Here is a 72089-nt window from a genome sequence, read left to right on the forward strand (position 1 = left end):
TGGACAGGCAATGATAATGGAGACCTGGTTCTGGTAAAATGGCTCATGATAATGTGGCATATCATGGATATTTGGATCATAACGTTGCTTCACGTATTCATGAGCATCAAGGTCTCCATGCAAGATGTGCACATCAAGACATTTGGAAGCAGCAAGGTGATTTACAGTATTTCAAGCTAGCAGCGCTTACTACATCCAGCCGTTGTGTGCACTAAAAGTTGCTTTGTCTCAGTGCTGTTTCTCGGTCATGTATCTACGATATCACAACACCACTTCCACCGTATCTATGTGCCACATATTGCACATATTGTATCTACACATGAGGAATGCGAGTACTAAAACTACTGAAACAGAGAATTCCATTGCTTCTTTACTGCACAAGCCGTTTCCGTCTGGTTTAGGAATTCTAATAATGCTAATTTTCATGTCAGGTTATGCCCAAGAGCTTACTGGCGCTCTACACGATCTCTGTGGACCGTGGCTGCCCATGAACCTCCGAACAGAAGGAAGAGACTACACAAGGGGCTCACCGCAAGAGTTACAGTGAAGGAGTCACTACAACGCTGACAACTCTGCAAGGCATTAAATGCAAGTGGACAACAGAAGGGCTCAGTGAACGTGTACAAGCAGTCTCATACCTAGGATTTTTAGTTTTTGGCATATCATTCGCCATTAATCGGTGGCTTCTGTAGAAGCGTAGAGGATGGGGAAACAAACACAAGGTTTCCGTGCACACAGTAAATGGTACTCCAGGTTCCTTAGCCATTTTTGCTACATGAAGTGTCAGGGAAAAATTAAAGGGGTTGGGACGCTTTCATAGATGCGGTTTGTTATATCATGGGTGCATCATGCATTGCGCTCCATAATACTGATCAATCTTTTGTTCTTTATGTGTCATACTTCGCGAGATAAAAGCCCTCGCACAGATGCAGGACTAGAGCGCGGATGTCAAAGACCTCAGAGCTACAGCCAATTTCACTGATAGCCCTAAGGGCTGTTGCATCAGAGCTGCTTGAGTTTTGCTATTCAAGGTGCCCATTTTCTGCACACTATTCCTACCTTCATCGTGGAACACACGTTAGTACAAAGAAGGTTTTATGTTCATGTGGGATGATGGTGTTGCAACCCCTTTCACTGGTTTGTGGGGAATGACCTAATTCGGCACGTAAGACTCACCACAGAATACCACAACTGCACCTGCAGTGTATATACGACCCTTTCTCGACCATAGAAAAGTCCAGAAATATGTATGTTCCAACACATAATTCTATCATACACATGTACTTGTACATGTACACTTGTATGTACCGCATACGCATGACACTAGGATCAAGGGAGAAATTCACTGTACGTAATGCAAAATAAAGAATTCTTATATTCACGATTAAAACAGTCGGGGATGTCCCAGAGATGTTCATAGGACGTTGAAATTTTGGGACGTCTGCGACGTATTTGGGATCATATCACGGATGTCCTCTGGACGTGCGGACAACATTGCAATATTCGAGACGCTCGCGACCTATCCTGGACATTCATGGGATATTAGTGGTTTGCTGGGAACCGCGTCAACGGATAGAAGGGAGCGTTGCTCACAGCCCCAGCCTAAGCCTGAAAGATGTTGCAGATGTTGCAGAAAGCCATCGTTGTACTTTGGTTTAAAGGTGCTTAATGTGGTGAGCCCAGCGCAGGTTCGAGTCCTGGACCACACCAAGGAAGCGATGGGACCGCACAGGCTCGAGCTTCTTGGGACCCACCCAAAGAGGGAAATTACACATAGCCTTGTGAGTGAGAGGGATCTCGACGCACTTTTCGTGCGAAAGGTCCATTCCAAGTTGTGTAAGGTAGTGATGGACATTGTTTAAGCCTTGTAGCAAACGGCGCTGAATGGCTGGTTGTGACTTGCCTACCGTCCAGAGGGCAACGTAGTCGGCATACACGGAGAATGCTACCTTGCGAGGAACTATCGCTTTTAGTCCTGCCATTACCACATTAAAGAGTGTAGGACTGATAATGCTTCCTTGGGGTACGCCTTGATAAATAGGGTGCTTGGGGCTTTGACCGTGGGATGTGTGGACAGCGACAGTTCAGTCCGTAAGGAAATCGTAGAGCCAGCTGAAGTGGGGACCAGATGGTAGCAGAACGAAGATGAACAGAGATTCCTGATAGCAGAACGACATGTAACAAAGCCAACTTAAAAGATAAGCACGACGTGAGGACGAAAGAAGATGGAAAGAGCCGCGGGCAGACAAGAAGGGAAATTTGCCCAGGCAGCACAATGTACTGAAAGTCGAGTGCAATAGGGGTGGGCTGGTAGGTGGAAGGCCTTGAACGCACTCGTGAAGCTAAAGAACATCGATAAGACACATACCGTCCACCCCTATTGCACTCGACTTTCAGTACATTGTGCTGCCTGGGTGTACATTAGATATCGACAGATACCGAGCGCAAGGCAGCCTACAGCAGACAAACAAAGCATGAGGAGCAGACATGGGCAGTATCGAAGATAGATGTATCTTCGATACTATCTTTGGATACATTTTGTGTATCGATATTAGGTACCGCGTGCCAAAAATGAGAGTATCGAATTATCGGTATCGAAAATACATTTTTAGTCTATCGTGTATTTTAACGATACTCGATACAGAAAAAAAAGACGCAAATATTGATGCTGTTGTGAGACTTAGGGTCGGCGGCGCTCGCTCTGGCGGTAGTACAAGCCATGCCGCGGCGGCATAGGCATGTCGACCATAAATTCGCTCGAAGCTTACGTCCGCGCGGGCGCTCCATCGTCAAGGTCGCCGGGAGAGGAGGCATTGGGCCGTGCTATGTGACGCGCTCGCGGGCGCACGGCTTCTACTTGGTTCCAGAAAAATCTCTTCGGTCTCTTTCTACGGCGGGCGCGCCGAAAACGCTCGGCGTCATCAATAGCGGCCTTACAGAGGACCAACCTAACGGCTTCTGGAACTGCGCTGCCCGATGCCCCCCTGCTCAGTGCGCAAGAGCACGTCCACTTAACTTAAAGTGTGGATTCCACGTCTTTCGTGCCGAAAGAATAGCCACCGGCTTAGCTTGAGCACTGTAACCCGTTCTACAGCTCACAATTCACAACGGCCAACTAAGAAAATCAAATATCAATCAACTATGGCTGACGAACTCCAGTGTGCCATCTTGGATGGAAAATATTTTACTGTAACGTCGTCTGATGGAGTCCGAGTCAAGGCCATGTGTTCGTTTTGTAAGACGACAGTCATCGGCGCCTACTCCTCGACTTCGAATTTGAAGCTTTCAAGCTACGAGTATTATCGCACTGCTGGCAAAATAGCTCATCGGTTCCTCAAGCGCACAGGGCTTGCACCATTTAGAACAGAGCAAAGTAAGAGGCTACCGGGTGAGCACTGCACTACCAAACGAAAAACAGCAGAAAAAAAAAAAGTTTGAGGTTTATTCGTATGTATAGTCAAGTGCTTGCCTCTCTTACGGTCACTTCAGGCCACAAAAAAAAAAAAAGAAAGAAAACGGGGGAGAGAAAGCAAGCAGAAAGCCGAAGGTTGCTGAATTTCAGAACATCTGGAAGGGGCAACAGAGTGATCTTCGCGCGATTATGCACCAAGCGCATTTGACTTATGATATGATACCGAGAGTGAAAAGACAAACAAAAATAAAATAAAATAAAAACTGGGCTGCTTGGTAGTTCATACTAAAAGCGATAAAATACCCCAGGTTTTTGGTTCCTGGTAAGGAAAATGGCAGTTATTATTATTTTTTCAACACCTTGTCTTCCAGTGCGGTCGTTGAAGCGGCGATGTTTCTGTATACAGGGTGTTTTTGCTATAATTTACAGAATGTTTATAATAAAGCTAGGAGCAGCACAGATGTCGTTTTTGCAATTGGATTATATAGGACCAGGCGGACATCCCCTTGAAGAAATTATACAACTACAAGACGAATAATTACCTACAATTCATTAATTAACTCTTTAATTAGGGGATTTCGTGCAAAAGCGAGATAGCAGAGTCAGAGACTACCCTTGTTGAAAGCCATTCCACGTGTAACAAATCCTGAAACACACACGTGCGTTAAAATATCCAACCCCGAATTTTGATATGTAAATGAGCAGACCGCGGCGACCGGGAACGCAGGCAGCACAGCGGTCATTTCACGTCAGAGGGCACCGTGAATTGGACCGATGGAGATGACAGGAGTAGATGCATGTCTGTTGGCCAGAAGTAGTATAGATACGTTGGGAGAGAAAAACAATGAGAGTTAGCAACATAGACCCCTGGCCCTGGGCCGACTTCACTCGCGAATTTTTTTCCGCGCGCGGCGGGCGACGCGTGTGCGGAGGGTTGTCCGTGCGCCTACCGGCGGGGGGAGGGCTGCGCGTGCGCTTACCCTCGTACATTTTCAGCCTGGGTCGACATCTTTGGCAAGTTTTCCACCTGGACCGACGTCCCTCACAATTTTTTTCCGTTACAACAGGTGTGCAGTGGAAACACAATACGGCACACATATCAAAGATTGTCTACGCGTGCGCTTACCCTCGCACATTTTCAGCCTGGGCCGACTTCTCTCACAATTTTTTCTGTTACAACAGGTGTGCAGTGGACGGTGTACATGCACGTATAGACATGCAAAGGGTAGCCATACACAAAAGTACAAGTGAAAATATATGTATTAAAGTCAATAGTGCCATGAATTATGCTGTGACTCTGTGTGAAGGAGAAAAACCCAGCCAAAAAGTCTGAAGCAGAAGAAACACAATATGATACATGCATCAAAGATTATACTTATCACAGGTAGATGCAATAGCATTGAAGAGGTATCACACATCAAACACCATATTTTTTATTAGTGGTAATCATACACACAAGTTTTCAATGAATCAGAATTAAAATGGAGTAGCACATTTAATCAAAGAAGATATTCTTAGTCAATACGACTACAATCAAAATTACAAGTTTTATTATAAAAAGTCTGAGATGTGAGCACCATCATTACAACAGTGGAGTTTTAATTACGAGCTCTGATATATGTAAGCAATTTCGAGCACAATATGGAAGCTAAGTTTAATATTCCACCATGACACAAATTTACTTAATCAGTTTCTTATGAAGTGAATAGCGCAGACATAAGGAAATAATTCGAATCAACACGATCAACAGATCGCATTAATATAGAACTAAACACACATATCCTCACACATGTAGGGAAATAATAGCTAAACAATACCATATCGAAACGAGAAATGGACACCACATTTAATCAAAGAAGACATTCTTAATCAATGTGATTACAATGAAAATTACAAGTTGTATTATAAAGTCTAATATTCCCATACGTGACCACCATCATTGCAATAGCGGCATTTTAATTACAAGTGCCGATAGATGTATGTAATTAATTGTGAACAGCAGAGACCCTGAGAGACCATGGGACACGATGACAAGAACGACACGAACACAAGAGGAAATAAAATCTCTAACAAAGGACACTACATTTAATCAAAGAAGATATTCTTCATCAGTATGATTACATGTTTTATTATAACAAGTCTGAGTCGCGGTCACTGTTATCTCAACACTAATAATTACCTCATTATCATATTTCTTATTAAATGTTTTAAGTAATTTCAAGTACAATAGCGAATCTAAGTTGCATATATTTTGTTCCAACATGGCAGCGCTTTTAATTAATCAATTTCTTATTCAAGGAACTGTAGAGTGAAATTTGACCCCCCTGTTTCTGTGTGCGACCTGGTAGTGTTTGCCTGTGTGACGCCTCACATGGAGCCTAAGCACTCAAAGCGCGTTAATTATAACAGATCATAAATTGGAAAAATTTAATCGGACGGTAGGTTGCGCCCCGCAACAGCTAAAAAAGTCATGATGGGAGTACTCCCGTCACGTCATACCTAAGTAATGCACAATGAACTTATGACCGGCTACTAACCTCCAATAAACACTATTTTTAGAATTCCAAAAATTACTGGGACAATTCTTTAAAATATTGAAGAAGCAGTATCCCAATAGACTGTCAGCGCGGTGTCCCTGTTTCTCCTTGTGACATCGGACGATGCGAACACCAGTGCACACGAGGTATGTATTTCCCGATACACAGGAATAATACATACATGTGGTTCACTTCAAATTCAAATCAATTTTTGTGATGCCTACGCTGTGTAATGTACCAAACGTAATATCCCCCTTCTCCTGGGGAGCCCTGAGCTCTCGCAGGAGAATATAAGTGTCAGATAAATTATGCGCTATAGATACTGATCGTATTCTTCATTTATATCAGCGACACAGGCTACCATCGTGACTGTCCAGAATGTGAAACTCGGAAGCAAAAGCGTGCAAACGCAGATTTACCGTCAACACCTCTCAACCTTTATCCAGTGATGAACTCAACACCTATTGCCCATACACCCTAATGCTCACAGGTGGGTCAAGCTCTTGTTTTGTTTAACATTTCAACTTCTGCATTCCTTGCAGGAGCATGATATGACAATATCTGCAGCACTGTTGGAACCAGCTGTTGAGTCATTCTGGAAATCTAAAAACAACAGTTTTGAATGGCCTGCTGATACAAGTTTGCAGATACTAAACGCTCTTCTACTTTGCAGTGTTGTGCCATCTGCTCCACCAGACCAGAAGTACATCAAATGTGCATCAAATTCAGAGCTTCCGGTGCATCTCACAAAGTGGGCACAGATGTTCGCGTCACGCTTCTCACCACAAAAGCCGAGTGCCCAAGTGAACACAGTTTATCTTGTAAACATCAGCCAGAAGTGAACAAGATGGTTGCGGGAAACGTCTTGCTGTCTGGCACAGTCCTTTTCGATGGGGCCAGTGCAGCCAAGGTGTGAATTCATAGCGCCTTATGTTTTCACAGATTCAAATGACACCTTGTAGTATTTGCTGTTGACCTGGTTCCATGGTTGCTCGAGCTGATTAATATTACGGTCACCTCCACAGACCTCACTTACAACACCTACCAGAAAGGTTGCAGGTTGCTCCCTTTCGTGACACAGGTAGGATTATCAGAACTCACGGCCATGAGAGACTGAAACGTTCAAATAATCTAACTGAAACACAAGCTTTCGAATAGAGTCCGTCCCTCATTAGGCATGATACAGACGCACATGGTACAGATATTTGTACTGATCTACGTAAGAGAAAGGGAATTCATTGAAGGTAGAGAGGAGGAAATCCAAATTCTTGGTAGAAAGCATTAAGGGCACGAAAAAATTATATAAAACAAGGCACACAAGCTTTGCGTAGTTGAATTTTCTGCAACAATGACATAAAAGGTACATGTAGTAAAAGGTAAAAAGAACAAGCTTGTACAATTGCAATATGCAATTGCCGTGCTTGGGAATGCTTAGTGGCCATGTAGTCCACAAGGGGATCTTGTAACACAGGGTTAAGAAAAAGCTTGCAGCTGCGGTCATGTGCTGAGCTAAACCCGTGGATGCAGCATGCTTGCAACCACGTTTACAGGTGTACTTTTAATTCTGAGGGAAATGCAGCGCTTCTGCTTAGCATGTGGAGAAGTATGAGCTTACGTATACAAATGAGCTGTCATGCAGAAAACAGTGTATACAAGCTTCGAGATAATGTGTCTAGGTTTGACCTGGCATACTTTCAACATCCATGACAGCCATGAGGAACCATGTTTCGATATAAAGAGCAGGAAGACACTCAGCCATGACCACATATTATCTTCGCAGAGGATGTAGATCACCTCCTGAGTGAAACACCAACACTTGCAAAGATGTGACCTACAGTGAAAGAGTAGCGATCTGCAAAAGGCCTGAGCCCGCACAAATGACTGCAGTTGGACTGGTTTGAGGAAAACATGAGAAATTTATAATAAGAAATTGGGAAGGGGTTGGAAAGATGGATGTGTTCTCGTTCTCGTGGGATGTTCTCGTACAGATTATGGACTGGAACGTGTTTGTGGCAAACACCTGTGCACTGTAGAGAGAAGAAAAAAAGAATACATACATTGCGTTACTGCAAATTGATATGAACATAGTATGGAGATGCTCTCCTTCATTGTTTGCTGGTTTACTGCTATCACTTGTATGCTCATTCATAAACACAGTGATCAATAAATCAACATTACAAGCTTTGATGTCCGAATAATGTATTTTACTGTATAGTGGCTGTCTGTTAATTCCTTTATTATCAATAAAGCAACATTACAAACTTTGATGTCCGAAGAATGTATTTTACTGTATAGTGGCTGTCTGTTAATTCCTTTATTATCAATAAAGCAACATTACAAACTTTGATGTCCGAAGAATGTATTTTACTGTCTAGTGGCTGTCTGTTTATTCCAGAAGGGTATATGGCAGACCTGTATTGTGCATGAAAGCGATACTGTTGTGATCAAGCAGGGTTCACGACCAAACAATCCAGTGTACATCTGTCAAGATAGGAGGCATTCAATGCTGCCTACAAGCACCTGAAAGAAAAGTGAGAGCTTCATCTCAGTGAAAGCAAATAAACATACACATAAACATACAACAGACACATGGTCAGAGAGCACCTAGTCCATCACACGTCAAAAAAGGCTAAAACCTTTGTATGCTTCAGAAGGAAAGTTTTCCCATATGGAATGTACAGCAGCATGGAACGTACCGAAACTTCCTGCATGTGCCATGGACAACGTAAAATTATGATATGTAAGTTTAGTAATAACAAACCGAAGGCACAGATGAACGAACTCACTTGTTTACTTCGCTGTTCCTGGTAACAGCGTACTCGTCGCTTTTTCTCACGTAGCAGTAGGATTCTTGGAGCAACTCAGTCTTCAGCCACAGTATTTCAATGTACAGATTTCTTGAAATGCAACCGCTGCGCTGCTTCAGTAACGTCTCATTTTGCGGCAACAAAGGCATTCTTCTGCCGTCGGCATGGGCACGCATTTGCCGCAAGGACACCTGAACCGAAAGAGCAATGCCATATTTCCGCTGCGAGGTTCTAAACATTTTCATTACACATGAAGAGGGTTTCCCACGGCGGCCAGTTGACGGCAGTGACGGTAATTCATCCTCGGTCAACGACTCTGCGGATGATATCGTGTCATGCTTTGTCTCCCGCGTGCACTCGTAAGAACAAAAGTTTTCCCGGCGTGACTGCTTGACTATCGCAAGCTCGAGGGCATTCAAGTTTGGAAAATAGACATCACACGACGTGGACCTCAAAACAACATTACGGCTTCGTCACAGACCGGGAGGCGGATTAGAAAGGCAAGACAAGCCGTAGCCGACACGAGCCAACCCAGTGTTGTTGCTGAGGGAGTACTGAGCTTTGCGCTCGAATGCAATCCTTGAAATTCGATTACTAAAAAAAAGGGATTCCAAAACGAAATATTTCGTAACTGAGATGTACTCTTCCTAGGCTTTCAAAAAATCATAAGATAACCCTGGGTTGAAATTCACCTTACAGTTCCTTTGAGCGAATAGCGCAGACGTAAGGAAATAATGAGAAACAACAATATCATCAGATAGCATTAATAGAGAGCCAAACCTGCGCATCATCCCACACGTAAACAACAGGCACAGGCAGGAAAATAATAGCGAAACAATCTATCAAAACGAGAAACATTACAAATTTAATACTGTGGCTACCACAGGCGTAGCGCTTTAGAACAGAGGAATACTTTAAGCGGTGCCACGTAAACAACGCGCCAGGCGCACGTGGCCGTTGCTAGGGGCCTGGGGGGCCGTTGCTATGGACTAACTGTCAACCTATCTTCAGTACTGCCAGATAAACCGCTTTCCGGCCTAGATAATACCCCTGTCACACGTACACTTTCGATCCGCATTGAGTCAATGCTCATCGAGCTCAATGCGGATCCGGCGCTGCTACACGGACACTTTCGAGCAGGAACGAACTCCGATCCTGCTAAACCCGATCCAGCTCGTTAAACGGGATCGAGATTCTCAACACAGCTTGAAGACCGCCATTGGCATCCTCGACGTCAGCGAATATGTAGTGGCAAACAAAACATTACATTAATTTGCAAATGTTCCTATACAAGCTCATGGAATTTCACGGTTACTGTTTTAGCCTAGGCGTGAGGGGCGACTGCGGTTGCTGATTTGTTTAATCTCCACAACTCTCGACACCGCGCTCCCTATAAAGGCTTAGTAAGCAGCACAATGCGGAAGAGGATGCGGTTATTCTCGACTTTTCAGGAACATATTTGTCAATCCCAGCATACTGCCTCGGGGCCGTTAGCGCCGCCTGTAGACAAGCCAACATTTCAATACTCATTGAGTTGGACCATGTAGCAGCATCGCGCACCGAACGCTCTTGAGAAATTCGATCCGGATCGGACTCAATAAGCGTCGAAAGTGCCGTGTGACAGGGGTATAAGTCTCCGTCGGCGTAGCTGATGCACTTTTGTGGTGCGCATTTTCGGTTCCGACTCGTTTGCATACCGAAATTCAGGGATAGGTATTTGACGGTATGTGCACTTTTTTAGATTTTTAAATGATAATTCAACGAAGATTGTCAACCGTCGTGCTATCTCCCTTTTGCCCAAAACTCCTTAATTAAAGAGTTAATTAACGAGTTTTAGGTAATTAGTCATCTAAGTTACATACGCTCTTCCAGAGGCTGTCCGCACAAGTTTCTCTTCCGAAAACAGCTTACATATTAAATAAACGAGTTTTAAAGATTCGCACTCCCTCTGCAGCTAACACCTTGATGACGTAAGCCAGGCACACGAATGGGAGCGCAGCGCAGGCGATTGTCTCCAAGGTCGTCTGCTTGGCGTTCGCATCGCAATACACTAGTAGCACTACAACCAGCCCAGTGCGTGCCGACCAGACGCGAAAACCGCTTTGCAATGCGCACTATATTTTTCACTGGGGCTGCTCCACGACGTTGCACGCGCAGCATGGACTAATGCACAAGCTGAAACAACGTTCACTGCTTAGCGCTGAAGCAAGAAAGAGTCTGGTATAATTTCGATTGCAGCTCTGTAACGGAACCAAAGCTTTGAATTTGCCCGTATAACTCAAATGCACAAAGGATATCTGTGCTGCTCTTATAGCATTTTTATAAAAATTCTGTTAATGATAAAAGCACCCTGTATAAGCGTGTGTCAAAACAATTTCTTTTGTCTGTCAATGCTATTCGTGTTGTCTCTTCTTTGTGTCCCTCAAATAAACACGACAAGCGAACAAATTGAACAAATATGTAATCGTAACGGTGGTGATAAGATAGTAGGGATCAAGGGATAGTAGGGATCAAAGTTTCCTTTCACCGCACCAACAGTAAAGTCACGCAAACAGCCGTGATGTCCCTCGTAGATGGACTGTAAATTAGAGCACTGCACGCGCTCGGATTTGCCCGAAAGCCCGAGCACGGCTTGGCCCAGGGGCCGGGGTGAATCATTATTTTTGCTGCATTATTTCCAGATTACATTACATTACATTCGTCGTGAAAACAAAAAAAAAACTGGAGCATCCTGCACTTGCGCACAAGGCTGCAATGTGTAGAAGACAGGTTCAGCTTTCATGTGTGACATGGACACTTTCTGGAGAACCTATTGTTTTCGCGAAGTACAAGCAAAAACGGACACCAATGCATTCCGCCGTGAAGCCAACACGGTGAAAATAAGTGCCCCGGGGAAAAAAAAGTGACGCTCTTGCACTTCCATTCCACTTGTACACTATCAAGGGACATCTCATAGAAACACCTAAGTGTGGACACCTCATTCTCAAGGTCGGTGTCAGCGGATATTATAACAAAACTAGGTGGAACGCATTGATTGAATGGAGGGCCGCGAATACGCGGGCCAAGCCAACTTTAAGACGGGGTGTCCCGCAATTCTGGGAACGTGTGCCGGACCCGACATTCGATCCCGTCCTAGGTCCGTTCTACACTGCGTTGGAAAAAAAAAAATTCTTCCTGGTGAATGTTTAAACATGTCTCAACATCTTTTTTTTCTCGAAAATCGCCGTTGGTCGAGCAACCCGCTGGGACGTTTGACCTGGAATGACCCTATTGTAATTGACGGGAATACAGACTGAGCTCATTGATCACCTATTCAATGGGTAAGTGTCTTACAACAACCACAACAACAACAACAACTTTATTTTGAGATGATGGGTGGGGAGGTTCATCGCCAGAGGTGATACTCTACCCCATTGCTGGTGGGGATGTGGGGAATGAAATAATGAGCCCTTTCACAATAACCATCGAATTCCGATGGTTCTCAGAAATGTCAAAATTGCTGTCAGCGAAGGTCGTTGATGGGCTGGATTGGGCCAGGGACCAAGCAATTTTGATAGGGAGAAGGGGCGAGAGTCCAGCTGACTAAGAGACACGTAGAGAGCGGTTCGGGAAGTGTCTTAGTGTTCCATGCGACTACGGAAAAAATGTGGGACATTTTTGATTTGATTTCTTAACGAAAATTCTCCATTTACCATTACAATTGCAGTGCGTTTAAACAATTCATTAGTGTACATCGAGGAATGTCGTCTCTGAGATTCGCACATTGCCTTTACTATAAGTCACACGCTGTGACATTATTTCCTGGTATAGCCTTTCCCGGCGTGACGTGAATTTAAATGGTACACAAAAGGATAGTACTCCCATAATCCACACCCCTTCCCTAAAAAAAAAATGTGTTAAGTGTGGCACGACTTCGCATAGTATTAGTTGTCCGTGTTTGAGTTATCTTGGTATGAGATAGAGTAGTGTCTTTCAATGTGCTCCGCCGGTCACAGCGATAACGCAAGATAAAAAGATAATAACAACCACCTGGCGAGACTTGTTCTTCTCTGTCAGCATCTTAAGCCGCGGCTCTATGACTGCGACAGAACCTTGGTCAGTCTTCTTATCGCAGCGTACACTTTCCCACTAGTCTATGCCAACCAGTCCGTGGAAAGAATTCGTCGAAGGAGATACAAGAAGTAAATACCCTCCTATCACATTCTTATGATTACGGTATACGATGCGGACAGCGGTGACCTCGGAGAGACCCTTGGCTTCTGTGAATTCTACCGACGACTTGTGCGATATTTATTTCCGCCCTCGTTCAGTGGAACGAGGTATACTGAGTTATTTCAAGAGTTCATGCGGTTCATCGAGCTGGATTTCTCAGTGGGCTTTCTACTTCGTATATGGTGATCAGGTATTAGTGTGCGCGACCAACGAAAACGCTCTGATCAAAAAACTTCGTGGGCATACCCAAGTTATACCTTGCAGCGATTGGGAACTACTAAGGCATCAAATGGTGAGAATTGTATTATTCATATTCGGCAATGTGTCAATTTAATCGAGTCACTGTATGCCACGGAGCACCTTTGTATTCATTATGTACCTTCTATTGCGGCGTTCACGTAGACTTGCCGGTGCCACACGTTTTTCAACATTGACGCTGTTGAAGAGAACCTCGACGGTAACGAGGTCATTTATATATTCTCTACAAATTAGTTACGTGTTCTACAAGCAGCGGGCAGCGTAACAAGATCAAATTGTCTTGATTTCATTTGTTGGTTTTCAGAAATTTGTAAAGATGTAGCGGGTTAAAATACGCCTTTGTATGAGGATGCATGTAGCAGAGAACCAGCGACAGGACCCAGTGGTCAGAAGAATCCTCTCGTTGGTGGGGCCAAATGTGGGGCAGAACATTAGGACATTGTGGGTACGAATCCTTCCAGCGGTTGTGCTGTCTGACGTATTTGCTGGCAGAGTTTATCCAAAAGTCTGCCTAGGACTCATGCTAACCACCTATCTCAATCTTTCCTTCCTGCTCTCCGTCTCTGGGCATGTGTGCGCGCTCACAGCCACAGTTGATTCCCGGTGCTAGTATGAAACAAAAAACATATACGATATAGTAGGAGGTGGGGAAATTCCTTTTAGTTTGTAATGCATTGTCATTACTTGTCACTTCAATATAAAGTAATGATAACATTACTTTTTCGAGAGTAGTATCGTCACTACCGTCATCAAGTAATTGAATTACTTTGGCATTACATTTACGTGTTTACGGGCATAAGCCACAATCTTGCCACCGGATGAGTTTTCCTGCTTTCTTTCTTAGGGCTTCCAAGTGCAGACCAGACTGGACTACACTTCCTAGTTAGCATGCCAAACTTTGAATACATGCTTACTTGGCGATGCTTCTTGGGCTGAAGAAATTCTCTGACATTAGTCGAGTGCATCTTCTTCGAAGGGGCACTTAATTTACAGCTAATTGTAAAATTTCTCGCAGCGCAACAAACGAGCTCGAAATACGCACTAAATCGGCCCACGGAAGGGACAGGTTTCCACCCGTCGGCTCCATGATGCCTCTTCCCTAAGCCCAGTTCTACAATTCTGTCCGCGCAGAAAATCGATCAATGACAACACAAGACAAACCAACACGGTACATGATCAGAACAGCCAATCACTAGTGAACTTGTCACTTGCTACCCGCATCCTCAAATGCGCACAGAAGAAAGAAGGTGATATCACCATGTGGACACTGATGACAGAAACCGTAGACTGTTGACCTCTTGAAGAATTCCCAGGATTGCGTCCTTGTTGCCCTGTGCTCATTGTTAAAGACCTGCAGACCTTGGAAAAACCTGCATACTCCCAACCTTCACGTGGCACAATGAACATTCGACGAAAGTACTGAGGAATTCCACGCTGCATTTCTTAGTCAAAATGTAATTCATTGCCGTTACTCATTATTTCCTGGCAAAATATAATTCCGATTACTCATTACACAAAAGTAATGCATTACTCCCCAACTCTGGATATAGTATATGCGTGTTCTTTCTATAGACCTCTACCTGTTTGTAAACAAATGACGTAATAGTGTTCGACAGCGCCACGAGTTTGGTAGAGTTGAACAACCTACACAGTTAGTGGCGAACAAGGTTGTGCCCGACAGCCACAGTTTTGAGGGGATTACGATGGTCTCTGAAAGGGACGTGACGTTCGGTCCTACTTTTCTTTCAATAGGAGGCAGCAAACAATTGCCAATTCGTGGAACCCAGCTCTCCCCTTCAGAGCTGTTTCGGTTTCTGTCTGTCTACCAACGTCATGATGACGTTTCTCAGGTAGAGGTTTATTGAATGAGGCCCCTTTGCAAGTGGTTTGGATGCCGTACAATAAAGAAAAGAAGTGCAAGTGTTCCCTAATGGTTAGCACAACGGGCCGACAAGAAAGAGACCTTGTTCGGTTTCCGAGGCTGTCTCGCTTTTCCGACGACCTTTTTAACACCTAAATCGTTACGAATGCAGAAAAATAGGCGACGTCGAGTTGCCGGTGATGAGTAGATCAAACAGTGATATTAAACGGTAGGAGCAACTTATTTATTTACACATGGTGACAAGTCTTTCGTGCACGAGACTGCACTTCTTCAGGTTACAAAAATATGAACATGGTACAGGAACATATATACAGTTGACGGGGGAGTTTTGGTATCAGAGGGTAACAGGGTGATGGAAAGGATGCAAATACAGGTAAAAATGAAAAGAACATAAATACAAACGAAGGGGCATCAGAAGCGCAACATAACGCGGATCCCATCTCGCTCAGTACACGCCAAGTCATTCAGCGATGCTGCTCGACCGTAGCCTGTTATAAAAAGTCATACTTTATTGTAATGATAGACGTATGCCAAACCCGTAATGTTAGCCTGAAATACCGACGCGTTTCGACGCTGGCTGGCGCTGAAGTCTGCGCTCCAAGCAAAACACATGCGCCGTCTGGAAGCGTGTCGTCAGCAAAGGACCATGCCATCTCCATCTACTGACCGAGCCTCAATAGTCTGTTGTAAAATTTAGATTTGCGGTTCCGGGAAACACTTCAAAATTTGCCAAACTTTGGCTTTTTTTGCAATAACAGCGACATCTACCGAAACAAGATTTTGCATGTGTACAGCAGGTCAGGACTACCCCCCATAAAAAAGATACACCCTTTTCTTAACGATTTAGGTAGATCAAAGAGTGATATTAAACGGTAGGAGCAACGTACTTATTTACACATGGTAACAAGTCTTTCGTGCACGAGTCTGCACTTCTTCAGGTTACAAAAATATGAACATGGTACAGGAACATATATACAGTCGGCGGGGAAGTTTTGGTATGAGACGGTAACAGGGCGATTGAAAGGATGCAAGTACAGGTGAAAATGAAAAAAAAAAAGGCATAAATACAAACCAAGGGGTATCAGAAGCGCCACCTAACACGAGTCCAAAGGCTTACACAGGAAACGAGAACGCATGTAGGTGACATTCCAGGAATTAAGGATAAAAAGGGGGTCGAGGCGAGGAATGAGGACACAGGTGCGGAGTACAAAGGTGACCAGTGGACCGTGAGAACGTGAAGACAGAGGAGAGGTCTCAGGGGAGAGTCAAACGAAGAGAATATGGAAAGAATTAAAAATGACGAGTTGTTTTACAGTTTGCGTGTGTGCGTGTTTTTCATTATTGTATTTTATTTTATGCGAGAAATGATATTTACGGGTTAAATAATTGTAGTGGGCCTGCGTGGATGTTCAAACCGTGCGGCTTCAGAGACTGGAATTTTGCGATTAAAAATGATTTGTCATTTTTGCGCTTCATGTCACTGTTATAACCCGATTCAAAAATAACGATTTTGAGGTCTGTACCCAAGGCGTGTCCAGGGAGGTTAAAATGTGTAGAAACGGGTATATATGGTTATTAACAATATGGGACTTATGGCTGTAAAACCTTTCCCTCATGGTGTTCGAGGTTTCTCCGATATACTGAATACAGCATTTAGTGCACATAATACGGTAGCATATGTTAAAAGTGTTGCAGCGCAACCCCTGGTCGGATTTTGAAAGTAAAACAATTTGAGGTGCTCGAGGTAAATGTACATCGGCTACTGAAATGACATGTTTGGCAGCGTTTGTTACCACAAGGGGAGCAGCCATGATTTGATCGGCATAGACGGGATGAAACTAGTAAGTTACGAATGTTACGTGATCGGCGGAATGTGATATTGGGGGGAGCAGGACAGATTATTTTAAGTCTTTCGTCGCTGTGAAGTATGTTGAGATGGCGGGTGAAGATGGGGGGGGGGGGGGGGGGGGGTGCTACGCCACTCAGGGCTTTGTTATAGGCGGTAACGAAGGATAAGGGATTTTGTTGCTGCCGCGGTTCGTGTGACAGTAATTTATCCCGATCTAGAGATTTGTACTTGGAGAGAGCATTGCTTAAAAGTTTGGGAGGGTAATTTCGTTTTCTAAAATCGTTCGACATTTCTTCAGCGCACGCCTCAAAATCTTCTGGGTTAGAGCATATCCGTTTTAGACGCGTGAATTGACCAAAGGAGATGTTCCTTTCCTGAGTATTAGGATGGTAGCTGTCAAAAGTCCACGTCCTGTCCACGTCCCGCGCCAGTCCAGTCCAGTCCACGTCCTGGGCCAACCCTGTGTACAGCCCTCATCCCCATACGTCCGGAGTGCCCTAAAACAGAAGCTCACCGTGTTCACCTCGCACCCCGGACGTCACTGCTCAGGCCGACACCCCCATCGCTGCCACAGCTCCGTCGGTCCAGCTCCAGACACGCCTGCCCAAGAAGCAACGACGTGTGACACGGACGTACGACACAAGGAGCTCTCATTGACTATGTGCGGACAATACAAACTCTACAACGTTCCTTAGGGCACGTAAGTTGTTAGATAGAAAAGCTAGATTTGTTTCTCACTTCCATTTCTACTCTGATTGTATAGCACAGAATCTTGTACCCAAACGTTTAATGGTTGAAGTTCACCCAACATTTAATTTCCACTCACCGCGAAGTTCCAAGAGATGGCGTAACATATTAACGCATGCTTCTATAGAACTGATCAGTATTTTGCGAACAGTAAGTTCTTTCATAATCAAAGACATAGACAACCAGCTCCGTGAACTAGCTCACGTTCTGACGCCAGAAGAGGTGCTCACACTCAATCGTGTTTCTTCCGATGAGCTCGCCCAAGTACGGTGTACGAAGTGTAAGAAAGCTTGTCGTGATAATATCCACCTTACCGACATTTCCAACCTTAATCTATGTACTGCTTTATTAGACCAACCACAGACCTCTGTAGGCCCACCGCTAAATGTTGTTTTTAACCTATCAGACGTTACTTTAAGCAAAGCTGAAACTAGCGTTTTATCCAAAGGACTGAGTTATGTCAACACTCCTCATGGTATTGATGAATTTGAAGTTCTAAACGATCTCCAAAATTTAGGTAAACGAATGCATTTGCCAACATTTTTTCACGGCAGTGCACGCACTGAAGTAACGTCATTTAAGAAACCTTCCGTGTGGACCCCTGACCCATCAAAAACTCGCCCTATGATAGCCAATTATATTAAAGCAGTATCCAATGGCATTAAAAGCCTTCTTAACAATTTTGATAACCGGGGATCATTTAATTTATCCAAGGAAGAACGGATAGCATTACGGAATCTTAATTCTCGTGATGACATCACAATCAGGCCCGCTGATAAAGGCGGATGAATTGTCATGATGAATACTTCAGAGTTCAGACTATATCAGCAAAGCAATGAGCATCTCAGTAATGCTAGGTTTTAGGAGCCTCTTGACTCTGACCCCACTCCACTATTTTGTCGCACAAGTAACCAGCAGATCAGCGCACTAATCTCTAACGATTCAATTCCACGTAACATTGCAACATTGCAGAGTTCATTAGACCCAAAAATGCTACTCCAGGTTCATTTTACCTATTGATTATGGCACACAAGAAAAATAACCCCGGCAGGCCTATAATATCGGGATTTTTTTATCATAACGATATCCTCGGACACTCTTTAATATCTCTTCACGGCTGGACCATGCACAGAAGGTTGCATTCCCTGTTACACTACTAACGTATACTTTCAGTCATTTCTGCCCAAAACCTCTCTCGAGTGGAAACACCTTCCCGGCTCTATTTCATCCATTACTGCCCCTTCATTATTTAAGAATGCTCTTTGTGATCATCTGAACGCCACATAGTGATTTTTTTTAATTTTTTTGTCTAATTTTTCATTGCTTTGTGTCTTCTGTATGAATCCTCTTATATTTGAACTTATTCTTACATACGCCCCTCCACTCTCTAATGCTAATAAGCCACGACGGTATCATAAATAAATAAATAAACACACCCACCGAAAACATTTCTATCCTTTTAGATCATTGTATCAAACACGTTCCTCCGCTTCTCCCCTCTTACGTAAAAGACAACAATGACTTTCTCCTTAAGGTCAATTCGATTAATAAACAGAACAGATATTTGAGCAACATCATCTTGGCTACTATGGATGTTACGTCCCTTTATACAAATATACCACACAATGAGGGTTTCGATGCGGTGAAAGCTGTTCTTGAATCTTTCCCGTCTGAAGTTCTCCAGACATCAGCTGTACTGTCGCTTCTTGAGCTTGTGCTCATGTAGAACAACTTTATATTTACCAAGAAACATTTTGTACAAATTCAAGGTGCAGCAATGGGATCACGCGTGTCTCCCAACTATGCGAATGTTTTCATGGGGCAATTTGAAGAAAAAACATCAGCATCCTTCCCGATCAAACCTTTAGTCTTCTTAAGGTACATTGACGACATTTTCATCGTATGGTCGGGTGATGAACCATCCTTAATTGCGTTTTTCGAGCATTCTAACTCCGTACATCAGGCCATCAAGTTCACTTGTAACTTTTCTCAAGCATCAGTGAACTTTCTAGACGCGACTGTCTCTATACAGTCTGGTAAGCTGGTCACGAGCCTATACAAGAAACCCACTGGCAAACGCCAGTACCTTCATTTTGACAGCTACGATCCTAATACTCAGAAGAGAACATCCCATTTGGTCAATTCACACGTCTAAAACGGATATGTTCTAACCCAGAAGGTTTTGAGGCATGCGCTGAAGAAATGTCGAACGATTTTAGAAAACGAAATTACTTTCCCAACCTTTTAAACAATGCTCTCTCCAAGCGCAAATCTCTAGATCGGGTTAAATTACTCTCACCTGAACCGCGGCAGGAACAAATTCCCTTATCCTTCGTTACCGCCTATAACAAAGCAGTGGGTGGCGCAGTCCCCCCCCCCCCCCATCTTCACCCGCCATCTCAACGTACTTCACAGCGACGAAAGACTTAAAATAATATTTCCTGCTCCCCCAATATCACATTCCGCGGATCACGTAACATTCGTAACTTACTAGTTTCATCCCGTCTATCCCGACCAAATCCTGGTCCCTTGTGGTAACAAACGCTGCCAAACATTTCATTTCATTAGCCCATGTACATTTATCTGGAGCACCTCAAATTCTTTTACTTTCGAAATCCGACCAGGGGTTGCACTGCAACCCTTTTAACATATGTTACCTTAGTATGCGCACTAATTGCTGTACTCCGTGTATCGGAGAAACCTGGAACACCATGAGGGAAAGGTTTTACGGCCATAAGTCCGATATAGTTATTAACCATACTACACCCGTTTCTACGCATTTTAACTTCCCTGGACACGCTTTGGGTACAGACCTCAAAATCGTTATTTTTGAATCGGGTTATAACAGTGACATGAAGCGCAAAAATGGCGAATGATTTTTAATCGCAAAATTCCAGTCTCTGAAGCCGCACGGTTTGAACATACACGCAGGCCCACTACAATTATTTAACCCGTAAATATCATTTCTCGCATAAAATAAAATACAATAATGTAAAACACGCGGACACGCAAACTGTAAAACAATCCTCAATTTTTAATTCTTTCCACATTCTCTTCGTTTGACTCTCTCCTGAGACCCCCCTCTGTCTTCACGTTCTCACGGTCCACTGGTCACCTTTGTACTGCGCACCTGTGTCCTCATTCCGTCGCCTCGACCCCCTTTTTATCCATAATTCCTGGAATGTCACCTGCATGCGTTCTCTTTCCTCTGTAAGCCTTTGGACTCGTGTTATGTTCCGCTTCTGATACCCCTTGGTTTGTATTTATGCTTTTTTTTCATTTTTACCTGTACTTGCATCCTTTCCATCACCCTGTTACCCTCTCATACCAAAACTTCCCCGTCGACTGTATATATGTTCCTGTACCATGTTCATATTTTTGTAACCTGAAGAAGCGCAGGCTAGTGCACGAAAGACTTGTTACCATGTGTAAATAAGTAAGTTGCTCCTAGCGTTTAATATCACTCTTTGATCTACCTAAATCGCTAAGAAAAGGGTGTATCTTTTTTATGGCAGGTAGTCCTGACCTAGCGTACACATGCAAAATCTTGTTTTGGTAGATGTCGCTGTTATTGCAAAAAATGCCAAAGTTGGGCAAATTTTGAAGTGTTTCCCAGAAACCGCAAATCTAAATTTTACAACACACTATTGAGGCTCGGTCAGTAGATGGCATGGTCCTTTGCTGACGACACGCTTCCAGACGGCGCATGTGTTTTGCTTGGAGCGCAGACTTCAGCGCCATCCAGCGTCGAAACGCGTCGGTGTTTCGGCTGTACGCCGAAATAAATCTTTTAAAATAAAACATTAAAAAATCCACGCTTAAAATTCCACCCTTCGAAATCCATTTTCTGAAATAAACCGTTTAAAAATACACGTCCTCAAAATAAACGCGGTTAAAATAAATCATGGTTAGGCTTAGGAAGGTAATGATCCGTATCATAGTAGCGATAGCCGTATGGGCGACACGATGTTCTTTTCGGCGAAACATGCTATTATGATGTTTCTTACTCATGTTTGTATTGCTGTCAATTACATAACAACTTAGGATTTCGAAATATCCAGCTTAAAAGTGATGACGACGATGCGCGTGTGAATACAGGACACGCACACTTGATCATACCTGGGTAGTAATAGCATTACTGTAATGAAATTACAGTAATGAATTACTTTTTCTGGTAATTTGTAATGTAACGCATTACTTTTGACATTAGGTAATTTGTAATGTAATTTAATTACATTGGGGCTGTAATTTTAATGACATTACTCGTCACCTTTTTTACAAAAGAATCGAGTGTGTGTTCTGTGTTGGCACTTGGCAGAAAGAGAGTTGGGGGACTGGCAAATGAAAAGAATTCCAACGGCACTATGAACGGTGACGCACTCAATCGGCACATGGAACGTCAATTCCTTTCTACGAGCCAGTTGCCTTAGGCAGGGCACTCACAAACAAACGTTGTTAGGTCAACGGTTTGTAGCCCTGGAGAATCATTGTTTGCGGGCCCCATCCTCCTGACAGTCTTCCTGTTGTCGTGATACATTGTGTCTCCTTCGTCTCTACATTGTGGAACGATACGTCATACGTGGCACACTAGCGTGACATGTAGAAGAGACAAATAGAAGAGTACAAGCTAACTGTTGATACATTGTAAGCATACATTTTTTTCCTCGAATTTCGGGGAAGGCAAGTTTCGTCAACTTGTGTGTCCCTTGTGCCTTCCACAAACTCGGGAACATGTATGCCAATAATGGTAAAGTAATGACTTTGTAATGTCATTAGTTTTTTGTAGTAATTGTAATGTAAGTTTATTGCGTTTCAATTGCAGTAATGAGTAATGTAATTTAATTACATTTTAGAAGTAATTTACCCAGGTATGCTCTTGATCCTTGAGCCAGCTGAGCGCTGTGGACGGATTGCGCGGCGACGGTCATTCGCACTGGTAAAAGAAAGGCCAAGAAAGCGCGCACGCACACGAAAAAGAGAAACGCAAAATCAGAAAACATACCAAAGAATGGCCAAACTCTCCTGATAGTCGGCTCTATATTAGACTATATTACACCGACGTCGTGCGTTACTTGCACTGCTAAAACAGAACTTCACTGAATAATACGCTCCCGGGCATCCGTCATTCCGAATGATATCAGCCCCCCGCCCCCCTACTAAGTTGGCAAAACTTGTCACGGATCACATACAGACAGACAACCTACTTCCGGTGTACCGAAATCCTCGTTCACAGTTATAGCCCTGGCTACCCCAAGCGCGAGGAGGGTACTATTTTCCGCGGCGGATGTAGAGCCGTCGGCTGTCCACCAATCAGGGACGATGGATGTTAAAAGATTTATTTCGAAGCGTTTATTCTTCAAAGTTTATTTTTCGGAGTTTATTTCGACAGCGTGGATTTTCTCATCATTTATATTGAAGAGTTTATTTTGCAAATTTGATATTTAAGAGATTTATTTTTGAACGATTTATTTTTACATGATTTATTTCGGCGTCATCCCGGTGTTTCAAGCTAACATTACGGGTTTTGTATACGTCTATCACTACAATAAAGTCACATTTTTTTATAATAGGCTACGGTCGAGCAGCATCGCTGAATGACTTTTGCGTGCACTGAGCGAGATGGGATCCGTCCATGCTGTTAAGTAAGGAACTCTTCTGTCACGGGCCAGGGTCACGTGTGCCTTTATTCGAAGTGAAGTGTGAAGACACAGCTCACCTTTGTTCCGGATCCGTGGTGCGCCAGGTTTGTCCGTTTGCGGCCTCCCAGAGAAGTGTCTGTAACAGCGTGTTGAACCATACAGCAGAAACAATGAATGTGGCCGCCGACCGGTACATTATCGGAACTTTGTGATGTTATTCCGTTTGGTGAACACCTTGAGGGGCGAATTCTCCGAACACTTTGAGATAAGTGACGAAAGGTAGAAGTATATTATTGCAATCTCACGGGGTTAGAGAGCTTCGCACTGTAGAGTGTGTAAAACTCTACAAGTTTCTCGGCAGGAAGGACATGGTATGGGATATTTCGGAAGTTTCATAGTGCCTTTAAGAATCTACCCTACGTGTGACGATTTCAACAGCGATGAAAGACGTTAGGGATTAAGCTACCTTATCTCTGGCTATCATTGTACAGTTCTTAGGTTAGCTTGCGTATTTTATGCTTTTATGTTCTTTTTGATTAGTTTCCCCGCCGCTACTAACCCTCAGGTCTCTGATATCACTCAAATCCTCCAATCAACAAATGCATTGAATAATGGTGATAGGAATTCGAGTACCATTTGCTGGAATTTATCACTGCAATGTCAACAATGGTCAGTCTATATAGGAGAAAGTGGGGCAAGATGAAACAGAAATTTACAATTTAATATAGAATTTTTATTGTTCGTGTTTTTCAAGAAAACTAGCCATAGGCACATTCTCAGAGGTGGGGCAAATCGCGTGGGGTAAGATGAGACACGCCGTGGTAATGAAATTAACTATACATATTAGGTTTTGCAATCTAAGCACCTACACAGCCCCCTTGAGCTCACCGCCTGCATGACGTGCAATGAAATCACACAGAACCCAGTGCTATTTCACTCCACCGCCCTTAGCAAACAAGGCACCGCCGGTCTGATGTGCCGCTGGTCGCTCGTTTTGGAGTGTGCTACCGCTTTGCTGGAAATATCCTGGGAAGCAGGAAAGTTCGCTCAAAAATCCTAGGTAATATGCAAAAAAGAATATCTGCGGAACAAGTATAAAGCCACCTGATAGATGACTTATCGGTTTCTAAATTACATTACGTTTAAATTCCATTAAGTTGTTGAGGCTCGGCCAGTGCATATCATCGGATGTACTAGTTTTTTCTGTTAAGAGCCGGATAATCAAGAGCGCCAGTATTTTGCATATATCTAGATGAATGAATAAAGAAATAGGATGTGTACTTAGATTGACTGAATAAGCCTGCGACACGTTGCTGCACCGCTGGGAAGAAAAAGGACTACAGAAAATCGCGCCTTTTTTTGCGGGTCTTTACGTTCCAACCAGAAGTAACCGATTTTTTTTCTCTCTTCTACCCAAACACCAATCCGAATAATTCCCATGTGCAATAAAGCGGACATGCAGAGCCACCTGTGAGTAAAGTTTCAAGCGCATGGAGCAACGCGTCCCTGAAAGATGCGGCGTCGAGCAAGAAATGCCCCATCTGGCCCAGCGTCTCATCTTGCCCCACCTTACCCTACACATCTACAATGCATTGCGCGCACCCAACGAGCAGGCTAACAGCAAACTCAGCCACCATAATAGAGAATCACACACGGTTCTTCCCGAAACTTGAAAGATTGTAACGAATGTTTCCATATTTTTAACACCGACTTATATTTCTTTCCATGCAGAACCTTATCAAAAAAGGTGCAAAGGTCCCCATGGACTGTGTAAGGAATCTAGTGGACAAGATGAACCTGGAAGAGAATGATGGCGAATATGACAGCGTCACGAACAACTGCCAAGACTGGATGAATCGGATACTTGAGAGCCTGAAATGCATTGATCCCAGCCTAGCACAAGTTGACTTCGCCACTCAAATCTCTTCTAGGAGCGAGTCAATGTAAAGGGTTAAGTTGCTGAAGCCATCTCAGTACGGTCTCATAAAGGGAAGTCTACACAGCTTGCACTGGTTGGTATATTTGAAAAATTAACACAACATCGTTACAGAAAAATAACGGTCATGAGTATCTTCCTGGAATTAACTACAGCTTTTGACTTCATTGATCACGAAGTATTATTCAGCAGATGATTTGATCGTTGCAGAGACAGTGGTCCTTCGCTTTGTCTTTTGGAGAGCTGTTTATTGAATAGGAAGCAATATGTTACCGTTGGTAACCGATATCAGCGTGACTTGCAACGTGGTGTACCGCAGGGTTAACTTCCTGGTCAGTGTTTGTTTTTGTGTATATTGAAAATGAACTAGGTATGCGGAGGGAAGTTCCAGCGAACCTGTCGTGGTTTTAGCAATAATACTGAGGCGATTTGTTCTGTTGGCAGGGGCTCTCCTGATCTTGACTGGGGTCAAGGATGGCAGGTTTGAGGCGTTCTCGGGAAACAATGTGTGACCGACTATGTATATCAATCCCGAACGTCTTCGCTGTCCTCCGGAGAACGGGGTTGGGGCCATCGTATGGACGCTGGTATTTAGCAAATTCCTAACCAAGGGGGCAGAGACACATAGATATAATCCAAAGCCGAAAACGAACGATCTCATTTAATCACGCAGTCAGTCACGAGGCAGAGCAGGGATCATGCTGATGGTGAGGGGGTCGCTACAATATCAATTGCTTATCAAGGCTCACATCCTCTAGCAAGATCCTGAATGCAGACCACATGCACATCATATCTTTGTAGAAGGTTCACCAATGGAACATGTAACACCAGAGGTCTATCTATCCCTCGGAGCGTTTCTGATTGCTTGTTGCAAATAAATTAGGACGTAACACACACAAATCATGTTTCATGGTCTTCGATCCCCCTCAGGAAGATGCTGATTAAGATAATTTTGAAATAACCCTTCTCGGTTGTAAATTGAATAGAGTAGATAACGTTAAATTATTAGGTGTTCATTTGGACATTTGCTTAACATGGGAATCACATCAGGGAATCACATACTCTTCTAAGGCAGAAGATTTCTCATGGCCTTTCTGCGTGATTCCGGCTGGAATGTCTTGTTCCCATTAATGTCTTAGATTCTGTCTTTCTTTCATTCTTTATTTACCGTCAAGTCACATGGAAGAAATTCACTGTCTATTGTGCTGTTGTCCAAAGTCGCTTCTCCTATTGTGTTGAAGCATGTGGTATTACATATATGTCGAATATTAAACCTTTGTTATTATTGCAAAAGAAATACATGCGAATTATGCTGGGTATCCCACCAACTGACTCTGTGGTGTTCTCTTCTACATGTTCGTCGTCATGAATAAATATACATTGGTCAAATAAAAATGTCATCTGCTTATATTGGTCCATAATATAGTCACGTCCACGTTATTCACCGTACGTACTACTCTGATCGACATTATGAATCTAAATTTTCAGATGTTTGTCTCACGCTACCCCAGCCTAAAAGAAACTTCGGTATTTTATTTTCAATGTTTTGCGGGGAGAAATCGGAATACACTTTCATGAGAAAGACGAAGGGCGGCCAATGAATTTTCTTGTTTTAAAAGGGCAGTGCTCGATTTTCTCCACATCCTAGTTTAAGGCGCCAGTCCGGACGTCCAGAGGCTGTTCGGATTGCGGCTGCATTTTGTTGTGCTCCACACGTATATCATCCACGTAAAACAGAAAGGGTGAAGGCCTCCCTTCAGAACAGGAATTAAATCCTAAGGTTAACCCATATCCGGTGTGGCTTTCATCGTGATGTCACCGTTTATTTATTTATTTATTTTATTTATTCCTATACCCTCGAGGCCCAGAGGGCATTAAAGAGGGGAGTGAGCAGGTTGGGGTACACGATGCAAGGTCAAAGCACAGTAACAATCGGTAAACATGCGGACGCTACAAAATGACAATAATCGAGCAACTTCGACAAGAACATATGAGTGGGATAAACGCGACAATATACAATGACATTATATGTGAAGGAGATCGCACAGCTGCTTTTGAATTCTGTAATATTAGTAATCGAAGTGGCAGACCAGGTAAACTATTCCATTCTGATGAGGTGCGGAGAATGAATGAGCCCTGGAATGATCTCGTTGGAGATGGCACTGCACCTTAACTTTACGCGTTGTGAGAAAAAACTGCATGGAACAGGCAGAGGCGGAGCATTTTCCGTCGCAAGGAGAGATCAGTTAATCGTATGTTAGTTTTCATAGCGGTGACACTGGCAGTGCGATTGTAGTTGCCTAATATGAAACGTGCTGCTCTGTTCTGAACTGACTCGTTTGATGAGATTTTCTTGATCAGGGTCCCAGACCGAACCATTTAGAACCATGGAACTAATGCCGTCAAAGCCGGAACCGGATGATATTTTAAGGGCGATGATGGTACATGAAATGCAAAAGGTGTCAATAACTATAGGGTCCATTGGTACAAGCGTGGAGGAAATACAACAAGGATGAGACATACTTGCAGGTGAGGAAAAGGAACTAGCAAACACAATGTTTAGCACATTCGCATAGTGTGATGAAGCAACAATTTCACCATTTGCCGCGCATAAAGACAGCTGGGAGGCCTGTTGGTCATTAGCTATGTTCCCAAATTTCTTTGGGTTTTGCACTGGCATATTTGGTAATGTTTCGTTGTAAAATTCTCGGTTTGCAGATTTTAATGCACGCGAGTAAATCCGAGTGGCAGTGGAATAACTGCCCCATCGAGAGGCACACTGCGTTCTTTCGGCAGCGCGAAAGAGACGATTTTCGTTATTGCGCAAGCGCCTAAGTTCTGTGTTGAACCACGGGGACACAGCACGAAAAGGAAGAGTGAGATTTGGCACAATGTAAAACCCCGAGACTAGGGAACACGAAGGGACAGACACAACACGAAGTCTCAAACACAGCTGAAAATTTTACTTCACATACAAGAATATATACACAAACAGAGGGAAGAGAAATAACCAGATGAGGACAAAATAGGAGGTCAGTTCGGGAGAACGAGAAGCCTGCTCAAGGCCGCACCGAGGATTACAGACGGGTTGCTGACACAGTTCCCACAAGAGGCTATGCATAGGGCCTAAACCTGTAAAAACGAGGTTTGATCACAGGTATCCTATCAAAGGCTGTAAAAAAATCTTGTTCCCTCTGCGGAGAGTCAGCTTCTCCGTTTGAATAATGCTGGTTACCCCCCCCCCCCCCCCCGGCTATAAAAAATAATGTTATTGGGATTGGTGGTTACCCCCTCCCCCCCCCCCCGGCGGCTCGTCTTAGTGAAGTACAAACTTGTGTGTAATGTATCTATGACCTATCCTTAATCTTGATTGTAACAGACTACACAGGCGATTTTCCAGGTACTCTCCATGATTCTGAATGTTAGGTGTGATCAAGTGGAGTTTGTTGCATGTCTGTGTATCCCAGAAGCTCTGCCATTTAGTGTAAAGCGATTTCTTGAGTGCTGACCTAATATCTTGGATAGGGATTTCGAATGGGGTAATGTCACTGGAAGTTGCCGCTGCAGCAGCCTGGTCTGCTAATTCATTACCCAATATACCAGTGTGGCTCAGCACCCAGCACAAGATAACAGAATAACCCCTCTTCCGTGCAGCGCTGGCCAAGGACTGTGCGCGTTGCACAAGGAAATTCTTTTGTTTCTGTCTGCCACAAATAGCATTAATGGAGCTCAAAGAATCACTGTATATGATGGCTGATTTTATGCAGTCTTGAAGAATGTAGTTCAGTGCCAGGGTAATCGCATACACCTCTGCAGTAAAAATGGAAGCTATATTTTTTATACGATGTGACCTTGTGCATGTTCCAGAAATCATGGCACAAGTCACTCCTGCGCTAGACTTTGACCCATCAGTATAAATTTCAACATGGTTTCCAAAACTTTCTTTCAAGTGTTCGAATTCCTGTTGTAGTGTTGATGTAGCAGTTTCCTGTACTTTGTCAATGTAGTATCGGACCTTGGAGGTGGTTCTCAAGGTGGGAGCCTTTTACCACACTCCAAAACTAGGGCATTATAGCAAGAAAATTCGTGATCCAAAACATCCCCCTCAATGCGCATAGAAAAAGGAGGCGCTATCGGTTGCTTAAACCGTGTACTTCTGACACAAGCGAGTGCTGGATGTTGCGGAAAAGTTCTTATTCTCAGTGCGTATGATGCTGCAAGGTAAATTCGCCATCTTTTTAAGGAACATTCATGAGATTCGACGTACAGGCTTTCGACCGGTGGGTTCGGAAAGCACCGAGAACGAGCCTGAGTCCCTGGTGATGAATAGTATCTAAGGATTTTAACACAGTCTGACGGGCGGATCCATAGACGACGGACCCATAATCTATCTTTGAGCGAATGCAAGATGTATACACACGGCGGAGTGTTTGCTGGTCAGCACCCCAGGATCTGTGAGAGAGAATTTTCACTAAATTTATTGACTTGAGGCACTTCTCCTTCAAGTTTTGAATATGAGACTTGCAGGAGAGCTTAGAGTCGAATATGACACCAAGAAATTTGCTCTCCGATTTTACAAGTATATCTTGCTCATTAAGTTTGAGAGTGGATAGTGGAAATGATCCTCTCATCCTCACAAAGTGGACACAGATTGTTTTCTCAGCCGAGAATTTAAAACCGTTCAGTGAACACCATTTGGCCATTTTATTTATACACAGCTGCATCTGTCGTTCACATCTTGACAAGCTTGCCGAACAACATGATATCTGGAAATCGCCGATACATTTAAAAAGGCGACCCCTTACGCCAATGGAATAGAGGTCCTGCAGGATACCGTATCGCCACGCGGTGTCATATGCTTATTCCATATCAAAGAAAACTGACAAACAGTGTTGCCTTCGGACAAAAGCCTCACGAATAGTTGTTTCTAGAGAATGAGGTGATCCACTGTGGAACACCCCAATCGAAATCCGCACTGGCATTCAGATACACACTTATTTTTTTCTAGGAGGTGAATCAGTCGGTTGTTTACCATTCGCTCAAAGGTTTTACCTATGCAGCTCGTAAGAGCAATAGGACGGTAACTGGCTGGACTTGAAGCTTCCTTCCCTGGTTTTAGGAGGGGTATCACAGTGGCAACTTTCCATGTAGATGGTAATGTGCCCTCTATCAAAACATGGTTGAAAAACTTGAGTAAACATTTTTTTGATAAGTCAGACAGGCGGTCGAGCATGGAGTATGTAACTCGATCTGCACCTGGAGCGGTTGTTTCGCAGCTAATAACGAGCGTGAAAGTCCTTGGAACGTCCTGAACAACGATTAGTGAGTGGGGGCAGTAATATCAAAATGTAAAATGCAGTGATCAGAAATGCCATGTAAGTGTGTAAAGTTCTGAACAACATTGGAGCATTTATTAAGAGTAGGTCGAGTACATTTGATGAAGTGACAGATACTCGCTTTGGCTTAACAACAAGCTGAGTAAGATTAAAGTTATAACAAAGGTCCAAAAAGGAAAAATGTTCATTCTTCCGTGTTGTTGTTGAATTAGTGGTTGACGCCCAGTTTATGCCTGTTATACCGTTTCCCAGATGTGACAATTGTGCAATCCAATACAACAACAACCCGGGTTTTGTTGATGCGCAAAGCGAGATTTTCAGGTGAGACTTGACCTAGTCGGGATTGGCGATTCGATTTAATCACTTATGTTATTCCGAACTATATAGCGTACGGCATTTGTTGTGCAGGTGTTGGTGCTCTAACTCAGAGAGACGCGCCTGAGAAATGTTTATGCTGCGTAGACCAAACCTGTGACAAGAACGATATCGATACTTAATAACACTTGTCTTTTTAAAGGCCATTGGTACTGCACCGATCTTTTATCCAGGACGTTGAAGACTGGCTATCCGGATCTGCTTTAGGGGTCCGGTCTACGCAAACCTAAAAAAACGACCCACTCTTAAGCCGGTAGCGGATAGATTGTGCATAGAAGCACAATCATAGCGTATGTAAGCGCTATTCCCAAAGAACGCAGAGCGATTTATCCACTACGTCAAGGAAACACGAACAGTATCAAGAAAAATGCAGAAACCTAACAAAGGAAAGAAGATTTTTCGCCCCCTCCAGGCTCCTTCAGACATCCGTTCAGCGCTATGTTGCAGGAAGACGGATAATACTACAGCGTTTACCAAATGCACATCTCTGTTATACGCTCTCCTTGGTCAGTTAGCTGACGGTTGATGACCCTGGAATGCGAAGAACGCTCGGGCTCGGTGTCTCTGATCCCTCTCTCCCTCTCTTGTCACCCTCGCAAAACCCCTACGTGCACGCGGGTTCAGCACGTCAGGGCTTGTTGGAGCCGCGTCCAAGTGACCTCGTTGAAGAGACAAAGGACACGGTTCTGACTTCGGCAGACATATTCTTGGTCACGGGCCGCCGGTTATGGCGTTAACGGGTCTTGACATTGCCGGTGTGTCCCGGGGGTCCTGCGCTGACTGTTGTTGTGATGGCTAACAACGTACAGTTGAATTCATACAGCTCGCTCCACATTTGCCTGTCGGAGCATGTATTAAGTGTTGGCAGCCGCCTGTGAGCCACCGGAACGCCGGTAAGTGTGCGGATTCGCCGATGTTCCCAGTGAACTTATGAGAAATTTAATTTGAGTTGCAGTTATTGAAGCACTTCGCATAAGCACTAATCTGGGCGATAATGGGGAAGGCTCTGCTTCCGAAGGTAATAGAGCTTGGAGTTCGTGCGTTAACTGTTGTGTGGCTGTGACATGCAAGTCCGTCGGTGCTTGTTTCAGGCACGAGCGGGCCTACGCCGTCTCAAAGCGCTTCGTTTTCATCTGGGGGGCCGGATTCTGCTGCTATATTTGCACCGTCAGGACAAATGCCCAGTACGTTTCGATGCGTTTCGTACCATTATTATCTTGTGTGATTTGTTGCGTCATGCAATTTCTGTGTGTGTGTGTGTGTGTAGGGTGGTGGCGGGGCTCACGCCCGTTTACTCCTGTACTGGTGGGGCGGGATTCTCTTGTGTTTGTTTTACCGTGAGCACACTGTACCGGCCTTGCCCCCTCACCCCCGATGCGTTCGTGCGCTGTGTACTTTGCCAAGAGCAGTTGACATTTGCTGAACTGATCCCTCTTCCTGTTCGCTCTGTGACATTGAGCTGTCGCGTTGAGTTGAGATTACCCTGCCTTACGCCCGTACCACTTACAAGCAGCTATTTTTGTTCTAGATATACCCATTGAACCTCAGCAGTCTTCATCAACGATATGGAGCCGTCCCACACCAACACCTTCCGATACCACATCTGCATCAGGTGCCGCAGGTGTTAACACTAAGTTACATTGCTGGGAGAACGGGGCGTTTCTTTTTTTCCTTTTGCCTTGGAGACGGTCACAGATACTACCTTTGTGCATTGCTATATTTTTCTTCCATTTTCACTCCTCCGACATCAGCATCTTGCATTCACACACGCAGGTGGAGCAGAGGCTGTGCAAGTCTCCCTTCCGTCGATGGCGAGCACAGCAAACGCCAGAGTCAACACGCAGGAACCGCATCATCCGGTAGGACATCATCTGTGCAGACCCTGTGCATTTATCTCGGAGAAAATGTCAGCATATTTGAGAGTGTTCCACCGGTACTACCCGTCCTTTGTATGTGCAAAGTGTGAGGCTTCTTTCAATGCGGCTGTGCATTATCGAATGCATTTCAAAACGTGCTCAGCTAGCCTTAACCTGACGGCTCCAATCCCTGAAACGTATGTCGCATCGTCATCTTCTTCTGGTCACGTGGATGAGAGGGGAGGTCCTGATGACACAGGTTTGTTGAAATATGGTCACGAAAGTCGTGGCACAGCAGATATTGCTGACCTGATGCGTCTTTGTAGAGTACTTGAGGGTTATCACAGAATTCCGAAAAACGCGGTGGACACCGTTGTGTCTTCTGTGGAAGCCATGTTCCATGCTAGAGGTATTACAATTGACTCCTCTGCGTTGAGCATCAACAAGCTGCGGCTAAAAGCTTACAGAGACGCAGACATTTACATCCCCCTCGGGCGGTCGTCATAGATGGCAAGAAAAAAGCGTACATTGTGCCCCTCAAGGGTTTGCTGTCCAATTTGTGTCAACACGCTGAGTATAATTCCGCTTTCCGCAGAGCCCCTCCTCCCAGTACACCAGGCATTCTTGCTGATTTTCAAGATGGAATCCGCTCGCGGGGTCATGCTGTACTGTCTGCACATTCCACCAACCTTATCCGCATGTTAATATATTGCGATGACATCGAACTTGCGAACGCTATTGGCATGAAACGGGGACACAGGGGCAAACTGACAGTTTTTATGTGTCTTTCTTAAACCTTGCACCTCAGCAGAAGTCAAAGGTCGACAGCATATTCCTGCTGGCTGTCGGACACAGCAGCACTCTGAAGAGCGCTTCGGCCAAGAAAAAAAATGTTGACAGAAGCTATAGGGACGCTAAATGCATTGAGCTCAACGGGGATCATCCTTGACACCGTGTCGGGTCCTGATAGATTTTTCGGATGCTTGGTTGCCTTCGTTGGTGACACCTTGGCGTGTCATGCTGTTGGCGGCTTTAAGGAGTCATTTGGCCCCTATGTCAAACAGCCCTGTAAATCTTGCAGTGAGAGAAGGGAGGATTTCCCCAACATCCTTTTCCATGGGCACTGCCAGCTTCGAAGTGACCAAACAATCGAGGAGCAAGTGATGCAGCTAAAAGCTGCTAGGACACCAGGTGAGCGAGTCGCTCTTTCAACTCAGTTCAGCTTAAACGGCGAAAGCGTCTTCGTGGATGTGACACATTTTTCCGTTACAAGGGACCTATTGTTTGACCCTATGCATATCTTGCTGGAAGGAATTGTCCCAAAGGAGGTGTCGCTGTTTCTGCGTTACGCGATCCACTCTCAGAAGTGGCTAACGCGTAAAGAGCCCAACGAGATTATTTCCACTTACCAGTTTGACTCGTCTGTTAGCAGCAGTGACTATCCGAAACAATTTGATGAGAGTCTCAGAACCGTGACTTCTGCAAGTGCAGCGTGGATTCTTGTGCTCCACATTCCACTCATGCTCGGGGAGTACATCATGTTGGACAACCCTAACTCGCTTTGATTAAAGTGATACAGCTTGTTTTGTCACCTATGATATCGCTTGACGCTCTTTCAGCCCTTGAAGAACTAATTACTGAACACTATCAGCTCTTCTGCGAATGTTACGGCAACGATTCCTACTTTACGAAGCTGCATATGCTACTTCATTTGGTAGAGCAAATTAAGCCGCACGGACCTGGGAGACACCAATGGACTATGCGCTTTGAGGCGAAGAACGCCGTTCCCAAGGCAAAGCGTTATTTCAACTTCAGGAATATCCCCATGTCTGTCTCAGAATTTATGCAACTACGAACGTCCTACGCCCTGTGGATTGGCCAAAAGGACCCTAGGCTAAGTGCTGCCACTGTAAGCAGGGGCAAGGTAGTGTCGGATATCGTTATGTCGGAGGCCCATGTGAAAGCAGGGTTGGACAAAGAGGATCTAGGGAAGCACACATTCTGTGTTGCGAGCGTTGTCAGAGATAACGTGCTTCTAAAGCCCGGCTTCGTAGTGGCACTGAAAAGTGCAGTCAAGTACTGCGAATTCGTAAAGATATTAGAAGTCCATGAGTACGCCGAGACTTTCCTGTTTTTTTGCGCTGTGCTGAAGGAGGAGAGCTTTGATGAGAAACGTAACTGCTTTGTGTTAACAGAAATCATGCACAAGCGAGTGGTTAGAGAAGATGAATTCTTGTACCCTTGGCCACTGCTTACATACAAGAGAGGGGATACGCTATGTTGCATAGCGAAATGTTTTCACGTTGACATCTAGAATCATTTAGTGAAGTTTTGCACTGCAACTCATGGGCTGCACATTTCAAGTTGCGCGAAAAATTATTGCATGACGGAGACTGTACGCGTACCGTTTGTGTACACGAAATTGTTAGTCCCTCTTTACGTTCATAGTGTCCATGTAGCACATTGCACGCCCTTGCTAAAACACTTCCTAAATCAATTAATTGCTTGTAACGTGTATGTGAAGTTTGAGCATAATCATTAACAGGGTAGTGCTTGGTTGCACTTTCCTTTCTCCTTCCTTGCTGGACAAAGAATAAAGAGTTTTCAAAGCAACTGGTGCGCATGAAGAAACAAAAATAATAATTAACAGGGTCAGCATAACTCCATGTTGTAGAATATGCAACACGTCTTTGGAGAAAGATGCATAAAAATAACGGCAGATATTACTTCTGGCAAAATCTGTAGAAGGGAAGAGAGATTAGCGCTGTACAAAATGCCTTATGCTGCGCGATGTCGTCCTTGTTGAAGGATTGCTGCAAAGAAAAACTAACAAGCTTCACACACTGCTCTCGGAACAGGCTCAGCTCGTTTTCGTGTCCACGGAGAACCACCTTTCTTTTGCACCATCTGTTTGCTGAAAGCAGTAGCGCGTACCAGGTGGGGCACTCCGTGTAGTTCTATTTAAATTTTCGAAACATTTGCCTGGCCTAAATGCTGAAATATGGCATTTATCATGAAACAAGTCTTAGAAGTGTACACTGTTCTTTCTTTTCAAGCTGAATATTGAAGTTAATGAACGTTGGGAGCACGGACTACACACCTTCTCCCAAGTGCTTGAAACACTTCTCTGTGGAGACGAAATGAAAGAGAGTGACAGGAAACGACTTTCTGGCTTTTTGAGAGACGACCTCATTCGTTATCTCGTGTAAGTATAGGATATTTTCTTCTAGTACCACCTTCCCATAATTAATATATGTTGTGTAGTTCACGTAAGCTCAGGAAATAAATTTCACATTGCCAAATTCCCTCGCATTGTTATCATGTTATAGCAGTTAGCATGGATATGTGCCGTGATTTGTTGCAAACATTTTGTTCGTTGGTACTGTCCTGATGCGACGGAGCTTTGCTTGGCGGAGCTTGTCCAAGGTGAACGTATTATGTGAATATATGAATTAGGCCATACCACCTTAATTTCTTGATATTTTGGCCAGGCAAAATAACCAAAAGAAACAAGAATGGAAAGGAAAATTTGACGGCGAAAGTAAAAAAAAAAAAAGATGGAATGGTACAACGGCGAGGATATGTCCGTTCTGTCGCTTCCTTTCGCCAATATTTTGCTTTTGCATTTTTCTTTTAGTGCATGGAATCGGTATGAACTACTGCGAATGATGACACGTTTTGTTCTGCTTCTCCTTTGATATCTTCGTACGTTATAGTCAGAATGAGCTCCTCCTCGAAGGAAGCACAGCAAAAAGACGATGGGAGTACCATGCACTTGGTGTAGCGTTGGGCAACGCATTCCCGGATATGGTCACTGAAACCGCGAGCAACCAAAATAGAAACTTCAATCATATGGTATGTGGTATGGTTGAGGGTGTTGCAGCATTAATTTTCTTCATGCTAGGCACGTTGCAGTTACGGACGTAGGGGTGGTGGTTCCACCTGACGCAAGTGAAATTATCAATTAACCATAATATTCGGATGTACGCAGACTTCTTTCATAGCCAAGCTGGACAAGACAAGGAGGGGCAGAAGGCTAAGACGTGAGAGACGTCCCAGAAAAGATAATGGGACACAAACTGGCGATGTTGGCATAAGCAACTCTTCCAAAGATGAAGTTGAAACTGAAGTGATCTCCCTGGATGATGCCATATCCGAACTAGAGGTGGGTGAAGGCTGACAAAATTGTGCCGTTTGTGTTCCAGCTGCAACAAGGCAGATGCATGTAATCTGGTTTGCAGAGCCTCAAGTCTGCCAATATTGCATACGACATCAAGAGGATGTCACTGCTGCTTAAGTCTACAGCCTGGATCAGGGAAGCCCAGCATGCCAACATTCTGCCAGCGTATTTCCTTAACTACCAAGTGGTAAGTATATAAACGTTTTATTTTACTGTCAGTTTCACGTGACGTATTAGTTAACAAATACTGTAGTTGTCATTGGAAGCGGAAGTACGCTTTCGAAAGCCCATCCATCAAATGGAAGAGAATATGGCAAAGGTTTTGGAAAAATTCCAGCGAGTGAAAGGCGATAACACTATCACCTACCTCGAAATTGATTCTCTATTCCGGCCAGCTCGATCCCGTTGCCAGCTGATAACCCTTGTGAGTGAAACTTCCACTTTGTTACATTTACTAAACTTTTAATTGATGCAAAATACTAAATTTTAGCTTCCAAGAATTTCGCAGCAAAAAGCAAACATTTAATATCGGGCTACCTTTCGAGTTTCAAAGCGACATATTTGTGGGTTCATTGGTTCGCGCTGCGTTCTATCAATTTCTTTTAATAATTTCGTTCTCTTGAATAATACCTATGGTTGTACTTATGCGTGAGCAATGCATAATTCTTTGCTCCTCACATGTCAGGAAAATTGTCCCGAGGAAGTTGTCGCGCCAGGACCAAAAATCTCCTTTGGAAGAAAACAGCGTTCTATCTGGTGCGGAAAAAAAACCAAACAAGAAGTTATACTGGGGAGCACAGTGACGATGGAGAAGGCCCTCATCTTATGGGCAACGGTCTACTACATCAGAAAGCTCACCTACCGAGCGGCATATTCACAACTACTGGGACTAATTCAACTACAAATACTGAACGACGCTGATTTCCCCAGAGCATGGCGGAAGACCGCACTTCTTGATTTGTTAGAGGTTCTGGAGGAAAGGGAAACATAAGGGTGCTGACAACAGACCGTTTATAATTTGCATTCTGATGTCCACGTTACGTTAATTTCCTTTTTAAAGAGGATATCACCCTAATAGTACCTGCATGGTGTCATATCTCAATTTAGTGCAGGACTATGTCACAGTGTCTGTGTACTTATTACTGTTGTAGTTCATGTTACGCCTAAGTTCGGGCAAGGAGTACAGGGTCACCCGTCTTAACTTAAAAATGTTTTAGCACATATCTTTTAGTTCCTGGGAGGACTGCATATGGCTAATTATTATTACAATCGACCCCCATTTATCCGGACTTCATTTATTCGGATCCCGTGGTATCCGGACAAAAGGCACGGGAACGGATTTTCCTCCATGTATTTTGTTCTCGTTTATCCGGACTCGGACAAGAATTCCAGGGAACGAGAGTCGAAAATTGTTGTAATCCAGCTTCAGTTATCCGGACTACCGTGAGTAAGAGGAGACGCTGATCCCGCTTCGTCACCCTTTTCGCTGTGTTGGGGTTATTCCCGTCACACGTCAGGGACCTACATTCCTCCATAGGGGAGACAACCGTGCACGATGACCCCCCTTTTCTATTTGTGTGCGTTGGGTCACGTTGACCAGTCGAGTCATTTGGAAATATCTCGAGCAACTGTCCGGTTCTAGAGGGGAAAACTGCAACCCGAGGGCCTGCTGCTTACGGCCCGTTGGCCGATGAAGACATTCCCCTAGCTGAGCTGCGATCCCTGATGCAGAGTCTCACTGCGACTGCCGTAGATGATGCTGCGGTTGCTGACTGCGTTGACGTTGATAAGGATGATGACGCGTGTGCAGCTATGACCGATGACTGTAAGCGCATTCTTTTCACTTGCACTGGACTGCACTATCTTGGACTCCACGCAAGACGGGTTTTCGGGAGCTGCACTTTCCAGCTGAAAGGAACTTTATTAGTAATGCCTTTCTTTTCAACAGGAAAGTGCAGCACGCAAATAACCCAGTTCAGATCTGGTGCAGGCGGTGCAAGCGAAAAGAATGCACCTAGTGTGATTGCTGCTGTTGCTTCCGATGATGTGCAGCAAGACGGTGCCGATGATGCCAGTGAGAAACAAGGCTCCGACATTGACACTTTGCGTCCGCACTGACATTCTTCGAGCAGCGCAACAGCGTAGCAAACGTTTACAGGAATAGAGTGCCTACACTACTATGTAACAGCTGTCATTGACGAGATTTCTGTGTTTTAATAAAACCTTGCTCTGTAGGACGTTTCTATTGGGTCGTTTCATTTATCCGGATGCCCCGGTATCCGGACGATTTCGCCGGGAACGGCACCGTCCGGATAAACGGGGGTCGACTGTAGTATTGTTACTATCCGTAGGGCGTTCTGAGAATAAATATTCCAGGATAACATATTTTAGATTTGTCCGTTTTCATTGTATTCAGTTGAGGTTTAGCGTGGAGAATTTACTTAACATGTCAAGGAAAGTGAACAAATGATACGAATAAGGCGGTGCATCAGGTATCACTACTGGCGCCTTTGTGGGAACACAAAGGCGCCTTACATGCTTCATATCGTTTTGCGCCGCGAAGGATTGTCCGATTTGCACAAAGTTGTTTAGAACGAAACTGTTCCCGAATTGTGGTGTTTAAAGGGACTCTGACCAGAAGTTCGACAAATATTTCGTTTGCATCTATTACGAAGGTATAATATGCCTCCAAGCCACACGCGAAATATTTTGGCTGTGCGCGGAGGCAAAGTTTGCCAAACAGGGAGCTGAAGACCGGCTTCGCTTTTCCCCCTCAACTCGCGCAATCGGGACCGAAATCTAGCCTCTTTGCAGTGGACATCCGCCAATTTCCGTGTGCGTGACGAAGTCACGAGGGCCACGTTTCATTGGGCGCCCGGACCGGAAGTTCTGTTGTTAGTGAGTCTGTGAGAGCGCCGGCATCCGTCCGGAAAGCGATCTTCAATATGGACGTCGAAGGCAGAAATGCGGAGACTTCGAGCCCGGAACTTCTTTCTGACCTTTCTGCGATCGAGACATCGAGAAGAAAATTCTGCGTGCTGAACAGCTCGGTAGGCTTTCGAAACGTCGCCGATGCCGCGAATGCGAGACGAAGTTAGAGCTCTACGAACATCAGTTACAGATGAAGCAAACAGCATGAGTCGCCTGTCTTCAGGTAAGCGATGAGCTTTTTAACGCACACTGTGATCGAACATGTAAACGTTCGCAGAAATTTCGTGTTCTGATATCTAATGCGCACTTGCTGTTCATGGTGCCGGTGTGGCTGGTGTGTCATAATGCCGAAGGAGATCGAATGCTTGTGCTGCAAGGAGCTCGAAAACACTGCCGAATGACTGCAGTATGAGTGCATTACAACCCACAAAGATTTCCAACTTCTATTCTTCAATATGACTGTCCTGAAGGTCGCATATTGAACTCCGTGGGCACGCGAACCTATGAGCGACTGTATTCACAAGTAAGTCACATGTGTCCTTGTCGAACGATGTTAAAATTTGGGCGCCCAAAACTGGTTTGGTCCTGCAATAGAGTCGTTAAAAACTCCAGTACAGTGCGCAGCACATAAAAAGGCTATACAGTACACGACTCTGAACTGGAGAAAACCAATATAGGCAATTTTGTAATTGTCAGTGTGCTGTGTCCTGAGTCACGTTTTTATGTATTGCCCTGTGCATAAGGTTTTAGCGTAGGTTTTTAGCGATATTGAGTGTTCTTGATTGTCGATTCAGTGAAAAGTAAACCAATTTTGGGTTCTAAAAGAACACAGCATGTGTAGTAATGTACAAGGTGTGGGCAGGTAAACTGCAGTTACTCTCAGGTACATGTAGAAATGACAATGCACACACACTGTACTGTAACCGGTTACCTATTTGCCTAAACTATATTTTATGTACATCTGTGTAGACGATGCAGATACACTGCGTATCGCCAGTTTGCAAGGTGAGTATGGCACAAGCTTGGAAAAAACAAGATCATGGTCATCCCAGCCTGTGCAGTGAAGAGGGTCTGGCAAGCCTTTCCCACAGAAAATGCCACAGGCTTCAAGTACCCAAGATCCTAACTGGGGGTACCTCTTCGCACAGCTCGTCTATCACATTTAAAATAACTCAGCATCTGTATTTAGGATGATCTATAGCTCTCAGGATGATGCATGGTTCATGAGTTCAACATGTTGTGTTGAAACACAACACTAGTCCTTTTTAATGAGTCTTGCGGAATGATAGATGAGCACTCCTTTCGTGACATTGTGTACCATTGCTACAGTGAACAATTTCTTGAGCAAGACTGGTGAACGAACAAAAAATAGAGTCTTGTCTTCCAAATATGTATGTTCCTTGTAACTTCCGTATTTGTTAAGTGACCCATGTTGATGTCCCTCCTCATGTAATGCCTGCAATGGCCTTTGAGATATATTCATAAATAAACAAATATCAAAACCGGAAAAAGATGTAACACGTATCCTCTCTTTGTGTGAATGATACATAGACATTCTTAGAAGATTTGTACATAGTCACACTTTGCCTCATTTTGCATAAAGCCTAGTTCCACCTCTTATATCATCTCCGCATCTTCAATCTCCAAAGCAGTACAAGGCTAAAGTAATCAGTTACTACATAAAAAGGAGGGGAGGAAAACAAATGCTGGCACATCTAAAATTCGAAGAAACCCTGGTACTTTCACGGGGCTACTCACGGCTCAGTGCTGGATCAGATCCCGATGGAAAACAGCTTTTCTGAGCCTCAGTGATAGATTCCCTTGATTGCACTGAATGTGAGGCACATCTCATTGGCTTGGTGGCAAGTGGGCTTGCGTCTGATAGTAAGATTTGGAAGAAAGGGAGCAAGGAACATCTCTCTACGGTCTTAAGAAGGATATCAACGTTACCTGTCAAGGTACAGCATTTCATGTTGCTTTCAGTAAGTACAACACTCCTCATAGCAGTTACCATTCGTGTTGGGAAAGCATGCTGAAGTTAGCTCAGGCAGTGCATCCAGAACTGTGAATCGGGTTCATAGAGAGCACCTGGTGAGAGGGACAGCAACAGTGTCCAGTAAAGACTCTCCAGGAATTTTGTGCAGGTTTGGGGGTCACACCTTTTAATAGTGTTGATGGAAAGCAGGGTGTGTGAAACACTGACTTCTGGTAGATAAATTCTTGTTATTTATAACCAGGTACCCATGTTCTAGTAATCTAGAAAAAGCCTTGGCTCTCTTGGAGGAAATTGCTAATGAATCTGAGTGTCTTTTGTGGAAACAGGTCGTAACTGCCTTTCTATCCACCCTTCTTAGTTGCCCTAGCAAAAGCAAATATGTAATGCTGTGCACCATATCTGATGCTAGCACACTAATTGCTTTGAGTGTTCTCAGGCTTCTGAAATGGAGCTACCTCGTACATACGCTGTGCCATGTCGGCAAGAACATAAATCAGACTGCCTTTACTTTTTAAATTGGCCCTTCAGTGCTTCATGTGACTGCAAGAATGGCACCCCCAAAACAATAGGCAACAAGAATGATTTCTGCAATGTATTGAGCTTTGTAAAACAACAACTTTATTTGAAAATATATTCCAGAAGCCGGGTGACAACCTCATAATGTAGCGTCCTGTTTGCAGTAACTGCAAACACCGCTCAACACAACGAATAAAAACAGAGCGTAAACGTTTTGTCGCCTATCCGGGTGGCATCATCAGTACAACAGAGGCCAAAGATGAGCACATCAGCCTATCTAAGAGGGAATCTTACACATCCGATAGGGGGCCACGGTATGTATTACAGGCTGAAGCATCACGCCTGATAAAGCAGGATTCTAAGAACTTTCTAGGGTCCCATCGCTAGTCATGAGCAAAGGTTACTGCACCATCAAAATATATGTCCCCTAGGACAGCAGTGGTAGACTGATTCGGTCCTGTTTAGTTAAGCTAAGCATTAGTAGCCCTGGCTCTTTTAGTCTTGTCCCACGTCTTTTGTCTATCTCGCCAATGTAGGTTGTATCAGATTCTATGCACTCAACTTGATATGCACAGTCAAAATGCCTGATGGGCACAGTGCCCTCCAAATAGCGTATGAAATACATTGGATGAAAGGAATGCGGACCACCGATTTGACTCCTTTGATATGTTTTTGATTGTTCTCTGTTGGAGGGATGATGCCACCTGGATAGGCAATGAAACGTTTACTCTCTTTATTCTTAATTGTTGTGTTAAGCCAGTGTTCTGAGTAAAGCATTTTACATTATGAACTTTGTTTGAATGATGATTAGTGGCGAGCTTCATACCCTGGGCCACTACTCTAACAATTGCTTGTGGTAGTGTGGCGAAATGGAATAACGAGCCTTGTAAGTAGTAAAGAGGGGTTGAGAAACACAGACAAGTCCAAACTAAGGCACCCCTGCCCCTGAGCCCTGAGCGTATTTTCCCTGCGCGGCGCGTCCCTGCGCGTATTTTTCCCCGTGCGGCGCCAGTGCGGAGGCTTGTCCTCGCCCTTATAACATGCAGAGACATGCAAAGAAGGGTCATACACAAAAAGTACGAGTGAAAATATATTTATTAATGCCAATTGTAATGCCAATCAGGTTGCGATATATTTATTAAAGCCAATTGTGCTGGGAATTGTGCCAATTGTGATGCCAATCAGGTGAAGGAGAAAAACCCAGCCGAAAAACCTTCACGACCTGTAACAGAAGAAACACAATACACATAATAAAGAATACATACATTTATTGCTCTCTAAATATTTCCATTAGTGTATTAACAATTACATTTTTTAAAAACTCTTTTGTTTCCGCCCCTGAAAGAAAACATAAAATTAACATCGTCACATTTGCTTACCACACGATAACTCACGTTGGACACAGCACTGACCTGAAAAGTAGATATTGTTATTATGCGAAACCACACTTATATTTCAATAATACATACAATGCTGTGGTGGCAGACCCCAGTAATCTGTAAGTGAATCTAAATTAATATCACTTTATACATTTCATTAATACATGCACTATGGCGATGGACCCCAGTAATCTGTAAGTGAACATCATTTATTATGCTATAACTTTTACTTACATTCAGGCGCTGGTCTTAGTACTGGCGTGTATGCTGAAAAGATATTATCAATTAATAACACACACACACACACACACACACACACACGACACAATAATACATACACATCGGCGGCGGCGACTCTGGAGCTGAAACAAGAAGTCAAATTTAAACATCTTTTTCATATTCTTTATAATTCCTTACCATTTGAAAAAAATGACGGACTAGAGCTAAATACTGAAAAAAAGACAACAGCCATGAGAAAAAAGAACTACACTGTAAATCAAAAACTTACTGCTCTGATCCGATACTGGCGTGTATGCTGAAAAGATATTATCAATTAATAACACACACACACACACACACACAACAACAACAACAATATACGCGACACAATAATACATACATATTGGTGGCGGCGACTCTGGAGCTGAAACAAGAAATCAAATTTAACCACCTTTTTCATATTCTTTATAATTCATTACCATTTTCAAAGTATATCGGACTCGATCTGAGTTCTGAAAAAAGACAATATCCATGAGAAAAAAAAGAACTATTGCGGATCAAAAAAACTTACCGTTTTCGTTGGACATTTTTTGGAATATGTGTCAGTCAAGTGAGGAAGAAACTTTTAAACGCGCGCATCCTCATTATCATACAACCTCCTCTCCACTCTTTCCCATTTATTACCGTTCGAGCGAGCCCACCTCCTCATTCTCCCATTCGTTCCCCAGACCAGGAGCTCTCTCTCCCAAAATAATTATGTGGAAGCTCTTTCGTCGCTGTTTCGGAAAGAAATGTGAAGAGGAGGAAGTTGAGTCTATCGAAGACAGGAAATGGCGTCTGAAACAAGAAATCCATGAAGCAAAAGCTGAAGCTATCAGACGCGTTTTGTCTCACGAACGTCTCCTCAGGATCAAACGAGAGTCTGCGAAAAGTCAATTTGATCAAATCGACAGTGGATGGTAATAAATCTAGTTATCAATACACCTTATTATCAGTTTCACTTCTACCTCTGCGACACAATGTCCGACGTAAGACCGTTTTCTTTCATCCATCCTGCACGAATTATTATATGTGGACCTTCCATGTCAGGAAAAACTTACTTAGTTCGTAACATCCTTAGAAATCTATCAGTATTCAGTGTAGTCCCAGAACAAATATTTTATGTTAGTAAATATGACGCTAGCTGGCAAAATGAATTCACTAAAATTACATTTAGTAAAGAATTACCAACGACATGGGATGAGAACATACCAACACTGATTATAGTTGACGATCTCATGACTGAAAAGAATGTTATGCAAGATATGGTTCACCTCTATACAAGAGCGTCCCATCACAAGAATGCATCAATTATTTTTCTTTGCCAATACTTATTCCATAACGATGTAAACTACCGCACTCTATCACACAACAGCACATATATAATATTATTCAATAATTTAAGATCTCGTACGCAACTCGAACTTCTAGGACGACAAATCTTCGGGAAATCACGGTTGCCATACTTTCTGAATGCATTCGAACAAGCAACAGAGAAACCATTTGGTTATCTAGTGATTGACCTACACCCACTTACCCAGTCTGATAAAAGATTGCGAACAGGTATAACCAAGCTCGAGCCACAATTTGTTTTCATACCAAAATGAAAAGTCTACGTCACCATTTAACTTTCCTTAAAGTGCTTGCAACCTGCACTCCAAAAGAGCGGGAAAACATATTGAAGGAGGCTCCTCCGCACAGCATTGAAGCTCTTTCCGAAGTTTGCAAGAATATATTGAATGGTAATGTTAAACTTTCACCGAAACTATACAAAGATTTAAAGAAATATAAAGCTACAATTCGATACATCGCATATAAAACATTGCACAAATCACCGAAGAAGCTACAAAAGTTTTTATATCGACAACGAGGAGGTTTGGTCCCATTACTCCCACTATTACTGACAGGCTTGACTAGTATATTAGGTGGTGTAGCAGGGCGGGCTATAGCTAAGGTAGCTGGTGTTTGAAAATGGCAACAAAAATCGAGGTATTAAATCCAGTGGACACTATTTTGGAATCTAATGAAAGTGAAGATGTAAAGGTAAAGCGTATGCTAACAGCTATGTACTACACTATAAAAAATCAATTGAAACCGACAATAGAATCAGATCCGCCAATAATAAAACCATTACAAATGGAGGAAAGTATTAGCAGAAAGTTCGATTATGACGCTCTACCAGATAATATAAATATTAAAAAAGTTAGGCGCATAGTGTCAGCGATACCGAGGAGTTTGTCATGGAATGAAAAAGGAGAAATCATTCATAACAACAAAACCATTCATGGCTCTAGTATAATGGAATTGGTCTTGTACCTATCCGGTCATAAACGAGTGAGGCCCGCTTGGTTTCTAAAGGTGTCAAAACTTCTACCATCACACAAGATCAGACAGAAAAGAAAATCAAAGAAGAAAATATTGTGGGAGACCTACAAGTCGCCGCAAAGAACAAAGTTGATTTCATCTTCGGATGAAGAATATTTCTCAGAAGAATGAGCTACAGATCACCTGACGGTGGGCTCGGAGGGGTCAAACGTTATCAAAAGGCACGGAAAATCACAAGGAAAGAAGCACTACAAGAATTACAACGCGATGACGTCTATACTCTCCACAAAGATGCAAGACGAAGATTTAAGAGAAGGAAAGTCATCTCACTCCACCTGAATGACCTACATCAAGCAGACCTCATTTCATTCATCCAATACAAGAAATACAATAAAGGATTCTCATACATACTGCTTGTGATAGACTGTTTGTCGAGGCAAGTCATGGCCACACCTCTCAAGACCAAGCGAGGTGAAGATGTGAAGAAAGGATTTATGAAGATATATCAACAGAGAGGGAAAACCCCCAAGCTAATCCAAACAGATCAGGGGTCTGAGTTCTTCAACAAACATGTGCAGGCTTGGTGTAGGCGACATGCTATAACACTCTATCATTCTTTTTCAATTACTAAATCTTGTCTAGCTGAACGCGCCATTCGAACTATTAAAGGCCGCCTATTCCGCTATTTCCGCAGTAAAGGACATCACAAGTACCTTAAAATTCTTCCAAAGATTATAGAAGATTATAACAATTCTTACCATAGAACTATTAAAATGGCACCGAATGAAGTGAATGAAAGCAACGAAGTTGAACTCTTCAATAGACTAAACAGTAAAAAAGATGATGACATCACAATACCATTCGAAATTGGCCAGCAAGTTCGTGTTCTATTGAATCGATCAATATTTGACAAGGGGTACACAGGACACTGGTCTCACGTTATCTATACAATTTCGAGGTATAAGAAAACAGATCCAGATGTCTTTTACATTGCAGGCCCAGATGGTGTAGAAGAAGAGGGCACATATTATGCAAACGAATTGCAACGCGTTATTAAAGAGCCTGATGACCCATATCCAATTGAAAAAATTATATCCAGTAAGAAAATTGATGGAGTCACTCATTATAAAGTGAAGTGGGCTGGTTATGACGATTCATTTAATTCGTGGGTTCCAGTGCACGATGTTGCCAGGCTCTGAGTTTTATATGTACCTCCTATCCAATGATTGTACCGAATTATATCCAACAAATACACTGGACAACTTTACAATTGCTTTGAATGCACCCCTACAACTGAGTGGAAAGTATGAAGTTGGATTACAAGAACTATCGATCTGTAATCTATTCTACAATATACCGCGGAGTGATGATGGCGTCATGCAGGTTGATTACAAAGAATTTGCAGAGGTTCGCAAGACTATTATCGTTAAAAAAACTATCGAAATGGCCCTTCTAGAGCTTTTCAAAGACTTGAACAGTTCTATCAATTATATTGAAGGGAGATATGTATTCCGTTTACCACATTCTGTTCGGTCAATTAAATTTATAGATGACAACTTGCAAGAGACTATTGGAGTGTCAACCATTCAAGGCAATACTGTGGTAGGTTCTAAGGTGCCTCGTCAGGACACATTCCTTCGAGAGGAATACGCTTCACAGCTATGCATACTAGAAGAAATTTCTATTCTTACTTCAAATGGCTTGATCGCATTCATTCCAGGTTGTTCTATCAAGACAACATTAAATCGCTTTTTTAAAACACACAAAATTGAAGCAAATGTAACATTCCGGGAGAATAGTTATAGATTGACACAACCATTACACAGTCTCTTTGCTATTCCAGAACAGCTCAAGAATCTCCTCAGATTAAATAATTTTAATACAAAAGATGATACAGCCTACTACTATGGAGATCCATTTGAACGCACTTATGACCTGATTATAGAGAAAGAAGTACTTGTTACAAAAAGAATAACTATTCCACCAGATCATTATGAAACTCCGAAATTACTGCTACATACAATCAACAATCAATTAGAAGGCAAAGCTCTACTCACATATAGTAACGAGAGAAAGCTCTGCACTATCAACCCAATTCACGGTGTTACTATTCATCTATCAGAATACCTCTCTAATATGCTAGGTTTTGCACCACTTACAACTTTTGCGAACAGTGCAATTGGAAACACACACCTCAGACTTACACCATTATTCCATCATTTTATAGTTTATTGCGATATTATCGAATCATCGCACTTGGGTGCAAAGAAGTTTCCCATATTAAAATTAGTTCCATACTCTGCAAAGGAAGACAGTATCATTCATTATGCTTTCCAAAACATACAATATTTTAAGCTATTGCATAATGAAATAAATTTCATTTCAATTAAGTTGTGTGACGACTCTGGTCGACCTCTCCACTTCAAAGGACCGGGCAAAACAGCTCTAGCTCTACATTTTAGACATGTATCTTAAAGAAATCCCGGAAATCCACTACGGTCACGGACTGGACATTACGCCGTACTCAGGTCCGATGTTCCAGAGGGGCAGTGGATTCTTTAAATCATTGCGCAAGTTTGCATTACCACTCCTGCGACGAGCACATCCATACGTTACTAAGACTGCAATGAATGCAGCAAAAAACCTGGCACGAAAACTATCAGATGGTCAACATCTGAAAGAAGCCATTAGAAACAGTGCATCCGAGCTTAAGTCGCAAGTGTTAAAAGATTTTGCCGGCGGCGGTGGCAGACGTAGGAAAAGAAGAAGAAAAGACGTCTTTGACAAGCAACCCAATTGGAGTGAGGAATAAATATTTTCGTCAACGCTGGCGTCCGTTTGTCTGACTGGGTAGTAAAAATGTGGGAAATAAGGCAAGATTGCAGTGGGGATAAGTGCGACTGTCCACTTAAAAAAGCCATTAGAACCGGCGCATCGACACGGGAGGTCGCGACGATAACGGATTGCGGTGGGGGTAAGTAAAAAAAAAAAAAAAAAAGCCGTTAGAACCGGCGCATCGACACGGAGTTGTCCAATTTGAAAGAAAATCGTTAGAAGTGGTGCGTATCGGCGGTCTCGACACGGGATCGCATTTCGTACTCGTTACCATAGGTCGTGGGAAGATGCGATAAAAAGCTGCTTAGGAAGAGTCGCGAAACGACGCCGGAGGTCTCGACACGGGAAGATGCTTAGAAAGAGCTGCGAAACGATTCATTTCTTCTTAGAAGCGACACACTGTCTTCCAACTTGAAAGAAGTGGAGGGGCGGGAAAAAGGGGCTACAGGTAAACAATCCTAAAAAATAAAACATGGGAGAGGGTGACAATTGTATTCAGTCGCAAACATGTCACTGGTCAACGTAGTCCACGCCCAGTCCGAATTGGTTTTGAAGGGGGAGTGTGAGCTTTTTCAAATCCCACCCACTCAAATTTCTATAGAATCATGCGAGAATCAATTATTCTACCCTGTATCAACAATTACAGGCGGCGAATCTACGATTGAATGGAATATAAGCAACTTATCCGATCTCTATCTCGATGTTTCTAGTATGTACATTAAACTAACTATGCAGATATTGAGAAGCGATGGGAGTGATCCGTATACAAGAACGGCGGATGGTGTAGTCAACGATGTTGTATTCCCCGTGAATAACTTGGGAGCTGCAATGTTTAAGTATATTAATGTGTATATCAATCAGCGATTGGTATCATCAAATTGTTTGAATTCCTACCGATGTATGCTTGATACTTTGCTCCACACCAACACGCATCTTCAGAATACGGTAGATGATTGCGGAATGTATATGTATGATTCAGGTGAACATGCCGCAAACGATCCAAATTCGAATGTTGCTAAAGCACTCATTTCTAGAACAAGTGGTGGCAAACTATTTGAAGTTGTCATGCGTGTTAATACGGATTTGACAGATCAAATTAAGCTATTATTACCGGGATTGGATGTTAGGGTGTCTGCTGTGCACGCCAGCGACATGCATCGCTTATTGACTGGTCCAGGAGAAACTCATCAACATCAAATCAAGATACACAATGCAGTACTGTCATTACGTAAAGTCAAAGTCAGTAACTCAACTTTCCTCTCTCACCAGTCTATACTGAAGAAACATCCAGCGTGTTATACTATGCGAGGTTTAGAAAGCAAAATTAAGACAATAACTGCTGGCTCAGTGGATGGTATTTTCGACAATCTATACACCGATCGCATTCCAGATCGGATCTCAATGGTTATGACACGGACCGATGCCTATCAGGGTGACTTCAAACTGAGTCCTTTCAATTTTGAACATTTCAACGTGAGTTCAGTAACACTAACAATTGACGGACATCGAAAACAACTCTCATACGACTGGGACAATGACCTATGCAGAGGAAGCTATTATGATTTCCTATCTCAACTGAATGATAGAAGCGTCGAGCTGCGTTATCAGAATTATAAAACTAATTCATTCATATTGCATTGGAACCTCAGTGCAGACGAGTCCGTTGGCGGCTACTTTAATCCGATACGTAAGGGAAATTGTAGAATTGAACTTAAATTTGCAAAACCGTTGCCTCACGCTGTGTCGATTATACTTATAAGTGAGAGCCCCAAGATATTGACAGTCAATGCTGACCTTGCAGTTCACTTGGATTAAATCATGGACGTTCTAGATCTTGAATTATTGTTTTCAATGAACCCTCAAAGTGTGAGAATGTATCGAGGAACCTACGCTGTCGACAGAGTTTCGCCACTTCAAGAAGAAGGTTTCATTGTCATTAATACGCATCCACACGACGGCCCGGGAGAACATTGGTTGATGTACATGATGGATCGAAATGATAGATTCATCTATGTGGACAGCTTTGGTCTACCACCAATTGAAGAGGAACTGCTAGATCTACCTGTTGACGAATATTGTGACAAGTGTATACAGAGTCTCTACAGCTCCCACTGTGGCCTATTTGTTTCCGTATTTGCTTCCCGTCTTTGTAAGAATTATTCACTCAAAAGCATTATGTCATTATTTGACAATAACCTTGTACACAACGATCTCAAGATAATAAAAATGACTGAAGAGGAATACCTCATTTAAGAAAAATTCTCTCATTTATTCAATGTACAAGCACTTTGAAGATAATCCTCCAGACTCACTATCTTGCGAGATCCGTCTTCTTTTCGTTGGATGATGTAGTGCGAATGCTGAATGTAATAATTCCGAAGGATTGGTCTTCTCAAACCGGCATTGATAATGGCCGGTGAAATTTGTTCACCATCACGGTATCGTCTTAACAAGTCACATTTCACGGCGACAAACTTTTGTAGTCTCTTCCTTAGTTGTCCGCGTCTTGTTTTGAGTTGATACGGTAAACATCGCAATATGAGTGTGAAGTCACTCTCAGGTCCGTTGCAATTCAAGTACGAGTTTAATTTCATCAGGTCTTTATACATCATCCACTGTATAGTCAAGTGAAATCTCTCTGCCGAGTTCATACTCAATCCGAGTTGGGATGACATCCGAGATATGGTCTGATGTTAGGATCTAGCCAGTCTGACGATTTCGATGAAATCAATCCCCCGCAGCGACATTGTCTCAGATGATCACCATTTAGTATAAAGAAACTTCTGGGTGGTGTCTTCAATGTTTGCACAATGGGCAAGTCGCCTGTCAGAAGACACTCATAATCTAAAACAAAAAATCTCCTTAAGTTAGTGGAAAGAGAGGAGAAAAGCTGTAAAAAACTCACAGTCCTCCAGGGAGAGTGAATAGCACTCGTCTGTTTCCATCGTTGATTTGGGAGAGAATGAGATGGAAAGGATGCCTATTGGTTTTCTTAGTATGCCATTGGTTAACGATTTTCTATATGCAATTTTCGGTTCCGCCCACATTTACTATAAAATAGTGGCTGGCGGGTTGTTTTTTCCACCAAGTTCTGTTGCCCTGGTTGCAGTGCTTGTTTCCTTTGCCAAAAAATTTGTTTTGGTGTGCTGCCGAGATCTTTGAAAAGTAAGTCTGCTTCTTGCTTATTGTTCTTATTTTAATTTATGGAATGTCTGTTTCTAGTGCCTCGCTGTGGAATCTGTGGGTATGATTGCATTGAGGAGGTACTTCGTCGTATGGAGGAGGATGCTAATGTTCCAAATTTAGATCCTGCTTTGTTTGATGAAGAGTGGGGATTAGAATTTGATCAGGTTTTGATGGATGGAGTTTTTGATGATAATACGCCGGCAGATGCCGTGCAAAATCCTGATAGCCCAGAGCCTGTTGTGAACAATCTCGCGGAACATGTTTCGGTGGCTCATCCTGGTGTTAGCGTACCATACTTTCCGTTCTTTGAAACCGCTGCGGCCTTTGAAGGGTACCTTGGACGTTACGTCCTGTTCGCGTCACCGTATGATGACTATGTCGAGGATCCATTCGAATACCTGGTACATTACCAGCACGATATAGTTTCCATATTACAACAACAACATCCCATACCTTTTAAATTTTATATGCGCGTGAAAGTATTGATGGTAAAGCAAGTTGGCGATTCGATGAGTAGCCATTTTGCTTTTCTAAGTGCCGTGTCGCGAGAAATTCATAGTCTAGCGGATATAATGGTTGCGCTAAATGAAATGATTAGCGAGTTAGCGCGCAACCTGGAAAATTATCAGGGTGAAGGTAGTGGTTACGTCTCACGAGACGTATCCGAAATCGAATTGAACATAAGCGCGATTGAAAAAAAGAAGATTGGCTGTGACACAGTAATTCCCGCCGAATTGAAAAAAAGAAAGAAAACACTCACAAATGTAAAATGCCCCAACAATGAGTGTTTCAAATACAATACTTTAGCGCTATTGCATCCTCAAAAAACACATGGAAATGATTGGAAACGATATCGTAAGTATCTTGTGGATCTCGATTCGAATCCATTGGCACGGGTCAAATGGTGGCCCGACGGTCCGGTATCGTATTCGGAGATTGCAGAATTTGAAGAACGGAATCAAATTGAAGTGTATGTGTACTCATATCAGGATGGGAGTATCCACACTTCCCGTGTTCCGCGTCTCGCATTTGACGATAAAGTGCAATTATTGGAATTTGATAATCACTTTTTTGGGATAAGGAATTTTAATACATTGAATGGTAAGAAAAGTAGATTTTTTTGTGAAAAGTGTACGAGGGGGTTTGCAACACAGGAAAACCTAGTGTCACATAGGATAGTGTGCAGGAATTTCGATGAGCTTTTGTTGGAGTTCCCTGAGCCAGGTAAGAATGTTCTAAAATTTAACAAGTTTGGTCACATGTTTGCATTTCCATATATTATTGGACTCGATACAGAGTCTGTCCTCGATCCTAATACGAATGTGAAAAGTGCCGTGCAGAAGCATGTTATGAGTTCATTCTGCTGCATTCTAATCAGAACCTATGATTCGAAAATACTCGCAAATGAAAAATATTTAGGCCCCGATGCCGCTTCCAGGTGCGTCGACTGCCTGTTACGTTTTCATAACAAGGTGGTCGATATCAGTCGTTGCCCTGCCCCCATTAAACTCACAGACGAAGAAACTCGTAAACATGTCGCTGCAACACACTGCGAGTATTGCGGTGTGTTATTTAGTGTTGCCAGGAAAAAGGTTCGTCATCACGATCACAGTCGTGAAAGCAGTGTCAGCAACTTTTTGGCTACCATTTGTAACGAATGTAACATCAGTTGCAGCAATCATGGCAAAATTCCCGTGCTCATCCACAACCTTCAGTACGACATCAGCTCCTTGTTGCATTGTTTCCATGCTTTGAAGTTGGAACACCCACCCAAACTCATCGCGACGAGCTCGGAGAAGATTCGCAATTTTGAATATGGCAATCTCATATTCAGGGACACCACGCAATTTTTAAATAGTTCCCTTTCTTGTTTGGTGGATAGTTTGAAGGTGTCGGAAGGAATTGAGGCATTTAAGTGCCTACAGCAAGTGTATGGTAATGACTTTGCCCGTTTAACTAGGAAAGGTGTGTACCCATATTCCTGGATCAAAAGCTTTCAAGTCTACAATGAAGAATGCCTACCGGCCAAGGATGGTTTTTATGACGATTTGAATGGAACACACATCAGCGAAGATGACTATGCTTTCGCTCGGGAAACATATGACCATTTTGATTGCAAGTCATTGAAGGATTATACATTGATCTATTTGGAATGTGACGTCCTGCTCCTTTTAGATGTTATGCAGCATTTTAGACAGCTTTCTATGAAGACATATGGATTGGAAGTGCTGCACTTTGTCAGTCTACCTGGATTCAGTTGGCAGGCTGCTCTCAAGTATACAAAGGCCGAGATCGAGCTGCTTACAGATGAAGATATGTATCGAACCATCGAGTCTTCTATTAGAGGTGGTATTTGCCAACAAGGATTGAGGTATGCTGCTGCCAATAACAAATATTGTGCAAACTTTGACCCGGAGAAACCGCAAAGTTACATCTCCTATTGGGATGCAAGCAGTCTGTATGCTGGTTGCCAGACATTGCCATTGCCTATTGGAAGATTCGAGTGGGTGCCCGAATCCGAATTTTCGAGTTTGGACATCATTAACCATCCTCAGGATGCAGAGTATGGCTACATTTACGTGTGCGACCTCGTCTACCCGCCGGAGCTACACCAGAAGACTAGGTATTTCCCACTAGCTCCAATGAAGCAAAAGGTTGACGAAAGCTGGTTGTCTGAGTATCAGTTGGCTCTAAAAGACCAATTGAATCACAAACCTGTAGCACAGGGTAAGTTACTTCTCACTTGTAATGATAAAACAGAGTATGTTGTACATTATCGTTTGTTGAGTCTATATTGTAAGTTAGGTATGCGGGCTAGCAAAATTCATAGAGTGTTGAAATTTCGTCAGGGTACGATCTTTGGCCCGTACATTGAAATGAACATTAAGCGACGCATTGCAGCGCAAACGGACTTTGAGAAGCAGATATTGAATTTAAGTTGTAATGCTCTTTGCGATATGACACTCCTTTCCCCCAGGCGATTTAGATCAATTAAGATCGCATTCAGCAAAGAAGAGGCCCAAAGATATAGCTCCTCGAATGACTGCATTCGATTTGAAATTTTGTCTGAGAATTGTGTGTTGTATGAGATGAAGAAAAGGAAGGTAAAGTGTAGCTTTCCATTGCAGATTGGTTTTTGTATTTTAGATTATAGTAAGTTGGTAATGTATGAATTTGTCTATTGCACTCTCTTGGAAAAGTTGAATTGTCCCATCACCATCATGTATTCGGATACTGATTCTATCATCGGTGTGTTTCATACGTCAGAGTATGAAGAGGAAATCAAAAAGATTGCAGATGATCACCTCGATCTTTCATCCTATCCCACTGATCATCCACTCTATAGCAATAAAAATAAGGGTGCATTGTTCCACTTCAAGGATGAGACTGGAGGTAGGATAATTGAAGAGGTGGTTGCTCTGAAAGCAAAAATGTATTCTATCCGATTGAGTGACGATAGTCAAATTGCTAGAGCAAAAGGTGTTAAGAAAAGTATTGTTCGTAAGGAATTGTATCATGATGTATATAAAGATGTTTTGTTTAATAGTGTGAAGGTAAGTCATCCACAAAGGACCATATGTAGTAAGCGCCAATGTATGTATACATTGGAAACGACTAAGCTTGCACTCATGCCCTATGATGATAAGAGATATCTATTTAATGCTATTGAGTCATATCCATATGGAAGCTGTGAAATTGGTAATGATTAAGTATATTCTTTATTATGTGTATTGTGTTTCTTCTGTTACAGGTCGTGAAGGTTTTTCGGCTGGGTTTTTCTCCTTCACCTGATTGGCACCACAATTGGCACAATTCCCAGCACAATTGGCTTTAATAAATATATCGCAACCTGATTGGCATTACAATTGGCATTAATAAATATATTTTCACTCGTACTTTTTGTGTATGACCCTTCTTTGCATGTCTCTGCATGTTATAAGGGCGAGGACAAGCCTCCGCACTGGCGCCGCACGGGGAAAAATACGCGCAGGGACGCGCCGCGCAGGGAAAATACGCTCAGGGCTCAGGGGCAGGGGTGCCTTAGTTTGGACTTGTCTGTGTTTCTCAACCCCTCTTTACTACTCTTGTAGACAATTTACTTGGCAATATATTTATTTCTCTCTCATAGGTTGAAGAACCCAGTGTGGTGTTACATAACGGAGGGGCACGTAATTATACAAGACCGATCACCAAAAGGCCTTGCTTTTGACTAGATTAAAATGTGAAGCGATTGTAATATAACAAATGCTGCATAGTGGCGATATGATAGGTTCTCCTCACGAGTTGTCGCCACAGTTACGGTTAGTTGAGAAACTGCATATCCAGGTAGCAGGATCGAATTTTAATTAGGCTACTTTGGCCAACACGCGAGCGTAGAGCACAGTGTCAAAAGCCCTTACAAAATAAAAAGAATACTACATCTACATGGACCCAGAAATCAAGACAGTTTGAAATGCTGTGAACGAATTCCACTACGTTAGTTTTGCCTGAATACCCTTTTCTAAAGCCATGCTGGAATTTAAAAAAAAGAAATTGACAGAGTCAACTTGGTTGACAACGTGGTAGTACATGATGTGCTCCATTAGTTTACAGGGAACCCTAAAAAGTGGAGCTGGTTAATAGATAGAAGGAGCATAGTTGTCACCTCTTCTGGAGACAGGAATAAGCTTGAGACCTATGTCCTCGACTCGCACACATACTAAGAACCTTTGACACAGATTAACGTATCTTCATTCCAGCTCTTTCACTTTCAGATGTTCATCTCTGTTGAGTGGTCTGTCATTCTTGTAATACAGATTGGAATTGAAATGCAGGTGCATAAGGGATGCTCTGAAAGAAAAAGTGTTTGTTTTAGTCCTCTTAATGTTTCTGAAAACGAAAACAAACTTCACGGTGACTACTCTTCTGAAATTAGCAATTCCAGGATGACAGCAAAAAAAATATCTTGCCATATCATTATATCCACCTGGCACTTCAATTGAATAATGGCAGTTGAAGATGACGATGATTCAATTTAATGACGCATAAGCAACTCGGGCTATAGTGTGCCAAAACCATGGTAAAACTGTGACTTGTTAAATATCAGGTGATTATACTAAAATAATATACTTTGTTGGTTGGTAAATTGAGATATAGACAAAAACATGATATGATAAAAATAAGCAATTGAAGAAAAGGCAATTGTTGGCTTTGTGTGACTGATGTCGAGTTTGCCACGCTACGTGTTGAATAATAATGTACGCTGATACGCTGTGGCATATAAAGTACAATCATACACACGCTCAATATGTGGTGGATATGTGCAACCAATATACACATACTTACATTTCAAACTTTCTTGAAAAAGGCAGTCCAAGTCTGTCGGATTTGCCAGACTCTATACAAAGCCAGTAAGCACAGTGTGGAATGACTGATTCATCTTTCGAAGGCAGAGGTGCAGCTACCACGACGCTTCGTCATCTCAATGCTTCGGAGCGGCATAGCCTAGTAAGAAGCCATCAGAAGGATCTCATAACGATAACTTGGTCGAAAAAGTGGAGGGTTCTGTGGGATATGTAAGAAAGCATACGCGTTACACAACAGCTACGAGAATGATCGACTGCACCTGCATGGTTTTCAGTACGTAGACTTGGAACTGAAAAATAAATGTGCTAACCTTGTTGATACTACTTTTCCGTCAGGACCACACGAGAGCACATTTGGTTTTTTTAGTTGAAGGTATCATCAGGTCCCCATGATCCTTTGAGATGCAGCAGACAGAAGTTCGCTGAGGCGAGTGACTGCCGTTGCGGTTCGTCGCTTCGCAGCAGATCAAGAACAGTACACCGCAACGATAGGTGAAACGTTCAGAATATGGTGACCAACTCCAACACCAACCCAGTGACCCGAACAAAGAGGATGAACCGGGAGTCACACAAGTTCGCAGTTAGAGAGCTCGGCATACGGCATCCATTACAGCTGACCGGATACGGAAGCATATATCGAACGCCGTGTACAGATTGAAAAGAAAATCGTAGAAACTGTTGCAGGTGATAAATGCAGGGTATATTTTTCTTCTTGAGGCTCTGTAACAAAAACATATTAACGTAGAAATGCCATTTCACGAAGGAAATTGACAGATATTGCGTGACCACGTGACGCGTTTGAGCCAATTGTGGGTGTTGCGAGTGGCCCCCGTGTTGACGTCATCTTGATGGTGGGCCGGGGTGGATATTCTATATAAACGTATGTTTTCTCGGTTTGACGCTAGGCGTGCTGCACTCGGATGAAGTCGAATGTTTAAAATTCGAGTTTAGAGAAACCGTGGGGTTTTAATGCGTGAATTTTCGCATGGAGAGTCCTTGTTGGGTGTTTTATCGACTACAAGTACGAAAGAGCTCCCACAGTTTCTGGTCAGAGTCCCTTTAATAACTGCTGGCTCTTCATCAGCAACTTGGAAATTTGCTCCGTAACCTCCAGCGGGTTGCTACAGCGAGGTGAAGTAGATCTATTTTCCGCTGTCTTATTAATTCTGTGCCTTCAGCGCTTTGTGTGAATCCACAAACTCTCAGGGTCACCACTTCCTGAAGAACGCTTAGTGCCAACACCTGCGGCGGACAGAAGAAGCGATGGATAGAGGAGCGACGTAGAACCTCCGCAGCGTATACTGGCGAGAGCGTGAAACGAACGCAGCGTGTACCAGCTGCGGCGGGTATAGTACCGCGACGTATACACTGTCAGTCATTTTTATACCTCTAGAGGTATAAATGGCTTGTCCTGTGGCGCATCCCCCAAAAGGGATAAAGCGTATACCTTCAATTAAGGTATCAAAATGTAGCCCCCAACCAAGGTATAGATGTATATACCTCTGGGTGCAGAAATTATACCGCGAGGTGCGGAATATGTACCTTACCGAAGGTGCACATAATATACTCCAAGGGATAATGTGATACCTGCCATAGGGTGCAAAAAATATACCCAGAGGTGCCGAATGTACACCTCCCCAAGGGTGCACATAATATACTCCAAGGGATAATGCGATACCTGCCATAGGGTGCAAAGAATATACCCGGGGTGCACCTTAGTAAAGGTGCACATAATGTACCCTAAGGTATAATCTGATACCTGCCCTAGGGTGCAAAAAATATATATCCAGAGGTGCAGAAAATATACCTTACTACAGGCGCACATAACATACCCCAAGGGATAATCTGATACCTGCCATAGGGTGCAAAAAATGTACCGAGAGGTGGTAGATTTATACCATGCCAAAGGTGTGGCTGGTACACTTGTAGCCATAATTTGAAACCTCACAAGGGGTGCAAAAAATAAACCTAAGGTATAATTATTTACACCCACCAGCATACAAAGAAATGCCCCAAGGTATAACAAAGGTGGCATCGCACATACTCTTTACAGGGCTTATATTAGGCACGAATGAAGCCCTTATGCCACTAACCCTCTAATCTTAATTCTGACAGTTACACAGACACAGAATACATGTTTGCCAGGAATTTTATTTGTCCAGAGCATGAAAAAAGTGCAGGAGGTCTACACACTCTGACCGCGGCTTGGTGACTGACAATTTCAAGACTGCCCTTTCAATGAAGGTGAGAGTGTTAGCACCTTTTTTTGGGTATCTGACGTTGAAGATCCAGTAGGCTGAGAACAGTGATGACCGACCGAGAAGCATGGAGGAGCAGTCGCAGACACGCTCAGCATCAACAAAGAGACTGATGCTTCCATCTTGTCGTCGTAACACAGGAGAGAGGGTCACGTCTTCGTTCTGAAATGTGTATGCGTATAGTAAGTATATAATCATACACGATGAAGGAACACCCACCTCCGTTATGAAGATTGAGAGCTCTTCTTTACATCTGGCTGCAATTATTTTGAGTCCCACTTCGCTGGTGTCTTCTGAAATAAAAGTACACGAAATCAAGACTGGAACTAATGGCAGCTGCAAACAAACTGACCCATGCTCTCCGTGATGAGAAGGACCTCATCCTCTGAGCCGTGCTCCTTGATGAGCTCAACCAGGCGCTGGAACCCTTCTTCCAGTAGGGGAAGAAGATTTCTTTGGTACAACACCTCGAACTCCAGAAGGAGCTGTCGGAGAGAAATGAAATTAGTTGACGACCTAGGGCAGTTGAATGAGAAAAGCACAGAGACCACTGAATGAAATCAGCTGAACCAGTGTTAGTGTTGCCATTGCGAACAATCTACATGTTACTGCTGAGCTGACTTGCATGCAGAACAGAGGGCATGGCATACCGTGTGCTCATCTTTCAGGAAGGGGTAAACACGCAGAGCTTCATCCACTGTTAGTGTTTTGATGTGCTCATGACGAGCTTTGGCTGTTACGAGAAGTCTTTCTCGGTAGGCAGGAGACTCGACAGAGGGTACCGTTGTGGCAAGCCATTGCCTATGCTGTGCGACGGTTTCCTCCGTTTCCCCCTGAAGCACAAGGTGGTCCGCATGCTGAAAAGAAAGCCATATGAGGCATCTGTGGAATAACACGATGTGGGTCCCACCGAAAGGCGCAGAACTTTAGGAGACTGCCCAGCAGCTTCTACAGGCCTCCTTTTCGCTGTGTGTCGCTCCCGCATTTTTGTGAGGATTGGTATGTCACCTTGAAGCTTCCGTCTTTCATTTTTAAATTTCCTACGAAGGCCTTCCCTCCAGCTCTCATGAAAAGAGATCAGAACAAGTGAACCAAAAGTATGAAGTATTACAACACTGGTTTCATCTTAATATGAGAGGGGGGATATGCGCTGAATAAAACAGGAAAGGCAGGTGAGACCACTGGTCGTCTATTCCTAGGGAGAAATAGAAGAAACAGGGGAGGAAGCACGCACAATAAGTAAAGGAGTAAAGAAACAAGAGGGAATGGAAACTGTCATGGAAGGACAGAGTGACAAACAAAAGGATGCAGGGTACCATGCCATCTCACAAATGGTCCTTCAAGTGTGGGTGCTTCGTGAGCAGCTGATCAATTATGCGATGGTACAGTCTCTGTGAAGGGAACCTACAGAGAAGAAAATAGTGCAGATGTTGGCATGCTGAATTGTGTGGTGGACAGTAGAATTTGGAAGAAGAACTTGCCATGTGACTTTAACGGATGCTTGAAACAGTTCACAGACAATAAACTGCGAACTTTACGGCTTATAGGCTTCCCGGTGTCCAGAATTCGATCGTAGGACCCAAAGGAGGGGAAGAGTACTTTCTTATAGTCGTAGGGGTCTTGAAGAAAGGAGTCTTCTTCACGAAATGTGGGTTCTGGAAGCAAATTCCTACAAAAAGAAAAAGGTGCGCATAGTGACTGACTTTGGTTGAAAGTGAAGTTTCTAAAGTACAGCATGTCGCACTGGGACAAGACCATCTGCATAGGATATCGTTCAGCTTAACGGTTTTATAGAAAGTCAGCATAGCATCGTTTCATCATTGATCAAATCAAATGATGTGACATTTTAATACGCTTCATATACAAGTCCGCGCCATTTGCGTGTCGGACTTTATACCGGAAGCGGGACTTAGTTCCGGTATGCTGGCGCAGGGAGGTCAATGCAACATTTTGGGTTAATGTTTTGTGCACACAAGGAGCAAATGAATGACCGGAGAATTACGATTATCCGCATGGATGGTGGCAGCGCATATTCAAATCCGCGTACAATATAGAACATTCTATCTATGAGTCTGGTATGTGTGCTTTCGCCCTTCGACCAGCCCTACAAAAGTAGTTGCAACGTTTACAACCACGTCATGAGCGACAGTTTCGTAGCACATGTATCCGTTTGAGATTTGAGATAATACGGTCAACAGGTTCACGTCACCAGCCGGAATTGCAACAAAAAACTGAGGTCGAATCAAGCAGTACACGTTATCCGTAATCTTTTAAATTTTGCTCGCTCAGGGCGTTTTTTTATATAGCTATTAGTATGTTTACAGATAATGGACTGCCACTTTCATTAATCGTATTTTTCCGTGTTTTAAATGATAGAAAGGAGATAAAATGAGCTGAAGCGACCGAACTACCGTGGACCCCCATTGAAAGAACGAGTGTATATGAACATCAAATACACCAAGAGTAATTTCTGGATTACTCTTGTGCAAAAAAAAAAAAGAAAAAGAAAAATTAACAGAAGAAATTCCCTGGTAGGCGAGTGATACTAGGCATAGTGTCTCGTTCGAGTGCGTCTGCTCATGTTCTTTCAAACGTGGGAGTGAGGTGCATATAGGCACAATTATGTCTCGAGTATTTACTTACCGAGGTGCTTGGACAGTGAATGATAAGTCACAGTTTGACTCTGTGATATTTGTGACCTCAGGTGCCACCTGGATAAACATAAATCCCATAAGACCTCGTAAATATGAAATGAAATACTGGGGATATAGAAGTCTTGAAACATTGTTTTGACCAAACGTACAAAAAATTCTAACTAGAAATTGATTTGGTAGAATAGTATGCGGTCGACGGTGTTAGACTTCACCCGTCTTTTGATGCAGCTTCGATAAAGTGCTAATTTAGGATATTTGTTGAGTTTTTGAAATTGCCGTATGAACCACACTTTTTTTTTTTTACTAAAACAAAGCGCTTCCGAAGTTTGCCTCAACTTACTACGAAGTGCGCCGCACAGTATGCCGGGAGTAAATGAAAATACTTAGAAAACAAGCAAAATGCGCGAAAGACGGCGAACACGAAAAATTGAAGGTAGACGTGAAAGTATTACCCCTGTCAGACGAGCACATATACGGCCTTAACGGTCACTGCCGTAAATGCATACTGTCATTAACTTCCTGCCAGACGGTCACCAATAATGCCTTCGCGACAAAACTGAGGTAGAAGGCCAACGGCGTTCCCGCAAGAAAGTCTACGGCATTCCATCGAAACCGCCCAAGCCTCGTTACCAAGTACACCATAAACAGGATTTAGCAAATCTAATTCAATTCGAAATAAAATGCTTTTTACCCGACGTAATATTGTCATCTTTTTTATGTGTGTGTTTTTCTGGCGTTTTTGCACTTCGTTTCGCTTTTTATCCCATCTGTACAGCTACGTTCGTAGTGAAACCTTCGAACCACTGCATGCGGCATCGCACCGTGTCGTCTGCATCCAAAAAGTCAGACGCTACTCAAAAAAATATCCAAAGCACTTAAAAGCAAATATAGTTTGCTGTTGTATTTTGAAAATACCAACAAAACGTTGTTTTCGTGTACTCTCAGTAAGAAAAAGCGTGATTTCGCTACATTGCATTCAACGTTCACAGACTTAATTGTTTATCGACGTGGACATCATCGACAAAATGCCTTCACGGATACCGTTTGGCAGCTCTCCAGAGCTTAGGGCCGTATGTAACTTGCGGCCATTCCTTAATGGCCGTAACTTTAAGGGCCGTATATGTGCCCGTCTGACAGAGGTATATTATATCGATCAGGCGTTGAACAGCTTAAAGGGAGAGTCCGGAACCCACTAAACGGACGCCAGCACACGTTTGCTTGTGACTCTTCTGACCACCCTTGTTATCCATCACCGTGAAATTAATCAATTTTTGAAGATAACGGCCTTTCCCTACCAACCACATTATGCGTCGGGTATAAACAGGGCGGCCTCTGGTCCAATCGCCGGAGCGAAGTGCGCTTGCTCCGACGCCACTGATTGTCTCAAACGGTAACAGAAGTCCGATATGGCCAGCCCATTCGATTAAATTCAATTTTCTCAAAAAACCGTTTGCTTTTCAGACTTGTTCGACATACGGTAAAAGGTGTCGAGTACTGTCTTTTAGCAGTAGAATCCGAACGCCCGTCAGGGTCCGGACTGTCGGCTTTAAGTTTCCAAACCAACTGCTCGCCGTGCTACCTAACACTTCTCAAAACTTCGCGTAGTTGAAAATAGTGACCTGAACTCGGGGAGAAATTGCTGACAAATGATAAACTTTGTTTAAATGAACGCGCTGAGCCCCAACGGTAAATAAGCATCTACTCACTGGTGACGTCAGAACTGTGTCCGAGATCTGTTTCCTGGCCACCATTATTTTTGCTGCTTCTGGAACAGGCTCCTCCTCGTCGATATCGATGTAGTCCTTGACGTCGTCGTCATATACCTTCACACATGTTGGGAAAGAATTGTCATTTAGCACCCAAGACAGATGGGGAAAACGTTGCCAGAGTGAAAGACTTGTTGGCTAGAATGTAACACCATTACGCGCGAGCTATGACCAGGGTTAGTAAACAGACTGATACATAATCTGAACTGCGATTAAGGTTGCACAATGTAGGCTCTAGAACGGCACGGAGGAAACGCAGGAACGTGAACAGACTGACGAGAAGAAAAACGCTGACATGAGGAGTACGTGTTACGAACCTGTCCATGCCAGACTGACAGACCATTGGCTAATGGCCGATTCCACGTAGTCCCTCGGTGGTCTGCTGGGGGCTTGTGCCTAGCACTGTCATCACGACAGCTAGTCGCCAAAGAAACTTTTCTCTGAACGCACGCCTTGAAACGCGAAAACGGACAAGCGAGATCTAGGGGATAGGAGTCTAACGTACATGCGGTTCCTATCATCGCGAGCGTAACGAGCACGGTGGGAAGGTAATGCATCGTGCGCGGCAGCATACTTTCATGCTATCTAAAAATGGTAGGCCCGTTCGGTGCCTTTTTATGGCATTGCCAGACCGCCGTTGTACACGTGTAGTATATGAATCACGCCTGAGGGAAGGTACTGATAGCAGCGGCCGGAAGAATGCGATAAGCTAGGTCACCTATCATCTCTCCGAAACCTGATATCATATCGTTGCCTCCACTGTTATACTGTTCTCCACTACCGGGTAAACACATGAAACGCTGAACAGGCGGCGGACTTTACAGCAGAATGGATCAAACGAATTCACTTACCAGTATGTTGCAGGTACCGCAATCAATGAATATCGAAAGACTTTCAATGAGGCTTTCGTATGTGGGTACTTGGAGCTTGAGCTTCTTGCGGCTGCCACATGGCAAAATCGCCATACAAAACAGTGGCATCGTCTGGTTGTTGCGCCTGCCTCGCTTGCCTGCCTGGTCTTTTCTGTGCATCCGAAGCCTTGACCCGACAGATTTGTAGCCTCAAAACGAAAACGGCCAATGGGCACCAGAGCACAATGCGTGTCAACGGTCTGTTCATCTGGGGCACTAAGGATAGCCTCCTAAAGACCTCGAATGAAATGTGCCCGTAGGCGCTTAAGATAGCTTGGTTTTTGGAGAAGGCAGAGAGGAACCCCAGTGGAACAATGCGACCGCATTTTTCATGCGTTTTGGAAGACACGACATATATTTGCAGGGACAACAAACAGCGGCCTTTTTTTATACCTTGGATTCACTCCCACGACACAAATTACCTATAAATGCTCCGTAGTGACAGCGACAGCAGAGATCCAAACCAAAACACAACTAGGTGAACAAACACACATGCACAAATAACGCGGAACAGACACACGACAGCCTGGCCAGCTCTTACTACATCTAATAGCTGGATGGGCATCGCGTCGTATTATTCTTTGTTGGAACATGACATTGTTGCTGGCTTCACCATGCAGCTGTACTGACCCGGCTAGCCCTTATTATACCAAAATGCTGTCGGAAAAAATTACTCCGCGAGATATGTCCCCTGAAGGGCGAAATGGAGCTCCATGAGCGAACCGGATCGGAACAGCAGAAATATCGTGCGGTCCCCAGTTCGCCAAACAGTTCGATTGCATAATCCTCCACCTGGTCTGCTGGCAATAACTGAGCATGCGTTCAGCTGTAATTAGTTTAAATAAAGATGTCGTATCTCTTCGCCACCACGGTGGTGCTCTTTGTGGTGGAACGCTTGCACGGCTCCGTTCTCTCCCCCCCATGCTGGAGAAAAAGTAAAATTGAGACAAATCCCGCGTTCAAATTGGGCGCAAAAAAGAAAAAGAGAAAAAGAAAACATCTAATCGAACGCCGTTTAATCGAAACGGCAGCGGTCGTTTGATCGATTCCTTTATTGGTTCACCTGGAGCGTTGATGAAACAAAAATAGAAAACTAAAAAAGAAAGCTGCAATTCTAATTGCCGTTATCCTAAGGAACATTTAATTGTGTGTAATCCGCTTGCCCGTAAACACATTCCTCATGCTAACCCACTTTTTCGCATCCAGGAAGCGGTCCAAGGGCCTGGGTTGTTCACCCTGGCCCCTTCGACAACTTGATAGGTTTTACCGCTCTCACACATAGTGACTAAACATGCCATAGGTGTCTTTCACCCCTGATCCCCCAACACTTTGTCAAATAAGAAACAAACTGACAAATAAATAAATTATCTGTGTATTAAATATATATATATATATATATATACTCATGGAACGATGCGACAGCACCAGAGGACACGTGTTTCGCCGTGTTTGCGGCTCGTCAGCCCTGGGTAGCTGCGCATCGTTCGGGATTGGCAAACCCGTCTAGCGTCATTTGCTTATTTCTTTAATGGCTTTGCCCCCTCTTTATATATATATATATATAGGTCAAAGAAGTAAATATATCAGACGGCTACGAAGTTGAATAAAATAATAAGACGTGGACGACAGATTACGGGAAAGTTAACAAAAAACTAATTTATTTAATGGGTAATTTAACACACAGATTACAGATTATAAAAGAACGGTCGACGTTTCGACAGTGGCACTGTCGAAACGTCGACCATTCTTTTATAATCTGTGTGTTAAATTACCCATTAAATAAATTAGTTTTTTGTTAACTTTCCTGTAATCTGTCGTCCACGTCTTATTATTTTACTTATATATATATATAATTCAATTATGAATTATGTTATTATAAATATTTTGGAATGATTTATTCGCGTCGAACTTGGACAAATTTTAACAATGTATTTAATGTTTGTAGTTATTGGAGAAATAACAGTTTTAGTTTATTTACTATGCACCTATGTGCAAGTTAATCTAAATTTGGTTCTTGCAACATACATGTAACCGAAGAAGACCTTCGAAACCTGGACAACACATGCCAGGAGCAGATCTTTGTACTTTGTCCAACTTATTTATTTTTGATAGCGTGCATGTGTAGCGATCTCAGCACTGCATATGCATACTGTAAACAAAGCTTAACTAAGGTTTTATATGGCTGTTAATTTGATATATTTCGTTGTACAATGGCAAAATTTCCTTCGCCATCTTAGCATCCACAGACCTAGAGTGACTTTCGCGGACATGTGGCTATCCCATTTCAGATTGTCCCCTTGAAATATACAATATCACTTTAAATAAAGCAATGATAGGGGTGCCCAGAAGAAACACATATTATCGGCTGCTCCCAACCTGGGGCCATTTGCTTCAATACGTGCCCTACTGGTCCGCCGGATTGTTCCGCACTATTCTATTCAGCTGTGCTGTTCGTGAATGATACAGATGTGCAAATAACCGGTGGTCTCCTCATCAGCTGAAAAAAGGCGGAAACAAACAAACAAACAAAAGCAGAGGACACTGTTTGCCTGCCCCGTACGCTCGAGACATAAGTTACAAAAAAAAAGGCGCGGACGACACACTGCATGGAGCTTTGAATTCCCTTCGAACAAACATCTTTCGAACAAACAGCGTCCTCAACCGGCTTTCGACCACGCGGAGGTCGATCAAACGCCTTCGATCAAACGGCGTTCGACCAAATGGGCGGACACCATCCTAACATAACTCGTGGCATGACGCCTAATATTTCAGATTCTTTCCGCGCTTCCAGCGTGAATATGTCAACACACTTCAACCTAACCGACTTCCAGATGATCTTCCTAGCCTAACTGAATATGACATTACAAAAACAAACTTATGCAACCGCCAGACATGGAAATCATGCCGTAAATGTGCAGCAGAGTTCGGTGGCACGTAATATACACACGGTGCCATTCTTCCTGTCGGCAGCGGCGCTGTCTTCCCCAACGAGTGATACCCGGGCATCACGGTTCTTACAAGGAATCCAAAGCGGCGACGCTCACGTGTCAGTGACTGGCCCTCCATGAAATAGCGAATACGATATTCCAAGGACGAATGCCATCGATTTTGCTCCCCTCGCCAATACAGCATTCAAGGAAATGACAATTGAGTCTCTGTAAGCAATAAGGGGATAAGTCAAAAATCCCAAACCGAGAAAACTGCGAGTGAATATTTGGTGAAGCAATTGCAGATAAGTTTCCTCGAATAACGTAAATGCAAAATGTGTGACGTATATGCGTGTGTCTACTCTGCATGCATGTCCCGTTAGCGTCGTTCCTGGGTGTGTGATTTAGCAGAAATTGAACAAAATCCAGGAATCGTGCAGGAAAAAAAAAAAAAAAAAAAAAACACTTTTCACGAGTCGGACTTTCATGGTGACGGCAGGATGGCCAAAGTTACCCTTGTGCAGACGAGCAGCCTAGGTCGTGATTATCGTGCTGCTAAACGAGCACAATCTTGAAAATAATGTTCTGTATGACCAGCAAAACATGACTTATTAGTATAGTGCGCACGTTTTTCCGATTACAACGCTCAGTAGCACTATTGACACTGTCACGTGAGATAGAAAGAACATGTTTTTCGAGCGGAAGTCCAAGTTGATTTCTGCATACAAGCAAAATTTAAGCTACACCATTTGTACGCATGTGTAGAAAAGGGGCCTGATCTGGCTGTCCATCCCATTGACACACATGCATTTGCCGTTTCTTACCCACCTGTAGCGAGTCAATAAATTGCAATATACGGTCCTAAATTTCCTTTGGCATGTACATAATGGTATGTAGATGTCATTGCAGCAAAACACTAAAAAGGGGATAATTCGACTTATCCCCTTATTGCATACAGAGGTTCAATTTCGCTCCGGGTCAGTTCACGCGGGGAGGGGGGGATTGCCCCCCGCCCGCCGTAGAAGCCTGCCCTGCTTCTTCATATCATATTCCCCTTAGTCCTGTAGAATCTCGCCATAACCCAACCCACCATGAGTACAATGGTCGTGAATGGAAGCCGCTGTCCCAGACATTTTTTGAATTTTTAATTCTTGGGGGGTTGACGGCCTACAGTTGTTCAGGTGCGTTGTTGATGTGACATGTGTAGTGTGCCGTAGTGATGCAGGAGTTTTAAGATCGAGGTATTCACCGCGCATATTCACGATGATCACAAAAACGAAATAAATAAATCAGAACGGAAACAGCCTCTTATTTAAGTGTATCATCCTTCAAAAAACAAAACAGGAAAGGAGCGTTTATGTTCGATCCCAGGGCGCATCTGTCGCAGATTTCATACAAATGTATACTTCAGTACGGTGTGGACACCGATTGTGCAAACTTTGTGAGTCTGTCCAGAGCCGGAGAGTTTTCATTTGGGGGGGGGGGGTAAGAAAAAAAAAAGAAAGGAAAGGTAAGCCTGATGGATGTCGGCTTGTTATTCCAAAAAAAAGTGAAAGGGGGAAGTCAAAAAAGGCAAAGAAAATAAGAAAACAAAAAGAAGGAAAGAAAAGGAAAAGAAAAATGAAGAACACAACACTAAAGCTGAAGAATCACACACTCTGGCGGGATCCTATGATGTATGCAGAACTGGGATCAATAAGAGGAAGGAAGAACAGAAAAAAAAAACAGAAAGAACGTAGGCAGGCTTTAGGCTTCGTGTAGTCACTGTCCCTCCTAATGAGCAATCCCAGCAAAGGAACAGACCATGTGGTATCTTCACTGGTACTGCTGCGTATGTTTTCGGTGTTCATAGCGAAAATGGTTTGGTACTGGCTAGACATTTCGAGCGAAATTGAGTTCAGTTCAATAAATATTTGGCTGTCATTTTTATTGACTGTCCTCACTGCTACCCGAATACCATGTCAGTGCAACACTTGCTGGAAGACTAGCAAGTGACACCTTTGGCAGGCTTTAGGCCTCGTGTAGTCACTGTCCCTCGTAATGAGCAATCCCAGCAAATGAACAGACCATGTGATATCTTCACTGGTACTGCTGCGTATGTTTTCGGTGTTCATAGTGAAAATGGTTTGGTACTGGCTAGACATTTCGAGCGAAATTGAGTTCAGTTCAATAAATATTTGGCTGTCATTTTTATTGACTGTCCTCACTCGTAACCGAATACCATGTCAGTGCAACACTTGCTGGAAGACTAGCAAGTGACACCTTTGGCAGGCTTTAGGCCTCGTGTAGTCACTGTCCCTCGTAATGAGCAATCCCAGCAAAGGAACAGACCATGTGGTATCTTCACTGGTACTGCTGCGTATGTTTTCGGTGTTCATAGTGAAAATGGTTTGGTACTGGCTAGACATTTCGAGCGAAATTGAGTTCAGTTCAATAAATATTTGGCTGTCATTTTTATTGACTGTCCTCACTCGTAACCGAATACCATGTCAGTGCAACACTTGCTGGAAGACTAGCAAGTGACACCTTTGGCAGGCTTTAGGCCTCGTGTAGTCACTGTCCCTCGTAATGAGCAATCCCAGCAAAGGAACAGACCATGTGGTATCTTCACTGGTACTGCTGCGTATGTTTTCGGTGTTCATACTGAAAATGGTTTGGTACTGGCTAGACATTTCGAGTGAAATTTAGTTCAGTTCAATAAATATTTGGCTGTCATTTTTATTGACTGTCCTCACTCGTAACCGAATACCATGTCAGTGCAACACTTGCTGGAAGACTAGCAAGTGACACCTTTGGCAGGCTTTAGGCTTCGTGTAGTCACTGTCCCTCGTAATGAGCAATCCCAGCAAAGGAAGAGACCATGTGGTATCTTCACTGGTACTGCTGCGTATGTTTTCGGTGTTCATAGCGAAAATGGTTTGGTACTGGCTAGACATTTCGAGCGAAATTGAGTTCAGTTCAATAGATATTTGGCTGTCATTTTTATTGACTGTCCTCACTCGTAACCGAATACCATGTCAGTGCAACACTTGCTGGAAGACTAGCAAGTGACACCTTTGGCAGGCTTTAGGCCTCGTGTAGTCACTGTCCCTCGTAATGAGCAATCCCAGCAAAGGAAGAGACCATGTGGTATCTTCACTGGTACTGCTGCGTATGTTTTCGGTGTTCATAGCGAAAATGGTTTGGTACTGGCTAGACATTTCGAGCGAAATTGAGTTCAGTTCAATAGATATTTGGCTGTCATTTTTATTGACTGTCCTCACTCGTAACCGAATACCATGTCAGTGCAACACTTGCTGGAAGACTAGCAAGTGACACCTTTGGCAGGCTTTAGGCCTCGTGTAGTCACTGTCCCTCGTAATGAGCAATCCCAGCAAAGGAAGAGACCATGTGGTATCTTCACTGGTACTGCTGCGTATGTTTTCGGTGTTCATAGCGAAAATGGTTTGGTACTGGCTAGACATTTCGAGCGAAATTGAGTTCAGTTCAATAGATATTTGGCTGTCATTTTTATTGACTGTCCTCACTCGTAACCGAATACCATGTCAGTGCAACACCTGCTGGAAGACTAGAAAATGATAGCTTTGGGAGGCCAGATGTAAGTTTTTGGCTTCGTGTAGTCGCCGGCGCTTACAGCGAGCAATCGCAGCAAAGGAACGGAGTATGCAGGAGCTTCACTGGTAGTACTATGCACATTTTCTCTTTTCACAGTAGAAATGGTTTTGTAGCCAGCCAGGCATTTCAAGCAAAATTGAGTTCCGTTTGGTAAACATTAA

At 43.4% G+C, this 72089-nt stretch overlaps 2 protein-coding genes and 3 long non-coding RNA genes across 5 annotated transcripts; 1 reads left to right on the top strand and 4 right to left on the bottom strand.

Moving 5' to 3' along the window:
• The first annotated feature begins 12987 nt into the window (after positions 1–12987).
• Positions 12988–37306, top strand: LOC135368548 (uncharacterized). The gene is made up of 5 exons (XR_010414818.1): positions 12988–13260; positions 25075–25355; positions 35903–36051; positions 36838–37011; positions 37088–37306. It is a non-coding gene; the product is annotated as an uncharacterized LOC135368548 (long non-coding RNA).
• A 6292-nt stretch (positions 37307–43598) lies between these two features.
• Positions 43599–44383, bottom strand: LOC135368554 (uncharacterized). The gene is made up of 7 exons (XR_010414819.1): positions 44357–44383; positions 44266–44298; positions 44187–44210; positions 44083–44115; positions 43939–43965; positions 43864–43881; positions 43599–43807 (listed from the first exon to the last, which is right to left on the bottom strand). It is a non-coding gene; the product is annotated as an uncharacterized LOC135368554 (long non-coding RNA).
• A 12170-nt stretch (positions 44384–56553) lies between these two features.
• On the bottom strand, positions 56554–58791 carry LOC135368560 (uncharacterized). Its single transcript, XR_010414820.1, has 3 exons — positions 58109–58791; positions 57778–57996; positions 56554–57282 (listed from the first exon to the last, which is right to left on the bottom strand). It is a non-coding gene; the product is annotated as an uncharacterized LOC135368560 (long non-coding RNA).
• A 1156-nt stretch (positions 58792–59947) lies between these two features.
• On the bottom strand, positions 59948–61115 carry LOC135384621 (uncharacterized). The gene is made up of 5 exons (XM_064613820.1): positions 60966–61115; positions 60706–60912; positions 60408–60540; positions 60275–60348; positions 59948–60217 (listed from the first exon to the last, which is right to left on the bottom strand). Exons 1-5 carry the CDS (start codon positions 61038–61040, stop codon positions 59948–59950), a joined length of 759 nt encoding a protein of 252 aa, XP_064469890.1. The 5' UTR covers positions 61041–61115.
• Positions 61116–61427: 312 nt separating this feature from the next.
• LOC135384629 (uncharacterized) lies at positions 61428–65089 on the bottom strand. The gene is made up of 5 exons (XM_064613826.1): positions 64793–65089; positions 64416–64532; positions 62699–62766; positions 61537–61724; positions 61428–61459 (listed from the first exon to the last, which is right to left on the bottom strand). The coding sequence occupies exons 1-5, from the start codon at positions 65045–65047 to the stop codon at positions 61428–61430; spliced, it is 660 nt and encodes a 219-aa protein (XP_064469896.1). The 5' UTR covers positions 65048–65089.
• Between the last annotated feature and the right edge of the window lie 7000 nt (positions 65090–72089).

The sequence above is a fragment of the Ornithodoros turicata genome, chromosome 1 (assembly GCF_037126465.1).
Source record: "Ornithodoros turicata isolate Travis chromosome 1, ASM3712646v1, whole genome shotgun sequence".
NCBI lineage: Eukaryota > Metazoa > Arthropoda > Arachnida > Ixodida > Argasidae > Ornithodoros > Ornithodoros turicata.

Bases quoted from the DNA above. Each gene is read 5' to 3' on its own strand.
- LOC135384621 (XM_064613820.1), bottom strand. From the start codon at position 61,040: ATGCGGGAGCGACACACAGCGAAAAGGAGGCCTGTAGAAGCTGCTGGG. The intron at 60,541-60,705 runs GTATGCCATGCC...TCTCTCCGACAG, and splicing joins TCCTGAAAGATGAGCACACG to CTCCTTCTGGAGTTCGAGGT. The intron at 60,218-60,274 runs GTGGGTGTTCCT...TACACATTTCAG, and splicing joins TCTCAATCTTCATAACGGAG to AACGAAGACGTGACCCTCTC.
- LOC135384629 (XM_064613826.1), bottom strand. From the start codon at position 65,047: ATGCTGCCGCGCACGATGCATTACCTTCCCACCGTGCTCGTTACGCTC. The intron at 61,725-62,698 runs GTAAGTAAATAC...TTCTTTTTGTAG, and splicing joins TTCACTGTCCAAGCACCTCG to GAATTTGCTTCCAGAACCCA. The intron at 61,460-61,536 runs GCAAGTTCTTCT...TCTTCTCTGTAG, and splicing joins GCATCCGTTAAAGTCACATG to GTTCCCTTCACAGAGACTGT.